The following is a 71,128-nucleotide window of genomic DNA, read 5'->3' as shown; positions in this document are numbered from 1 at the left end:
TGGCATCACTCTGTCTCCCAGCCATGAAGGTCCCGTGCAAATCAGTTCCACAATCTCCACCAATGTAATGTAACAAACCTTGGTGGACCCTGGGGATGAATACCTAAAAGAGAACATACATTTCTTAGACAAAATAAAGCACACTAGTTCTTGACTATGTTTGCCTGTTTTTCACATTTTTATAATCTCTTTGGCATTTTAAGTAGAAGAAAAAAGCAAAAGAAAATCTCAGTGACCATGTCTCTGTTTGCCACATTTAACACCTAAATCAGCTGGGGCACTCTGTTTATGTCACCTTCTCCTCCTTCCAATTCCCACTGGCACTGAATGACACTGAGTTGCCCTCTTGGTTTTCCCCTCTGTGTTAAAGGCGCATATTTGGTTCTCCTGGTTGGCCCTGGTGCCCACGCATATGTGGTGGGCCCCTGCTTCCTGCCCCAGGTGGGGCTGGTTTTGGTTTCACCCTGATTCTCTGCCTCTACCTTCCTGAGAATCACACAGCAAAGAGCACACCTGAGCCTTGTTACCTCTCCTGGCCACTCATAGACAACCCAAGGGGAGGGTTGGGGTCCGACTTGGGGTTAAAAGTCAGGAAAGTTCATAAGCCACCACCTGAATTCACTTCCCCACCCAGCCCAGGGCAAGAGAGAGCTCCTAAGATGCCTGAGGCCATTTGTCTAGGTCAATGAAAGATACTAAGTTGTTATGTGAAGCGACATGGGGACAAGAGAGGTAACAGTTACATTTTGGGAAAGTGATTTCACTGACTCTCAAAAAGTGAAAAGGATTTGGCATCATATCGGGTTTCTGGCCCGGCCAGCTCAGTGTCCACACAGCAGAGGTGATGTTTGCAAAATCAGAGATGGGCAAGACACACTTTGAGCTATCAACAGGTGCCACTGAAGTGCAAACCAACCCACGTGCAGAACAACCCCAAGTCAGGAAGTGGGAGAGTCTGATCTCCAAAACCAATACCACATCCATAAATTGATATTTGTCACTTTACAATAGTTTCCTGTTTCCCTTTGATTGATTACAGTCAAGGATGGCAAAGAAATGCTTTGTCCTGTTGAGAGAAATCCCCATTTGCCCATGCTACAGACCTTCTGTGAGGAGACACGAGACAGTGGAAATGGCCCACAGCTTGCTGAATTCCTGTGCAAATAGACTCCTTGTTCCACAGCTGGAAGGGGGGAAGCCTCGTGGAAGTGCAATGTGTCAGGCACTTGTCAAGAAATAGCCCCTTGTTCAGTGGCTTTGGACTACACGTGAGCTAGTCTGACCTCTGCCTCGCAGCAGCTAGGCCAAGACACCAAGCCAGCAGTCCCTGGTAGCCTCAATTAGTTATTTTTCAAGTGTGTCCTGCTCCCTGCCCTTATAAATCAAATGTCAGCTTACATCCTTATCAATTCCAACTTCACATCAGGTCTCATTAAAACAAACATTTACAGTACAAATCAAATGAGTGGCTGAAAAGCCAGGTTGCTCCATCACTTGATAAAAAGAAGAGAACTTGATTTCAATTAAGGTTTGCACTGAACAGTGAGGAAGCACAAGGAAGCTGGGACCAGAGACAGGGAGAGAGAGGAGCCTCCCATGGAATCTTTGCCCTCAATCCAAAGCCCCAGGTGCTTCTCGTGCATGCCCTGTGCACTCTCAGGCTTTGGGGCCTGGCTGTCTCTGGAGAGGGAAAAGGGTTCATCACACAGGAAGTTCTGCTCTCCCAGGATATCCTTGCCTGGGAGAGGGCCCTGTCCTGGACAAGGCAGTCACTCAGGACACCGCAGCTAGATCTGCCCCATCCTCATTCTTCAGCTGGAGAAGAGAGCCATAAAGTTATTTAGCCTCCATGTGACGAAGCAACTGGAAGGCTAATTCTGGTGACCAGTGTTGACCTAAGAAGAAATGGATGCTAGGTGCTCTCAGACCTTTCCACCTAGCTTGCTGCATCTTCCCTCCCTTAGGCATCACCAAGATGTTTGCCTATTTGGTTGGCACTTGCTGGGTCCTCCCAGGGGCTTTAGCTACCCCGGCAAATTGGAAGGAAGTGGTCCCATGGGAGTCCATGACTGAGGCACTATTCAGGACTCAGCCAAACATGTGTTCAAATTCCAGTCCTCCACCACCACTTTCTAGCCCTGTGATCTGGAGTGAGGGGCTTAGCCTTGCTTAACCTCAGTTTCCTCATGTGGAGGTTTAATATCCTCTGCCTGGCAGAATGGCTATGAGACTGAAAGAACACATATGAAAGGATCATAAAGCCCTCTGGATCTGGCTTATTGGTGTCCAGACTGTTATATGTGCCCCCACGCCCACGGCTGGGTATGTATGTCTTGCTCCCAGGGGGAAGCCCTTCAGCTGAATGTGGAAGAAGGGCGTGGTGGAGGCAACAGCTGCCGGAGGCAATAGCTGCCAGAGGCACTGCTCATGGAGTGGGCTGAAGAGCAGGAGGAGGCTGGGAATGGCCTCCTACAACCTTGATCTTGCCAGAGCCCTGCTTCTTGATCTTTGAGGTGCATTCCCACATAGGAACGAGGTTGGACAGCCCCAGCTCCTGCCTGCCTTTGCCAAGTGTTGCACTGGGGATCCAGCAGGAAGTGAAACAAACCCAGATTCTTTCTTCTGAGGCACTTCCAGGTTAGGGAATCCTGGGCAGTGGCTGCCACACACCATACTGTGATGTGGCGACCTCCCTGCTGGTTTGAAATTCCTTCATGTCAGCGGCTGTGCCCTCCCTTCTGTGGGAGCTCCAAACCTCACACCCAATAAGTGCATAACACAAGTATGCATAAAAGATAAAGCACCCAGTCCTCCTTTCTAGGAGGCAGATGGCTGAGGAAAGTTTGTTTTTAGCCTCTGAATGTCTGCTGTTGGCAGTGTCAGACCTGGGCACCAAGATGTGGGCTGGAAGAGGGAAAGCATGTGTGCCTTGTCCATACTCTGGTGGCAGGCTAGTGGGGAGTGTGGGGGAGCAGATAGAGATTTAAGTACAACAGAAGGCCCACCAGCTAACAACAGAGGCCATAAGTAACAGCATGGGCTTGGGGGAGGGGAAGAGGAATAGGCATTGAGTCCCTTTGGAGTATCCAGCCCTACATTTCATGCACCCTGGTATTTAGTTCTCACACTTATTTTGCAAGGCAGTTATCATTAACCCATTTCCCAAATGCAATAACTAAAGTTCACAGAAGTTCAGCAACCGGCCCAAAGTCGTCACAATGCTAGCAAGTGGCCAGAGGCTGGATTCTAACCCAGACTCTTTAATTTCAAAGGCTCACATTCTTTCCTCTGCTCTACCCAATATTCCTGGGTGTATAATTCAAACACTCCCCATCAAACTTCCTCTGGCAGTCTGCACCTATTTAACACATTCAATTTACTAATAGTTTACCCACACTTACTGAGTCTCTATACTGTACAGGCAAGGGCCTGGGGAGCAATATTAGAGTATTTTCCATGAGAACAAGAATTTTTGCCAATTTTGCCCATTCTCACAACCTATTGTCTAAAACTGTGCTGCCCAACACAGTGGCTACTAGTCACATGTGACCATTTAAGCTTAAATTAATTAAAATTAAATAAAGTTAAACATTTAGTTCCTCAGTTGCTCTAGCCACATTTCAAGTGCCCAAGAGCTGTTTGTTGACTACCATGTTGAACAGTGCAGATATAAGTCATGTCCATGATCTCAGAAAATTCCATTGAACAGTTCTGCTCTGGAACAATGCCTGGCACTAAAAAGATCTCTCTTTAATATAGAATGAATAAAAAGACTTGAAAGGATATAACTTTGACAAATAGTAAATGTAGGAAACAGCATTTCAGGTTGAAGGATGAATAAACCAAAAACTTTATTGATTTCTATTTCTGATAATGGTGGACTAGGTAATTTGGGTCATTCCTCTCAATAAAAACAACTAGAAAAGCAGGATAAAGGTGTAAATTTATGAACAAATGAATATGAACACAGACTATAAAATAATAAGAATGATATATTGTGGGGGGTCTTAAAGTATGGATAAAATTAAAATACACTAGCACAAAAGCATGTAAGTGGGAAGAGGGGACGTAGAATTGAGGCATTTTAGGTCTTCTCATTGCCTGGGAAAGAAATTAACATTAGACCTTGAGAAATCAAGGATGACTGTAATCTCTAGGGCAGTAGTTCTCAAATGCTGTCTAAGGATCCCTGAGGTCCTTCCTCGAGAACTTTCAATGGGTCTGAAAGATAAAAACTATTTTCATAATTACACTGAGATGTTAGTTGCCTTTTGAACTCTCCTCTCACAAGTATACCGTGGAGCTTTCTAGAGGCTACATGACATGTAATATCACAATAGATTGAATGAAGGAGCAGATACAAAAATCCAGCTGTTTTCTATGAAGCCAAACGTTGAAGAATTTTGCAAAAATGTAAAACAATGTGAATCTCCTCACTACATTTTTTGTTTAGAAGAATATAATTATTTTTCATAAAAAATGTTACCTATCTTGACACATAATTGTGTATTAGCCAGGGTTCTCTAGATAAACAAAACCAATAGGATGTGTATGTGTGTATATATGTATATACATTGCATTCCCTCTGGGCCTCACACACACACACACACACACACACACACACACACACACACACACACACACAGAAAGAGAGAGAGAGAGAGAGATCGAGATTTTTTTTTATAAGGAATTGGTTTATGCAATTATGGAGGCTGACAAGTCCCAAGATCTGCAGGGTGAGTCAGCAAGCTGGAAACCCAAGAAAGCCAATGGTGCAGTTCAAGCCAGAGTTCAAAGGCCTGAAAACCAGGAGAATCAATGGTGTAGTTCCAGTTTGAAGTCTGGTAGGCTCAAGATCCAGGAAGAACCAATGCTTCAGTTTCAGTCTAAAGGCAGGAAAAAGCTCATGTCCTAGTTAGAAGGTTTTTGGGCAGCAGGAGTTCCCTCTTACTGAGCCTTTTTGTTCTATTCAGGCTTTCATCTGATTAGATGAGGCCCACTAACATTGGGAAAGGTAACCTACTTTGCTCAGTCTACTGATTTAAATGTTAATCTCATCGAGAAACACCCCCACAGAAACACTCAGAATGTTTGACCAAATATCTGGGCACCTTGTGCCCCAGTCAAGTTGACACATAAAAGTAACCATCACAAACAGATTTATTATTTGTAAATGAATTGATAAATTTTTTTGTTTTTCTAAATATATATATATATTTATTATACTTTGAGTTCTAGGGTACATGTGCACAACATGCAGGTTTGTTACATATGTACACATGTGCCATGTTGGTGTGCTGCACCCATTAACTCGTCATTTACATTAGGTATATCTCCTAATGCTATCCCTCCCCCCTTGCCCCACCCCACAACAGGCCCGGTGTGTGATGTTCCCCTTCCTGGGTCCAACTGTTCTCATTGTTCAATTCCCACCTATGAGTGAGAACATGCGGTGTTTGGTTTTTTGTCCTTGCGATAGTTTGCTGACAATGATGGTTTCCGGCTTCATCCATGTCCCTACAAAGGACATGAACTCATCCCTTTTTATGGCTGCATAGTATTCCACGGTGTATACGTGCCACATTTTCTTTTTCTTTTTTTTTATTATTACACTTTAAGTTTTAGGGTACATGTGCACATTGTGCAGGTTAGTTACATATGTATACATGTGACATGCTGGTGCGCTGCACCCACTAACTCGTCATCTAGCATTAGGTATATCTCCCAATGCTATCCCTCCCCCCTCCCCCCACCCCACAACAGTCCCCAGAGTGTGATGTTCCCCTTCCTGTGTCCATGTGTTCTCATTGTTCAATTCCCACCTATGAGTGAGAATATGCGGTGTTTGGTTTTTTGTTCTTGCGATAGTTTACTGAGAATGATGATTTCCAATTTCATCCATGTCCCTACAAAGGACATGAACTCATCATTTTTCATGGCTGCATAGTATTCCATGGTGTATAATATGTGCCACATTTTCTTAATCCAGTCTATCGTTGTTGGACATTTGGGTTGGTTCCAAGTCTTTGCTATTGTGAATAGTGCCGCAATAAACATACGTGTGCATGTGTCTTTATAGCAGCATGATTTATAATCCTTTGGGTATATACCCAGTAATGGGATGGCTGGGTCAAATGGTATTTCTAGTTCTAGATCCCTGAGGAATCGCCACACTGACTTCCACAATGGTTGAACTAGTTTACAGTCCCACCAATAGTGTAAAAGTGTCCCTATTTCTCCACATCCTCTCCAGCACCTGTTGTTTCCTGACTTTTTAATGATCGCCATTCTAACTGGTGTGAGATGGTATCTCATTGTGGTTTTGATTTGCATTTCTCTGATGGCCAGTGATGATCAGCATTTTTTCATGTGTCTTTTGGCTCCATAAATGTCTTCTTTTGAGAAGTGTCTGTTCATATCCTTCCCCCACTTTTTGATGGGGTTGTTTGTTTTTTTCTTGTAAATTTGTTTGAGTTATTTGTAGATTCTGGATATTAACCCTTTGTCAGATGAGTAGATTGCAAGGACTTCATGTCTAAAACACCAAAAGCAATGGCAACAAAAGCCAAAATTGACAAATGGGATCTAATTAAACTAAAGAGCTTCTGCACAGCAAAAGAAACTACCATCAGAGTGAACAGGCAACCTACAGAATGGGAGAAAATTTTTGCAATATTTTAAATTGTTTCAGCTTTACTCTTGGATATATTAAGTGTCAATAGATATAATGCCCATAAGGATGTAAATGGGGTCCAGAGATGAAAATATTTGAGAAACCCTTCTCTAAGTTAACCACTAGTGAAAATATATGCATATAAGTATTAGGTTGGTGCAAAAGTAATCATGGGTTTTGCCATTATTTTTTATGATAAAAACCATGATTACTTTTGCACCAACGTACTACCAACTAACCAGGGTAGCGGAGAGAGGAAGAATGGAATAATTCTTAAAAATCAATCTAAAAGAAGAAATGAAAGATGAGAAAAGGGACTTGTAAGAGTTCTTTTTATATTTTAGGTTCAAATCTCTTTTTAGAGATATGATATGCAAATACATTCTTCCAGTTTATGGCTTGTTTTTGCTTCTCCTAACAGTGTCTTTTGAAGAGTAGAACTTTCAAATTTGATGAAGTTCAATTTATTTACTTTTCTTTTTAAAGCTTTTATTTTTGGTGTTGCATGTAGGAACTCTGCCTAACCCAAGGTCATATAGTTTCTCTCCTGTTTTCTTTTAAAAGTTTCACAGTTATAGTTATTTAGGTCTATGATCCACTTGTAGTTAATCTTTGAAATCAGATAATGTAAGCCCTTCAACTTTGCTCTTTCTTTTCAAAATTGTTTTGTCTATCCTGGGTTTTTGTATTTCTGTATGAATTGTATGGTATGGGTATTCTCTCCTATTTTCTTATTCTAATTTAAGCTTATCTGCTTTGTTGATCTCTTAAAAGAATCAATTTTTGTTTTCATTTATTTTTCTCTCTTGTTTTTATTTCTCCATTTCATTGATTTCTGTTCTAATCTTCATTATTTCCTTTTGTTTGCTTTGAATTTACTCATAGTTTACCCTCTTTCCTTGAAATGGAAGCTTAGGTTGTTAATTTGGGAAATTTCTGCTTTTTTTGATATAGGCATCTATGGTAATAAATTTCCCTCTAAGCACTGCTTTTGGAGTATTCCATTAATTCTAGGTTATATTTTCATTTTCATTTAACACGATTTTTTAAAAGTTTCCCCTGTGATTAATTCTTTGATTCGTGAGTTATTTAAGAGTTTTCTGTTTAATTTCAAAATATTTGTGGGTTTTCCCAGGGTGTTGTATATCTCAAAGTTGAATTCTGCAGTGGTCAGAAAATATACATTGTATGATTTCAATATTTCTTTTTTATTTTATTTTATTTCAATAGTTTTTGGGGAACAGGCAGTTTTTGGTTACATGGATAGGTTCTCTAGTGGTGATTCCTGAGATTTTGGTGCACCCATCACCTGAGCAGTGAACACTGTACCCAATGTGTAGTCTTTTATCCTAATGTACTGAGTTTTCTTTTGTGGCCCAACATATGGTATGGAGAATTTTCTTGTGGGCTTGAAAAGACTATGTATCCTGTAGTCCTTAGGTAGAGTGTTTGTATATATAAATACAAGGTCAACTTGGTTGATAACGTTCTGCATATCTTCTATATTCTTGCTGATTTTCTGTCTAGTTGTTCATCAATTATTGAGTTTGTGGTGTTGAAAATCTACAGCTGCTATTGTAAAATTATCTATTTCTTTTCTCGATTCTCTCAAAATTTATTTCATGTAATTTTGAGCTTTGTTGTTGGGTGCATATTTGCTTATAATTGTCATATCTTTCTGATGTATTGACCTTTTTATCATTATGAAATGTTTCACTTTGTCTCTGGTAATATTTTCTGTCTTAAAGTCTATTTTGTTTGTTATTAATGTAATTATACATGTATATGCATGTATTTCTTTTTTAAACATTTTGTTAAGAGCACTTTAACACAAGACCTACCCCCTTAACAGGTTTTTAAAAGTACAATCTAATATTTTTCTCTATTGTCATAGTGTTGTACATACAACAAATATCTAGAACTTCGTAATCTTGCATGATTGAAATTTTATACATGTTGATTAGCAATTACCCATTTCCCCCTTTCTCCAGCCCTTGAAAACCACCATTCTATTCTTTGCTTCTATGAGTTTGACTATTTTAGATACTTCATATAAGTGAAATCATGCAGTTTGTCCTTGTTTGCTTATTTTACTGAGCATAATGTCCTCACGGTTTATCCATGATGTCACATGTTGCAGGATTTCCTTCTTTCTGTAAAGCTGAATAACATTCCATTTTTTTTTTTTTTTTTTTTGTGTGTGTGTGTGTGTGTATAACATTTTAACGCCATTTATTCGTTAATAGACATTTAAGTGGTTTTCTCATCTTGGCTATTGTGAATAGTGTTGCAATGAACATGGGATTGGTAATATGTTTTCAAGGTCCTGATTTTAATTCCCTTGCATAAATACACAGAAGTGGGTTTGCTGCATCATATGGTAGTTCTAGTTTTTGATGAACCTCCATACTTTTTTCCATAGTGGCTGCACCATTGTGCAAGCCTAACAACATTCTACAAAGGTTCCAATTTTTCTACATCCTTGGCAACATTTGCTGTCTTTTTTTTAATAATAACCATCCTAAACAGGTGTGAAGTAATGTCTAACACATTTTGATTTTCATTTCCCTGATGATTAGTAATGCTGAACATCTTTTTATATACCTGTTGGCCATTTGTACATTTTATGGTCTATTTAAGTCTTTAGCCCATCTTTTAACCAGGTTGTTAGATTTTTTTGCTATAGAATTGTAGGCATTCCATATATATTTTGGAAATGTACTCCTTATCTGATATATGGTTTATGATATATGCAAATATTTTCTCCTGTTAGATAGGTTGTCTTTTCATTCCGTTGTTTCCTTTGCTGACCAGAAGCCTTTCAGTTTGGTGTAGTTCCATTTTTCTTTTTTGCTTTTGTTCCCTAGGCTTTGGTGTCATATCCATGAAGCCATTGCCAAGACTGATGTCATGAAGCTTTTCCCCTATATTTCTTCCAGGAGTTTTACAGTTCAGGTCTTATGCTTAAGTATTTAATCCATTTTGAGTTGATTTTTGTATATAGTGTAAGATAGGGTCCAATTTTCTTCTTATATATGTGGATATCCAGTTTTCGCATCACCATTTGTTGAAGAGACTATCCTTTCCCCATTCTGTATTCTTGGCAACCTTGTCAAAAATTAGTTTACCATATACGTGTGTATTTATTTCTAGGCTCTCTTTTTTGTTCCATTGGTCAATATGTCTGGCTTTCCAATGGCACCATACTGTTTTAATTACAGTAGCTTTGTAGTATACTTTGAAATCAAGAAGTGTGATGCCTTTAGCTTTGTTCCTTTTTTTCAAGATTTTTTTGGCTATTTGGGGCTTTTCATGCTTCCATATGAATTTTAGAAATATTTTCTCTATCTCTGTAAGAAATCCTCCAGGGATTTTGATAAAGCATTGAACCTGTAGATCACTTTGCATAGTATGGACATTTTAACAATATTAATTATTCTAATTCATGAACATAGGATGTCTTTTTATTTATTTGTGTCTGCTTTAATATCTTTCATCTATATTTTGTGGTTTTTAGTCTAGAAATCTCTCATCTCCTTGCTGAAGTTTATTCCTAAGTATTTCATTTTTTGATATTAATTTGTAAATTGGATTGTTTTCTTAATTTCTTTTTTGGATAATTTGTTATTAGAGAATATAATTCTACTTAGGGTTTATTGAGCTTCTTTTGTGCTCACATTAATGGTTTTCATCAAATTTTGGAAATTTTTGGTCATTATTTCTTCAATAATTTTTCTGCTCTTTTCTCTCTCCTCTCCTTCTGGAACTCCAATATGACACAGAAATCTCTGAGACTCTATTTTTCTTCAATCTTTTGTTTTTCTGTTCTTAAAATTGGATAATATTGATCTATTTTCAAATTCTTTCTTCTGCTGTCTGAAATCTGCTATTGAGATCCTCTAGTGAATTTATTTCAGTTATTGTACTTCAAAGTAAGAATTTACATTTAGTTTTTCTTGTTAATTTGTTTGCCCTTACTGAGATCCTTAATTTGTCAGGTAATTTTCACACTTTCTTTTAACATTTTAAATATGGCTTCCTTTAGTTATTTGGACATATTTCTAATAGCTACTTTGAAGATTATGTCTATGTCTAACATCTAAGTTCCTTTAAAAACAATTTCTACTGCTTGTTTTTTCCTGTTTATGAATCACACTTTTCTGTTTCTTTAAAGCCATCCCTATATTCTGCAGGCAATTTTTTTTACTGAAGCCTGACTTTTCCCTGGTACTCAGAATGGTTTATGGCCCTATCTTCCACCAGCAGTTACAGAATTAAGACAATATATATGACATTAAGAAAAACCTGAATGAAGTTAATGGGGTTAAATACATTCTCCCTCCCTCATTTATCAACCTTCGTTTTAGTCCACATGTATGACCCTCTTGCCATACCCAACCCCAAATGTACATACATAGATATGCCAAGCCTGGAAATTTCTGGAGTTTATTTTCTATGGTGCATTTCCCTGACTTTATGGGGGCTTCTGCAAACCAGCTGTAATGGAATCTCATTACAGAAATAAGTGAATCTCTTATTTGAGTCCATAAAATATGCATACGTTATTATCTCCTGAAGGAATTGGCAGTGAGATGACTGCATGCAGACCCTGTGGCAGTATTTGGCAGCTCTCTATTTAATTGGTGCATATATGCCAACTTAAATCCAACTTAAATCCTGAATATTAGAGATTATACTACCGGAAATCTGAAGTATTTGCCTCACAGACATACTGTCAAGAATCAGGCATTTCCCAAAGATTGGAATAGGGAAGCTCAGAGGTACAGTTTTGAGTCATTCATTCATTCAATAAGTCACTCCTTGGGCCACTTCTGGGACTACTGAGCTTGAAAGGATTCTGAGGTCCTGGCAAAGCTCAGGGGGAGACTGTGATTGATTAGTGATATCTGACATAGGTAGGGGATGGGAGAATGGCAGTACCTGTGCCTTGTATTTACCATCCTTGGGCCAGGGACTGGTTGCAAAGCCCTAGGGAACACTCTAGGAGAGGGAGACAGCAGATATGGAGTGTATGCTTGCAGTCATGGTTATGTCAATGAAGACTCAATTGTGGGCAGGAGGTAGATTATGCCAGTTGGTTTCTTCTCCATCTACAGAGTCCCTCAAAACTTAGCCCTCATGGTAGCATAGGACAGGGCCTGTTTCCTGCAAATTGGGTCAAATGATTCCCATCTCCCAGTGGAGAATAAAGGATATGAGGAGAATAAAGGATAATGGATGTCCTAGGAACTGAATAACAGTGTGTGCTCATGGAGACCTATGATCATGCTCATGCTCTCAAAGACCTTGTGGTTTCAATGTCACCTAAGTAGGTTCCCAAATCCAGGCCTGAGAAGCTGTTATGAAGTGCCCCCATCCCTTCCCAGTACTTTATGTCTGTATCTACACTTCTCCTCCATAACACCATGCTCACAGGAGAGGTCTGAGAGCCTCTTACACTATAGTCCATATTTTGGTTATCATCTTGGCTCTTCTGAGGGAGAGATACTTTGTCAGTGGTTCTCATACATTAGAATCTCTTAGAGGCTTGTGAAAAACAGATTGCTGGGACCTGCCCCCAGAGTTTCTGGTTCATTACGTCTTGGGTGGGGCCTGAGAGTAGGCATTCCTAACAAGTCTCCAGATGATGATGATTCTAGCCCTGTGACCACACTTTGAGAAATACTATTTTAAGACAATATATCCCCATGGACTGAAAATCTTTCTATCGTTTAAAAGTTCTAGGCATCAAGAAATTGGTAGGGCTATTGTGCACATGTGATGGTGGGGTTGGGGGAAAAACTGAGGGGGTAGACAGAGGGCTTTTACCAAGGGAGACCAATGGGAACTCTCTAGGCTGTCTAGCTGCCTGCCTTCTGCCTATCAGGCCATCTCCTGTATTTTCATTCACCTTAGATCATAAGGTTACTTTCAACTCAAGTTGTTGACCTGGGGCATGAGGAGATCAGCTCTTTTGGAAAGATGGGTCTATTTAAATTTTGACATGAGTGTTGTCTAGGCCATTCACCATATCTCTTCTGTTTTCATTCTAAAGCTCCCAGGGAAACTTCCCACTGCTCTTGTTACTCAAGCCAGTTAAGCTTCTTCTGGGCAATTGATGAGGTTTAACCTCACGAAGCACACCCTTCGATATGGTTAGGTTTTGTGTCCCCACTCAAATCTCATCTTAAATTGTTGTTCCCATAATCCCCACATGTCGTGGGAGGGACCAGGTGAAGACGATTGAATCATGGGGGCGGTTTCTCCAATCCTGTCCTTGTGATAGTGAATAACTCTCATGAGAGCTGATGGTTTTATAAAGGGGAGTTCCCCTGCACACACTCTCTTGCCTGCCACCACGTAAGACATGCCTTTGCTCCCTCTTCGCCTTCTGCCATGATTGTGAGGCCTCTCCAGCCATGTGGAATTGTGAATCCATTAAACCTCTTTTTCTTCATAAGTTACCCAGTCTCAGGTAAGTCTTTATCCATAGTGTGAGAACTGACTAATACATCTTAATGGTCTGACTACACTGGTGCAGTCCCACAGTTTAGCACCAATGGCTTTCCTGGCCATTGTCTGTTTTTGCCTCCTAACTGGATTGCCAGCAACAGGAGAACAGGCTTTGTCTCCTTGTCCCTTTTTTCCCCAACAGCATAGCCTAGCAGAGGCCTGGGCACTTGCCAATTGCTCAATATTTCAATTCAAGGCATTTAAGAGCTAGAACCATCCTTAGAGACCAGCTAGTCCAGCTCTCCCATGTTACAAATGGACAAACTGAAACCCACAGATGACAGGCTTGCCCAGGACCTCCTTATAGGGATAAGCTACTGACCATGGAAAGTCAAGCCTTCCTTCTTTTTGTTTACCCTTTGGCCTTATCATCCCTTATTATTCTCTGCATTTCATTCCTGTCTTCTTCTGCTTCAAGGAACCCGATTAAGGAGAGGAAAGGGCTAGGGAGCCTCTTCACCCATTGACCTCAACCCTGCAGGGCTGTGATAGTCCTTTACAGTTGATCCCTTTCTAAGAATACATTTCTAAAAATAAGCCTAATCCTGTATATAAATGTTTACATCCAACTCATATATGCTGACTCTGGGGGAGAAAGGGTCCCAGGTGGAACATATGCCACAGAGATATAAAGGAAAAGGGCCAATCAGCCTCCCTCCTGCCTGTCTCCCAGTGGCTATTGGAAAGGGAAGGGTGTGGGTGCTACTCCCTGGAGGAAGGGCAGAGAAAAGGCAGAATCTGTGACTGCCAGTTTGGGGGTGGGGGAAGATCACTCCCCTACCCTGACCTTTGGCTTTTTATCCACCAATCTCACCACCAGGAGCCTAGCCTGGTTCCCTATGAGCATGAGGCTTCATCCTCACCACTTCTGATGCCAGTATAGGGGATGGATGGAAGGTGTGGAAGAAAAGCGTGGAACCCTGAAAGACACTCCCAAAGTGCTTCAGCCTAAGAGAGCTCTACCTGCTGATGGATTATGATTCTTTCTACCAGAACAACTACCTCTAACTCTATCTCTTCCTCTCCCGCCTGTCTGTGTGTGTAATAAACACACACATAAATACATGCATATACACACAGAGAGAGGCAGAATCACATGGAGCATTTCAATCAGACATAAACAGTTTGAAGGGTGATAAGATGTTTTCAAATAGAGATAGCAATGTGATCTTTGCAATGGTGCAGGAAGGCCACGTGCTTGTTAGCGATCTTGTATATAATTGTGCTAAATTCAGCATAGGCAATAGGATAAGCACTCAGAATGGCTGCCTCCCTCCAGACTTCTGAGCAATGTAAAGGACCTTTTTTTTTTTTTTTTTTTTTCCTGAGACCGAGTTTCACTCTTGTTGCCCAGGCTGGAGTGCAATGGTGTGATCTTGGCTCACCGCAACCTCCACCTCCCGGGTTCAAGCGATTCTCCTGCCTCAGCCTCCCGAGTAGCTGGGATTACAGGCATGCGCCACCAGGCCCAGCTAATTTTGTATTTTTAGTAGAGACGGGGTTTCTCCATGTTGGTCAGGCTGGTCTCGAACTCCCGACCTCAGGTGATCCACCCACCTGGGCCTCCCAAAGTGCTGGTATTACAGGCGTGAGCCACCGCACCCAGGTGGGACTTTTAAATTGTCATTGGAAGAAGGGAAATACTGCTGAGGTTTTAAAGGACTTTGAAGGCAGAAATTCAAAATGGAGCCAGCTTGCTTTAGGAGGTTCCAGGCTACACAGTAAGTTTGAGGCAAATGGTACCTGAGGATTCATTTACTTGGAAGATATAAGATGCATAAGGGGCCACGCTCCTGGGCACAGGTGAGCCAGGGTGTAGACTGCAGGTATAGATGCTAATTGCTACTGTTGTGAATATTTGCTTCTTTGGGCTTCATGCTTATTTTTCCAAAATCTCAATTTCCTTTAAAATCAATAAAATGCTCTTGTATCTGGGCAGAGATCAGCAGTTCCCAAAGCACTTCTCCAGGCTGCATTGCATCTGGCCCTCCCAACAGCCAAGGGAGCTGGACAGCCCAGCTCTTACATCCCCATTTATGGGGGGAAGACAGGTGCAGCCAGGTCCCACAACTAGAGAGAGGCCCCTGGCTGAGAAGGGACTTCAATCCAAGGGTGGTCTCTCAGCCCCTGTAGTATTTATCACCTAACCACTAACATGTAAGGGACTTTTACCTAGAGGCAAAGCACATGATCCAAATCCAAAAAACTCACTAATGCCAATTCACTTTCCTTCTTGCCCTCTCTCCCTGTGTATCTGTCTCTGTCTCTTTCTGACTCTGTCTGTCTGCATCCAGGCCTGGGCTGACAGGCATGTGCCCAGATGTTTTCCTCTTTACTGAGAAAGCAAGCCCCACACTATCAGAGCTGTTCCCACCATTGCTGGCAGTTTCTAGCCAGCCTAGACCCCAGGCCTCAGTTGGTCCCAGGTAACCTCAGTTACCAAATGAGCATGTGCTGTTTAGCAGCTAGATTGTTTCTGGATTATGAGTGATAAAACAAATAACAAGTAAGCTTCTAGCCTGTGCCTGACTGAAATGTGGCCTGTGAAAGCTTAGCAACTGCACGTGCACAGGCGGTCAGGGGACCCAGCGGGCCCCTTGCTAGCTGCAACAGAAAAGATGTGTCTGTAGAAGATGGGGTGCTGAGGCCTGGGACAGGTGGAGATGGATTATGGTGGCTGAGGGGTGACACAGTAGGCCACCTAATACTTTTATGATAGGTTTAAATCAAGCTTAGCTACAGCTCAGGTAGCAGTTTCCCTGGCAAACCTTGTTTGACCACCTGTGCCTCCCTCCCACCATGTGCACAGGCACAAGAAATCCCTGTAAACAATGATGCACACACAGACAAGTGCACCCAGAGGCACACCCGCTCACACACGTGTACATGGGCACACACAGTCATGTACAAGCATGCATGCTCCCACATGCCATCCGTGTTGGGCTCCACTCCTCAGTTTCCGTACCACTTGAGCTTCCACCCGTTGGATCCCTTAGCTCACAGACCTACAAATGCCCATCCCTAGCACAAGTGCCCTACGTCCCTTCTGAAAAAGGCCCAGAGAGGGAGCGTCAGATAACTGAGATTACCTGGGACCAGGTACCTGGATCCCTGAAATAGGGATCTCTCAGGCTTCAGAGCTGGGAAGTCAGAAATACTTCTGCATGCCTCACTCTCAGTGCTGCTGCTGCCACTGCTTCAGGCCTTGCTCCTGCTGTGTCCCCCACCCTGGGGCACAGTGAGCCCCTGCTCCCCAGCGCTTGACCAAGGCTCTCTGTACACTAATTAGGCACTGCCTGCACCTCTTCTTGTCCAGGCAGGGTGACTAACACTAAGTCTTTCTGCCTCTGCACCCTTGGACAGCCTCTGTGCCCCTTCCATACTCTCCTGGGGCAGCTCTCTCTCCTTATCTGAGGCCTGCCCTTCACTGGTATCCCAGGTCTTAGAATGAATGTCTGCCCCAGGCAGAGTATTGTTCTAGGACCTGGGATCCTGTCTTGCCCAGGCCCAGCCTGCACTGAGTAGTTTGCTTTCCTTCCACAGCTGCTGCCCTGACCCAGGAGGGGTCCCGTGAACTCCTGCTCATAGTTAAGCCTAGATGAACATTATGATTGGAATTGTGTTCCCCCAAAAGATCTTAAAATTCTAACCCCCAGAACCTGTGAATGTGACCTCATTTGAAAATAGTCTTTGCAGATGAACAAGTTAAAATGGGCCATTAGGGTGGGCCCTAATCTAATATGACTGATGTCTTCATAAAAAGGGGACATTTAGACAGAGAGACAGGCAAACATAGAGGGAAGATGATGTGGAGACACAGGGAGAATGCCATCTCCACGCAAAGAAACACTTGAAGCTGCGAGAGGGTAGGAGAGAGGCCTGGAACTGATTCTCTCACAGCTCTCAGAAGGAACTCCCCCCACTGACATTTTGGTTTTGGACTTCTGGCCTCCAGGCAGAGTTTGACAGGGACAACCTCACCTGTGCAGTCCTGGTGAACTGCCTGGAGGTGCTGGGCAGGGGCTAACTCTGCCTGCTCTGGTTTGATAGCCACATGCCTCCCTCTACCTGGTGCAAATTGTTCCTGAGGGTCCTGTTCGCCTTTCCAGATCATCCATCTGGCCCCTCCCAGTAACCTGATACTCATAAGCACAATACATTTTTTTTCCTATGCTTCCAGCCTTTCAATAGCTTCTTATGGCCCCCAGATAAAGCCCTAGTTCCCTCCTGTGGCCCATGGAGCCTGCCTGGTCTGGTCCCTGTCCATCTCTATAGCCCTGCCAGTCCCCTACCCCAGAAATCTGGATGTCATGTTTTGCCCCTCCTTCTCTCTCCCTCATGCCCCCATCCAACCTGTGGCCTTAGTCCTGGCCAGACTCTCAGCCAGCTCACTGTTGGTTGCTCCACCTCCCTCCCCCACGCTGGCCTAAGCCCTCTCTGCTCCTCCCTGGATAGCTGTGCCAATCTCCTCCCTGGACCCTCTGCCTCCAAACTGCATGTCTCCCACCATTGTCCACGTGGCAGCCAGAGGAATCCTTTGCAAACACAAATCTGACCACGTCGCTCCCCTTCTTCAAACATTTTGGTGGCCCTGAGCACAAAGGCCCAGCTCCCTAGCAAGGCCACCAGGCCCTGTATGACTGCAACCCCATTGTTCTCTCCTGCATTGCCTTCTGATTTACAATATTTGCTGCCCTTGATCCAGGAAACCTTGCAGGGCCCCACAACAGAGGCATGGGTTCTCCTGCAGGAGGCCGCACTGGTGCAGGAGGCAGCACTGGTGCAGCAGGTAGGCTGTGTAGCTGAGGGAGCCACTGACCTCACTGCTTTCTCAAGAGAGCAAGGAGAGTTCCCCAACTGGCTGGCTGTGCTGGCAGCAAGGTTTCCAGGGTTGAGGTGGGTGGGGAGATTCGTATTATGCTAATTAGATCTGGCTCCTTAGGACTGTCCCTCAGGCACTGATTTCTGGAAAGGGCTCATTGAGCTTGACTTTGACAGATGGCCTCTGGGATGAATGAGTGTGAGTGTGTACATGTCCATGAGTGTACATAGGTGTCCAGTATGCATGTGCGTCTGGGTGTGTAGGTGCGACTATGTGTATATAACATTGGGATATGTACACATACACTCCTACATGCCATGTATTTGTGTGTATGTATATGTGTATGTTGCATGTACACATGTGTATGTATGTATATGTGTATCTGTGAGTGTATCCACATGTACGTGTGCATATATTATGTGTGCATGTATATTCGTGTGGGTGTGTATATTTATGTGCATGTTGGTGTGTTTATGTGTGTGTTCATGTGTGAATATGGATGTATGTGTATACATGGGTATACGTGCCTGGGGGTGTGTTTGTGTGTATAAAATATATGTGCATGTTCATGTGTGTGTAGGTACATACATAGCTCTGTATATAGATATATGTGTATTTGTATGCAGAAAGTGTGGACATCAACGGATGTGTGAATTTGTATCTATAACTAGGTTCATCTGCAAAGGTGCATATATGTTTAGGTGTATGTATGTATATGTATATGAGAGTGTGTGTGTGTTTGGGGGATGCAGGTATACATGGTTGTGTGGATTTGTGTCTGTGTCTGGGTGTTGTCTGCATAGATGTGAATGTATGTGTATGTGTGTGTAGGTATATGTATATGTGCATGGATGTGCAGATGTGTGTTTACATCTGGATGTATCTGCGTGGATGTAGATGTGCAGATGAGATACATCTATGTGTCTGTGTATGTATGATGTGATTTGGATGTGTATGGGCATATGGATGTGTGTCTATATCAGGTATATCTTCATGGGTGTACATCTATGAGTGTGTCAGATGCAGATATGTACATGTGTGTAGATGTGTGTTCATAGCTGAGTGCATCTGCACAGGTGAGGATGTTTGTGTATGTAAATGGGGGGTGTGGATGTATATGGGTATTTGATTGTATGTTTGTGAGTGGGTGTAACTGCACAAGTGTGGCTGTAGGGAGGGCATTGGGGGAGTGTGTATAGGTATGGGTCTGTGGATGTGTGCCTGCATCCGGGTGTATCTACATGGCTACAAATGTGTATGTACGTATATTTGGGTGTGTGAAGGTGTAGATATTTCAGAGTGTGTGTGTGTATGTGCATGCACGTGTGTTTGGAGTAAAGTCGAGTATGTGGATGTGTGTGCATATCTGCTGTGTATGCATAGGAATACGTTTGCATATGTTATTGGTGCAGATGGATGTCTCTCCGTGTGCCTGTGTCTGGGTATATCTGCACAGGTGCAGACATGATGGAAGTACATCTATGTGTGTGTGGGTGGAGGAGGAGTGATGCATGCATGGTGTCTGCCAAGGCCCTCACATCCCACAGCCCTCTGGGTAATTCATTTAACGCCACATTCTTCTTCCTTGCTTTCCACATATGTAAAATGGGGACAACAACAGTTTCTATCTCACAAGTCAGCTGTGGGCACTCAATGAGATGAATGGAAGCTATTGTTACTGCTTTTTTCAATTACCCAGTAATTCCTGAGCTTCTGCTATGTGCCCAGTGGTGCTGGTGGTCTCACCGGGACTTCTCTCCCAGCCAGGCTACCCCAACATCAGATCTCCCCTGACAGACCTGAGTCAGTTGGCTCAAGGAGAGCCCCAACTTGAACTCAGAACAGTGAGGACTCCTTATAGTCAGCCTGGTGATGCTGCAGGCAAAAGCACAGAAGGGCTGCAGGTCTGGGCCCCCTTTTTGGGTACGCTGGCCCCTATCTCCCTTCAACCTGGTCTGCTCAGGGCCCCAAAGCTAGGTTCATCCCTTTAGGACAGTGACAGCTCCTCAGCCATCGACTTCTGTATATAAGCATGTCAGATGAGGCCGAGCAAAGAAACACTGAATTTAATAAAGCCAAGGAACCAGGAGAACTCTCCAACCCAAATCAATCCTCGATGTGTTTTTAATTAAGTTATAGCCCTTGTGATTAAAGAGTGTGAATTTCATTACTGTGACCATTTATCAAGGAGCATACCCGCTGAACCTTTATAACAGGCAGGGAAGAAGGCTTTTTATTTTCATCAACACCAAGTGCCCTGTTTGTATCTCAACTGACTCATCAAGGAAAACTGTCTCCCCTCCCAAGCTGCCACCCACTCAGTAATGACAAAGCCATGCCTGCCCCCACACTGCCCATCAATAGGCCAAGGCAGATGAGTATGAAACTTCTGATTTTGTTCAAGTGTCCTCCACAACCCTCATGCAGCCAGGCTACTGCACTGCCAAAGTGCAATTCGGGCCCCAGGAGTCAAGGTGCATAGAGCAAGGAGCCTAGGCATTCTCAGATGCTGGAGTTGGCTTGTCCTGAAAAATGATACATTTAAAACTTTGGCCTAACCACAACTCAACTAGCTACATAAATGAATGAGGGCTGGAGGAGGGAAGGAAGGAGAAGAGACACCATATTGGATGTTAACAATTGAAAGGCAACCTCAGGGACTCTGACTTTGCTAGTTTCTAGATGTGTGTGTGTGTGTGTGTGTGTGTGTACATGTGTTCTTTGCAATTTGGGAAATTGTTTTATTGAAGTGTTATATGCAAGGAAGTGCCCAGATCATGCACATACAAGTTGATGAATTCCACAATGTGAGCACACTGTAACCAGAACCCAGATCACCAAACAGAAAACTAGCACTCTCCAGAAACCCCCAGAGTGCTCCTCATAGTCACTATTGCCCCACGATAGTAACCACTATCCTGATTTCTACTGGTTTTGTTTATTTTTATATTTTACGTAGATGGAATCAGAATCAGACAGAATTCCCCCCCCCTTTGTTTTTTTGAGACGGAGTCTCGCTTTGTGGCCCAGGCTGGAATGCAGTGGAGTGATCTCGGCTCACTTGCAAGCTCTGCCTCTCGGGTTCACACCATTCTCCTGCCTCAGCCTCCCGAGTAGCTGGGACTACAGGCGCCCGCCACCATACCTGGCTAATTTTTTTGTATTTTCAGTAGAGACGGGGTTTCACTGTGTTAGCCAGGATGGTGTCGATCTCCTGACCTCGTGATCCACCCGCCTCGGCCTCCCAAAGTGCTGGGATTACAGGCGTGAGCCACCGCACCCAGCCAGAACTTCCCTTTTTATGTCCAGCTTCTTTTACTCAATATTATGTTTGTGAGATTTGTATGTGAATATGCCACAATTTATTTATCCATTCCACTTTTTTTTTTTTTTTTTTAGACAGGGTGTTGCTCTGTTACCCAGGTTGCAGTGCAGTGGTATGATCACGGCTCACTGCAGCTGTGACTTCCCAGGCTCAAGCAATCCTCCCATCTCAGCTTCCTGAGTAGCTGGGACATGTCAGGCACATGCCACTATGCCTGGATAATATTTTTATTATTATTTGTAGAGACAGGGTCTCGCCATGTTGCCCAGACTGGTCTCAAACTCCCGGGCTCAAGCAATCCTCCTGCCTCGGCCTCTCAAGATGCTGGGATTAAGGTGTGAACCACTGCACCTGGCTGTGTTCGAATCTTGATGGGCGTGTGAGCCACTGTGCCTGGCTCCATTCAAATCTTGATGGGCATTTGAGTTGCTTCTAGTTTGGACGGCATTGTATCGAGCAATGCTGTTACAAACATTTGTGTACATATCTATTGGTGAATATATATGTCTTTCTGTGTGTTATAGTGCTTAGTAGTGGAATTGTTCGGTCATGTATGTATGTTCAGCTATAGTAGATACAGCTATATTGCCACAGTGATTTCCAAAGCCGTTGTACAATTTACCCACAGTACATGAGCATTCTACTTAGTCTACATTCATATATGAGCATTCTGGTTGGTCCACATCCTCACCAACACATGGTATTGTCTATCTTTTTTCTTTTAGTCTTTCTGGCGGATATGTAGTCACCCTGGGTTGCGTTCCTAGGAAAGTGGACTATAAGATAAATATTAGTGTGCAGAAAGTTTACTGGGGAGTGCTCTTAGGAACAGTATCTTTGAGCAAGTGGAGAAAGCAGGATTAGGCAGGCGTAGAGGTTGGACCATGATGCAGTCATAACAAAGACCTTGGCCAGTGCCATGGAGAACTCTGAAGCTGGGATGACCCTTCAGAATTGCCTCAGATTTGGGCAGGGGACTGAGCCTTTATACCTCATATCAACCAGTCATTGGATGCAGACCTCCCCAGCAGGAGGAGGAACTAGGCTGTGAGCTGTCAGTAATCGACACTTACAGGAGTCAGCGAGATGAGTACTTCAGTCCTGATTTGTGGAGGAGGAATTTGGGAAGCACACTACAGAATTCACTACAGTAGTGGTATTGCATTGTGGTTTTAAAGTGCATTTCTCTGATGACTCCTGAGGTTAAGCATCTTTTGGCCATTTAGATAACTTCTTTTGAGAAATGTTCGTTTGGGCCCTTTGCCAAGCTTTCTATTGGGATGTCAGTCTTTTTTTTATTTGTAGGAATTCTTTACATGTTTGAATAGTTCTTTAAGATATATGTCTCTGGAGGCACTGCCAGAGACATACATCTCAAATAACTATCTGGAATACATAATATATATTGTATATAAAGAATTTTTACAAATCAATGTGAAAAAGACAGAAATCCCAATAGAAAATTTGGCAAGGAATCTGAATATATACTATAAATGTCTTCTTCCCCTTAAGGATGACCTTCTTCCACTCAATGTTTTTTGATAAATAAAAGTTGTTGATTTTAATGTAGTCTAATGCATTTTTAAAAATATTATTAATGTGTTTCGCATCTCATTTAAGGTCTTTGCCTACTTCAAGGTCATGAAGATATTCTCCTATGTTTTCTATAAAATATTTACTTTTTACCTTTTACACATCACCTAGAATTGGTTTGGGTGTATGATATGAACTAGGAGTCACGATATATTTTTTTCTATGTGATATTCAATTGACCCACAATAATTTATGAAAATGTAATTTTTTTTCATAAAGCAAGTGACCATATATATGTGGGTCCATTTCTGAACTCTATTCTGTTACATTTTCAAATTGAATGTCCTTGCACCAATATCATACTGTCTTATTTATTACAGCATTCTTAATATCTGTTAGTATTAAAAGTTTTTTTAAGCCTGCTTGAATTTTTATTGGGATTGTGTCAAATCTATGTATTAACTTGGAGAAAATTGAGATCTTTACAGTATTTAGTCTTCCAATACATGACTAATAGCACATCCCTCCTTTTATTTAGATTTTCTTTAATTTCTTTCAGTGTTTTCTTGTTTTCAGTGTAGAGATCTTGCACACCTTAGATTTATTTCTAGGTATTTGGTGTTTTCTGATGTTATTATAAATGAAATCTTTTATAAATTTATTTTGTCTTTTTGTTGCTAATATATAAAATGCAAATGATTTTTAAATATGTTTACTTTGTATCCCACTGCCTTGCTAAATTCACTTATTAATTCTAATAGTTTGTCTATGGATTTTATTGGATTTCTTATGGACCCAATCATGTAGTTTGTGAATAATAGATTTATGTATTCTATTCTGATCCTTATGCTTTTCTCCCATTTCCTTAGATTATTGAACTACATTGGACCTCTGATATAACATGAAACAGAAGTGGTAATAGTAGGAAACGCTTTCTCATTCTCAATCTATGACGAAGGATTTTAATACTTCACTGTTAATTACGATGGCTGCTGTAGGGTTTTTTTGTGTGTGACTTCTCCTTATCAGATCAGAAAGTTCCCTTCTTAGCCAAAGTAAGCAGTAGCCAACTTGTCAGGGTGGGAGTCATATTACAAAACCGAGGGCAGTGAAGAAGCTGAAGAAGAACAAGAAGAGAACCTTGAAGCAAGAGGAGACTATAAATATTCAGAAAGAGATAGTTTGATTTTTTTGGTTGATGCCTCCAAGGCTATGTTTGAATCTCCTAGTGAAGATGAATTGACACCTTTTGACATGAGCATCCAGTGTATTCAAAGTGTGTACATCAGTAAGATCATAAGCAGTGATCGAGATCTCTTGGCTGTGGTGTTCTACGGTACCGAGAAAGACAAAAATTCAGTGAATTTTAAAAATATTTATGTCTTATAGGAGCTGGATAATCCAGGTGCAAAATGAATTCTAGAGCTTGACCAGTTTAAGGGGCAGCAGGGACAAAAACGTTTCCAAGACCTGATGGGCCATGGATCTGACTACTCACTCAGTGAAGTGCTGTGGGTCTGTGCCAACCTCTTTAGTGATGTCCAATTCAAGATGAGTCATACGAAGATCACGCTCTTCACCAATGAAGACAACCCCCATGGCAATGAGAGTGCCAAAGCCAGCCAGGCCAGGACCAAAGCCGGTGATCTCCGAGATACAGGCATCTTCCTTGACTTGATGCATCTGAAGAAACCTGGAGGCTTTGACATATCCTTGTTCTACAGAGATATCATCAGCATAGCAGAGGATGAGGACCTCAGGGTTCACTTTGAGGAATCCAGCAAGCTAGAAGACCTGTTGCAGAAGGTTCACGCCAAAGAGACCAGGAAGCGAGCACTCAGCAGGTTAAAGCTGAAGCTCAACAAAGATATAGTGATCTCTGTGGGCATTTATAATCTGGTCCAGAAGGCTCTCAAGCCTCCTCCAATAAAGCTCTATAGGGAAATAAATGAACCAGTGAAAACCAAGACCCGGACCTTTAATACAAGTACAGACGATTTGCTTCTGCCTAGCGATACCAAGTGGTCTCAGATCTATGGGAGTCGTCAGATTATACTGGAGAAAGAGGAAACAGAAGAGCTAAAACGGTTTGATGATCCAGGTTTGATGCTCATGGGTTTCAAGCCATTGGTACTGCTGAAGAAACGCCATTACCTGAGGCCCTCCCTGTCTGTGTACCCAGAGGAGTCGCTGGTGATTGGGAGCTCAACCCTGTTCAGTGCTCTGCTCATCAAGTGTCTGGAGAAGGAGGTTGCAGCATTGTGCAGATACACACCCCGCAGGAACATCCCCCCTTATTTTGTGGCTTTGGTGACACAGGAAGAAGTGTTGGATGACCAGAAAATTCAGGTGACTCCTCCGGGCTTCCAGCTGGTCTTTTTACCCTTTGCTGATGATAAAAGGAAGATGCCCTTTACTGAAAAAGTCACGGCAACTCCAGAGCAGGTGGACAAGATGAAGGCTATCATTGAGAAGCTTCGCTTCACGTACAGAAGTGACAGCTTTGAGAACCCCGTGCTGCAGCAGCACTTCAGGAACCTGGAGGCCTTGGCCTTGGATTTGATGGAGCCAGAACAAGCAGTGGACCTGACATTGCCCAAGGTTGAAGCAATAAATAGAAGACTGGGCTCCCTGGTGGATGAGTTTAAGGAGCTTGTTCACCCACCAGATTACAATCTTGAAGGGAAAGTTACCAAGAGAAAACATGATAATGAAGGTTCTGGAAGCAAAAGGCCCAAGGTGGAGTATTCAGAAGAGGAGCTGAAGACCCACATTAGCAAGGGCACGCTGGGCAAGTTCACTGTGCCCATGTTGAAAGAGGCCTGCCGGGCTTACGGGCTGAAGAGTGGGCTGAAGAAGCAGGAGCTGCTGGAAGCCCTCACCAAGCACTTCCAGGATTGACCAGAGGCCATGCGTCCAGCTGCCCTTCCACAGTGAGGCCAGGCTGCCTGGCCTTGTCCTCAGCCAGTTAAAATGTGTTTCTCCTGAGCTAGGAAGAGTCTACCCGACATAAGTCGAGGGACTTTATGTTTTTGAGGCTTTCTGTTGCCATGGTGATGGTGTAGCCCTCCCACTTTGCTGTTCCTTACTTTACTACCTGAATAAAGAGCCCTAAGTTTGTACTAAAAAGAAAGAAAGAAAGAAAGAAAGAAAGAAAGAAAGAAAGAAAGAAAGAAAGTTCCCTTCTTAGTTTTCTAAGAGATTTTTGTTTGTTTTTTGGTGTTTTATTAAGGATGGCTGTTGAATGTTCTCAAATGCTTTTCTGCACCAATTCAAATGATTGTATGACTTCCTCCTTTTTCTTTGTTAATAAGATTAATCCAATTGGTTGATTTTCTAAATAGTTAACCACCCTCACATCTCACATGCCTACAATAAACCTTAATTAGTTGTTGAATTAGATTGTATTTCCCCAGAAGCTGATACTAGGTCAGGAATTGGAGTACAAATAATTTATTTGGGAGGTGAACCCTGAAAATACCAGAAGAACTATGAAGATGAAGTCCTCTCTGTCTGCACATACACACATGAATGGGACAATGAACATATATGAATATATATGACTGGACATACATATATATATATATATGCACATACATATTAATGGAAAGGGAAGGGAGATATGTATTTATATTCATGTATGTATATGTTATATGTATATATATAAATGTAACAATAAATATTGTATGTGTATATGTATTGGATTTGGTTTGCTAATATCTTAAGAGTTTGTGGAACTATGTTCATGAGAGGAATTGGTCTATAATGTTCATTTCTTGCAATATCCTTGTCAGGTTTTGGAATCAAGGTCATCTGGGACTCATAAAAAGGTTATGGGACACCCCAGCAGAGAAGATGGCTGTGGAAGGCCCTGGGGAATGATGGTGTGCTCAGAAGATCAGGAATGAGAAGAGCAGCACCTGTAGTGGAAGCTGCCAGCCTGGCTGTCTTGGGAAATAATGGCCAAGTTCTCCCTGTTCCCTGTAGATCCTGTCTCCACAGTGGCATGATGAGGGGTGGGAACATCAGGTTCAGAAAAGGTCTTTCTGCTCTCAGCTTCTCACAAGCTTAACTGAAGCCCCCCGCCGGGGTGATAGAAGATATGACTTCCCCTGAGTTTGGTAGAGGCAAGCATTTCCCTTTGAAAGCTTGTTGGTCATTGGTCATCTCCGTGGTCTCTTCTAAACCCCAAGAGTCATCCAGGGCCATGCACCCAGGGGCTTTTTCCACCTCTCCATTCAGAGCCTTTGATGCCCCTTACACACCTCTTATCAGCTGTTGAACAAACTGTGACCTGTCTCCAAGAATGCTGGCCAGCTGAGGCTGACAATGGGGCTTGGCCAACCAAAGTGATATGGATAGCAACTGGCAGAGGGCCAGGATGGCATAAATGTCAAAAGGTGCTTGCACTTGCTGCTGTGACTGCTAGCTGTGGTCTTAAGGTATCTTGCAGAGGAGGGGGTAAAGGATGGTCCCAGAGGCACCAAAAGGGGCAACAAGCACAGACATTTTTAACTGCCACTCAGAGAACAACAACTCTGTGCCAAGCCCTGTGCTGAGGGCTCTACACTCACAATCTTCTTCATATACACATGGGTCTCACTGAAACCATAACACAGCAGAGTGGGAAGGGATATTTTAACCAACTAAGGTGTTCACTTGCCAGTGCCTGGGATCCAAAGTCAGCATAGCCACTCTATACGCTCAATCATTGGGAGAGGGTAGGAGGAGCCAGTTGGCTTAGTGACACATTTAACTTGGAGTACATTCATCAAGACATGCCTGGAAAAGGCCACAGAGGAAAGGCTCCAGAGAGGAAGATAGCACTGGGTGACTGAACTGAGGGGACCACAGCTTCATAAGAAGGGCAACAAGAACCAGGCTCAGCACTTATTCTGGTGTTCACTCAACAGCATACAATGTCATCACATTCACTCTCTTACTGGAACCTCCTAGGGCGCCCAGGAAGTCAGCAGGGCAGGAGTCTTCTCCCCTCTGAACAAATGAGGAAAGTAAGGTTCAGAGAGGTGAGGTGACTTTACTTGCCAAAGACCTATTACTGGTATGGTAGGCTAAATAATGGCCCACAAAGATGTCCACATCCTAACCCCTGGAACCTGTGAATATGACTTTATATGGCAAAAGGGACTTTGTGTATGTAATTAAGTTAAGGATCTTGAAGTGAGAAGGTTGTCCTAGATTATCTGGGAAGGCTGTGAATGCAATCACAAGTGTCCTTATAAGAGGAAGGCAGAAGGAGATTTGGCACAGACAGAAGAAAAAGGGATGTGATGACAAGAGCTCCATGTGTATATCAAGGATTGTGAGTGTAAAGCCTTCAGCACAGGGCTTGGCGCAGAGTCATTCTCTGAGTAGCAGTTAAAGCAATCTGTGCTTGTCACCCCTTTGGTGCCTCTGGGACCTCCTCCGCAAGATACCTTAAGAAAGAGATTGAAACGATGTGCTTTGAAGATGGAGGAGGGGGTGATGAGCCAAGGAATACAGGTGGCCAACCTGAAAAAGGCAAAGTAATGGATTCTCCCCTCAGAGCCTCCAAAAGCATCCAGCCCTGTTGACACCTTGATTTTAGGCCAGTGAAACTGATTTGTTTTGGACCTCTGACCTCCAAAAGTATAATAGTAAATTTGCATTGTTTTAAGCCACTATGTTGGTGGTAATTTGTTATAACAGCAATGAGAAACTGATCCATCTGGTGAGTGGCAGAACTGGGACAGAAGCCAGTCATCTCATCACCCAGGCAAAGGCAGACGCCATCATCTGCTTCTTGGCAAAGTTTCCCAGGGCCTGGATAGATGTGGGAGTGGAGGATGGGAGGACTTCAATAGGAGGCAATGATGGTTCGGAAGCAGGAAGCTAGCTGCTGGAAGCCACCAGCTTGAAGTCCCTTGCTTGAGGCTCGTCATGTGATTATCCGACCGCTTCAAGGAAGGGACTAGGAGCATGGAGGCAGAGGCCTGTCTTTGGCCCCAGAAGCTGGGACGTTTGATCCATTGCTGACTGGGTGAGGGTCCTGCTGATTGAGATGGAGAGTCCTTAGAGGCAAGACTGGACCGATGACTTCTTGAGGTGCTTTTCAGCTCTCAGGTTCTGTCAGTCCCTCTTCATGGAATCCTAGGTGCCAAAAGCAGACCCAGGAAGCCTGTGGCCCTGATAACCCAAGGCAACCTCTGTCTCTCTAAATGTTCCTGTGGAACCGAGTAAGCATAATCCCAGAGGGCAGTTTGGGACAGCTCACACCCTTCCAGTGGCGGTGAAAATTGGTCATTCCCCTTGGAGAGAGGAGGCGCTCTTGGCAATTTTCCAGAGCTCTACCCTCCTTCCTTTGTGCCCAAACAGCTGTGGGCAGATCAGGCTGGGGGTAGAAAGGAATGAATTCTATTTTCTTCCCTCCCTGAGGTACTCCATGTGGTCACAGAAGGCTGCACAGGAAATATAACGGTTGACAGACGTGCGGTGTTTTGTGATGTGAAAATTAAAATCACCAGGAAATGTTCACGTTCTCTCTCTCCTTCTCTCCCCCCCTCCCCTATCTTCCTTCCTCTGAGCCTTTCTCTCTCTCTGTTCTCACTCTTCCTCTGTTGCCTTTTTCCCCCCAGTTCATTTTAAGTCCCTCAAACTTCCTACCTCCAAGAACAACTCTCTAGTTGAGGCTTGGACTTTACAACTTTCACAAATCACTTTGAATCCTTAAGGTGCCTACAGACCTCTCAGTTTGAGCAATTATGGGAGGGAGAACAAAGAATCAGGGTGGGCGAGCTTCCAGCCACCACTGCCATAAAGTTAAGTGACAACTGTTCACTCCCAAGCCTCTGAGTCTGGACAGGTTTGAAAAATTTGTTTTAATCTCAAAAATCTATTCCCAATGAGCAATTAGAAGCCATTTCCTTGAGCTCTTACTATATCCCAAACTTCGGTTTAGTTAAATTTTGTGAGGTTCAAATTTTGCACCTTGAGACTCTACTTTTCTCTAAATTTCACAATTTAGGGATAAGGGTCTGTTTGTATTCAGCACTGATTGGAATGAAAACATCATTGAGCTTGCCAAGCTGAGACCTGGAATACCACAGCATGAGGTTCATATGTTCTGAATGAGCAGGTTTCAGAAAGCTGAGCACTTAGATGGTGAGGCGTGTGACTTGTAAGATGTGCTTTCTGTAGGGACACAGGCCATCCCCACCGCTGCACCTTCAGCATCTGTAAATGGTACAAGGGCTAAAGTACTTGCACGCAGGCATTTGGATTTTCCCCTGTGTATTATTATTGGCGTTATCTAAGGCAATGTCCCTATCTTACTTCATAGGTCAAGAGTATCCCCAGGGCCACCCAGCAATGCCTAGGAATGAACTCCTAGAATGAAAAACACTTTGGGAGATTCTTCTATCAACCTTCCCTTGTTCTATAAATGTGGACACTCAGGCCTGAAAGAGGGGACAGGCCCTGCAACTTGAGATGGCTCAGCAGGACTGGGACTCAGGTCTAGCTCGTACTCTCCACCCCAGGCCTAGATACTTGTCCACTGTGACTACCTCCGGGAGCCAGGTGCCAGCCTGGGAGGAGCCATATCTGTTTTGGAGCAATTGCCCCGGGCATAGCAAAGAAGGGGGTTGAGTATGAGATAGTATAAGGATGGCATGTATCCTTTGGTAAACAACAAATCTTGGGGCTGGAAGGCTGGTCAAAAGTCAGTCTGGAGACTGGTTTTCCACAACAGAACGTGCTGCGAAAGAGTTGTGGGCAAAACTCGGTTTTGAAAATTGAATCTTTAACCCCCCTGGGTGCCATCTATTGCAATCTTATGAGAACTACTTTTGTGAAGCAAAGGGTCTTCTTGTAATGCAAATTTCCACTCCCTAATTGGCCCGGTGTGTAACTTCTATGCCTTCAATTGCTGAAGGGGGCCAAGCCCCTTTGACACCGGTTTTTGTTTTGGTTTAGCACAAAGCAGGTAGGAGGTAGGGTCAACTCGCACCTCCCTAATGCTGCCGCTGCTGCCTCCGGGCGGGAGAAGACCCACCTGGGCTCCAGGGCAGAGCTGGGCCAGCTTATCACCTCCCCTTCATCGCCCTGTGGAGGTCTGCTGCAGAGTAGTTAATCGGGAAGCTGGGAGTGCAGGTGGCACTCTGTGCCACCTGGAGCCATCTCCGAGAGAGTGCCCGCATCCTCCAAGGCTGGAGAGGAATACCAATTGCACGGTTACTGGGCCCCCTCAGGAGCCCACAAGAGGAAATTAAAAGGCATACACACGCCTGGAATAAAGGACCCTCTTCTTGCAGCTAATCACTGAAATTGGTCACTGGGTTGTCCCCTCCCCCCTTTGGTGAAAGACATGGTCTTTCTCTTGTTCTGTTCCATCACTGCGTTCTTAGAAAAGTGTGAGGAGGGGGGCTAAGCTTTGCACGGGCATCCTCCCATCCCCGCCCTCAAGGTCTGCCTTTCTCTCAGAGTCCTGGCTTTTCCCAGCATGGGGGGCATTTGTTTGTCCTGTCTGATGCAGGAGAAAGGTCAATCCCAGCCCCTAGGCTATGCAGGTGGGAAGAGTGGCCTGGCATCTCTTAAGACTGTCTCCTGCATGGCCCTTTGCAGGTTGTAAAATGCTTGCACTCCCCTCCCTGTATGGGCTTCACAACCTCATCAGGGCTCACAGCTGCTATTTTACCTTGAGGGCATGGTCTAAGGTGACAGACATGGTCCTCAGGATTTGAATCCAGGACTTTAGCTCCAAGGCTAGGATAAGCTCTTCCCACCCTCTGTGCTTTAGGGCCCACTGTGGCCCCAGTCCACTCGGCAATGGGAGAGCCTGTTTGCATGCCCTTAGCAAAGCCTGTGGAGCCCTGAGGGCAGGGGCAGGAAGATGGCCTTGGGGCTGCCAGGGAGATGCCTAGGAGGTTTTGGTTATTAATTAATTAATAACACTGTGTCCCAGCAGTCAGGCTGGGCTGGACCTATGGGAGATGCCCTCTAGATACCTGCTGAAAGCAAGCAGGAAAGAGCATGAGACTTACTGTCTCCTGCGTGGGAACAGGGGGCGGTGCTTAGTTTCCCCTGCTAGGCCAGTAAAAGGCTTGGGTCACCTGATGGCCAAGGCCCTGTGCCACAAGTTCTGGAGACCTGATACAAGCTGTGGTCTTGCTTCCCACTGTGGCCATAGGCACGTAGCTCCATGAGTGTTCTGAAGAGGCTCAGCTCAGGGAAAATGCAGGTGGCTGGGCCTGAGAATCTGGGGTTGACAAGAAAACCTAATATTCATACTGTAGTATATTGAATGGTGGCCCCACAAAGATATGTCTACCTGGCACCTGTGAATATGACCTTATTTGGCAAAAGGTCTTTGCAGATGTAATTAAGGATCTTGAGATACCATCCCAGATTATCCAAATAGGCACTAAATCCAATGACGTGTCATTATAAGAGAGTGGCAGGAGATTCAAGATACACAGGGAAGTAGGTAAGGGTGAAGATGGAGCCAGAGGTTGGAGTGATACGGCCACAAGCCAAAGGAACACCTGGATCCACCAGAAGCTGGAAGAAGCAAGGAAGGATTATCCCCTAGAGCCTTCGCAGGGAGCTTGGAACTGCTGACACCTTGATTTCTGATTTCTGGCCTCCAGAACTGTTGGAGAATAAATGAATAAATACATTTCTGCATCAGTGAATAAGTTGTCACTGTTTTAAGCCACGAAGTTTATGGTAATTTGTTACAGTAGGCACAGAAACCAATACAAAATAGCAACAATACCAAGGAGAGGAGGGGAAACAGGAAGGAGGAAGAGGAAGATGAAGGAAGAAGGATAAAGTCTTATTGACCATCCACCAAGTGCCATGCAGGCACTGCCCTACCTGCCTTTAGAGTGTGATCCCATTTGATGGCTATGACAACCTTGTGAAGCAGGTACTTCCCTCACTCCTGTTGTACGATGGAGCTGGCTCAGACATTCAGCAGTGAAAGCCTGGTTGCTCAGCTAGGAGAGGTGGAACCAACTGAGAGAGAAGCCCCAGTGGTGGGACTCCAGGCCTGCCTTGCTGAGCGGGCTGCTAAGGGGGACCCAGCTAGAGCCTGGACAAACAACAGGATTTAGGGAGATGCACAAGGAGCACTCAGTCTCTGGGGCTTTAGGAGAGAGAGGTCACATTTCTGACCCAGAGCTGGCCTTTCAGGAATGGGACATGGCTAGCCTAACCCAGCTCCCCTGAGCCCTCATAATAGAGCTGGCCATGGAAAACGGAGCTTCAGGCACACACAATGATCCCTGCTCAAGGCGGATCCAGACCTGGAGCTCCCCTGCCGACTGTTGTTTCTTTCCTGGGTACAGGTCTCCGTAACCTGCCAGAAGCCTGGGTATACCTCTGCCTCCCATGTTCCTTCTCTTTTCTCTCCACAGCCAATCTGGTCAATTCCCTTCCTGAGCATTTCTCTCACGCGGTGCACTCCATGGATGTGGTGGTCCCTTTCCTTTGTCTCCCATTTGCACACACAAGCATTTCTCCTGCCAGAACAGAGAAGCATCACATTTTGCTCTTGGTTATAACATGATCAGAGTTGGGAACTGGGGCTATGGGGGCAGGGAGGGGGCAGGAGGAAGACTGTTGCCTGTGACTGACAGACAAACTGGCTGTGCTAGCAGAGTGACTGGCCTCACCGCAGGCCTTTGTGGGTCGTGAGCTGGGCTGCAAGGAGAGGGTTTTCAGAGCCGCATGCTTTCCTCACCTGTTAATGCTGTGATGCACGTCACTGTCAACGGGTACCTTCAATGCCATGTTGCTGATTCTCTCTTTCTTCCTGAAAAACTATTAAATTATGTGCAGTTTATCAATCACACCATATTAAACTCGAGGGCACACAAACTTGACTGTGGCTGTATTTGCTGTTGAAGGCAGGTCCTGTGGTACTTAAGGCTGTTCTATGCATTTGGAGCAGCTGATTATCTTTTGCAATGGCCAAATACACCCATAGCTATTATTTTTTCCCAAAAATCTCTCTTATTGAAATCCTTGCAGGGAAAATGACTTTTTATTGCAAGTAAGAATTCTCTAGTCCCTAACCCTTCACTGTGCTCTTGGAATATAATGCTTGACAGTGGGAGTTGTTGAGGAGCCCAGTAGTCACATCAGAGCACAGGGCATGGCACAACCCTGTACCCTCTGTCCCATTCTAGTCTGCTTATTCACATGGCTAGCACCTCACCAGAAGGGGAGCCCCTTGAGGGCAGGGATTTTGTCCTTTGCACTGTTACACTGCTGCTGCTGCTGATGTCTAGCACACCGTAGGTGTGGTACCTGGTAGGTGCTCCATAAAGATCTTTTTTCTTTTCTTTTCTCTTTTCTTTTCCTTTCTTTCTTTTTCTTTTTCTTTCTTTCTTTCTTTTTCTTTTTTTCTTTCTTTCTTTTTCTTTCTTTCTTCTTTCCTTCTCTCTCTCTTTCTTCTTTCCCTTCTTTTTCTCTCTCTCTCTCTCTCTCTCTCTCTTCCTTCCTTCCTTCTCCTTTTTCTGAATAAGTGAATGAATGTGTCCATCGGGAAATGAGGCTCAAAGCAGGTCACAACTAGCAAAAAGCAGAGGGCTGGGATGTGAACCCAGGGCTGATGTTACAGTTCATGCTCTGCCCACCCCTCCCCCCCTCCATAGTGGCTGCAGGATGGAGCCCTTGAGCTGGTACTCCAATGGAGGCAGGTGTGAAGAGCCTAGGAAGTCAAAAAGAAACTGTGGACAAAGAGAGCAAGTCCCTGAGTGAGCAGAGTGAATGGCTGCCTGGGGGCCATGCATCCTGGGGTGGTGGGGGCAAGTCAGGGAGGTTCTGGGGACAGACTCCAGAGGTGTTGCTTAGTTGGGGTTGGGTGCGGCCTCTAGCTGTGGGCATGAGGTCCAGACAGAAAGGACCAGCCTTACTTTCCCAACAGCCAGAGGAGCCAAAAGGAAGAGGTCTACCCTTGGCAAAAAGCAAGGAAGAAGTGGGAAGGGGACTTCAGGGACATCTGCAAAGGCTGTGGCAATCTGAACAAGATCTGCACTCATGTTACATGTCAACAGTCTGAACCCCAAGTGTCTATGCCAAGGGCAACTTCAGGCCTTCAAAGTGCTGCAGGAGGCAAAGGGGTGCCCTAGGGATTCTAAACTGTAGTAGAGGGAAGTGGGAGAGGCCAGGGCAGGAGTCAGGATCTCTGAATGCCATCTGTCATACTGGGTGACTCTGAATCCCTTCTCTCTCAGCTCGTTTTTGTACCTTTTCTCCCCTCTTGGACATAGTTAATTTTCTTCTCCACTAAGCAATGGGGGCAACAAGAGATGCACAAATCGCCTCCACTTCCATTCAACAAAAATCCATTGTATACCCTATCGTGTACAAGGTGTCAGAGATCCCAGGGAAAGTAAAACCCCATCCCCTCAAGGGAGAAAGGAAGTCCTAATTAGGTGAGTTTGCCGCAGGGTTGGCCGTGATCTGGATATGAATCCTCTGGAAAGAACCATGCAGAGGGAGGGAGTCATTCTCAGCACGGCCAGACTGGGAAGGCTTCTCAGAGGTAGTAGGGTTTGAGCTGAGCCTGGAAGAGTGAAAAGGAGGCTGGTAGGTGTGGAAGAGTATTCTATGCGAGGAAGAAAGAATAGAGGCATAGGGGCAGGAGAAGTCAGGGTATGCTGGAGGAGCAAAGCGGCCAGGTTAGGATAGAGATGTGTGTGAGGAGGATGCGGTGCAGAGAGAGGAGGGCTGCAGAGGAGGGCTGGGGTCTGACTGGGGAGTGTTGAGTGCCAGATGGAGCAGCTCAGGCAGCATCTCAGAGGCAGCAGAGAGCCTTTAAAGGCTTATGAGCAAGGGTGTGTGAACTTATTTGAAAAAAGTGTCTTTACGGATGCAATTAAGGTAAGAATCTTAAGATGAGATGATCCCGAATGATCTCAGTGGGCCCTAAATGCAATGACAAGTGTCCTTAGAAGAGAAGACACAGACAGAAGAGGCACACAGGGGAGAGGGTCATGTGAAGATGGAGGCAGAGACTGGAGCGAATGATGCAGTGACAAGCCAAGCAGCACCCAGAGCCACCAGAAGCTGGAGGGAGAAGGAAGTTTTCTCCCCTGAGCTTTAAGGAGCCTGGTCCTGCCGACACCATGAGTTTAGCCCAGTGATGGTGATTTTCTTACTGCCAGGAGTGCCTGGATCCGTGTGTATACCAAGCACTGTCTGTAGATGGATGTAACTTTCATAGCTCTATGTCTCTGGGAGCTAGTATGATCAATGAAAGTTGCATCGAAGACCGATGCTAAACTCAAATCAGCTGTTTATCCTTGTGTGTTCCTCAGTCAACAGATGATAAAAATATTGCTAGCTGCTGTTATGTGGGGTCTGCACAATGTCTTGATGTTGGAATGGAGGTGAGAATGGCCAAAAAGGAAATGAGGCCCAGCCTTGTGAGTCTTCCTTTCCATCACAGCCTGTTTCTAAGCCAAAGTGGAGAAGCACCAGGACAAGGTCTTTGAGTCCAATGCAGCTTCTAATTACTTGGGACCCTGAGCGGCACTACCCCTAAGGCAGCTCCCTGGGCAGGTGGTGGTGGTAGTGGTGGCCACAGGGAGTTGCCAGTAGCCCTCCTGCAGACACATCAGCAGAGTCCTGGGAGGGACCCAGCCTGCTGGGAAACGTCCAAGGAGTCTCGTATCCTCATCTTTAGTCTCCTGGTGACAAGGCAAGTTTATAATCTGTCTGCCCAGAGTCTAGTCAAATAAACCTGTTCCTAGGAGCTTTCCTCACTCCGCCAGTGGTAATGTTTTGCAAATTGCTCATCCATTCTTCCTTGCAGGTACTGGTTCCAGGAGGGAATCTGAAGACAGGCTTTGGAGAGTGGCTGGTGCCCTTTACAGGCCCTCACCCCCATCCCCGCACTCCCCGCCCCCAGAAGTAACGTGCTTGCTAAAGAGAAATGGCTTTGACAACTTGCCTTAAATAATCTGGCAAGTGAATCTCCTTTCTTTATTCATTAGGGATATTTGCACCTGAATCGCCTCTTTGTTTCTTGGGATTTCAGTTCTGAGCCTAAGCAGGCAAGGCTGGGGAATGACAGGGATAGGGGCTCTGGAGGCAGGGGAGGGCGGCCAGGGTTGCCAACTGAGATGTGTCGGCAAGCTCTAGAGATGCTCCTGAGCCAGGAGATGGCTGAGCTGGTGTGCACTGGTGTGTCCCAGCCTTCCTCTGCCTCCGCAGACCTCTCGACCTCAGAGGTGACTCAAGGCTGAGGTCAGGGGAATTTTCCTCAGACCACAGAGGGAGAGGCCAAGGATCTGTAGTCAGACAGCTCTAAGATCACTTCCTGGCTTCTGCATGGACTAGCTGAGTGGCTGCAGACAAGCATTGCCCTTGCTCACTCGCTCGCCAGTCTGCCAAGAGGGAGATGCTAAGAGGAAAGGCAGGCTCACAACACGGCTGGCAGGAGGTGATGGGATTAAGGCTGCAGAAAGCTTTGCCAATGCACAAGTGAGGCTTGGAGAAGGCGGGCGCTATCAGGGCACTGCCTGGCCACGGGGCCCGAAGGGGCCCCTCTCAGGCAAGTACTCTGTGAAACGGAGGCCAAAGGAAGAAGAGTGCCCCTCAGCGCTGTGCTAACTGAACTTCTTTCCAGGAATCTTTGTTAACATTTGCCAATGGGTAGTAAAGCTCCTTTAACATCCCCCTGATCGTTGGGATTTCATTCGTTTTCTTGCTTCACAACCTTCTTGTCCTGAACATATATTTGCTGATGTATCTGGCAAGACAAAAAAACAAACAAAAAAAAAAAAAAAAAAAAAGGAAAAAACCTGCTATACCAATTAGCTACATTTGCATCATTATTTTATATGAGCATGAAAGGTTTAAACAGAATGTATCCAGATTACACGGATTAATTAGATATTTTAAGTTTTAAAAACTGAAAAACAAAAAAAAGCAAGAAAATAAGTTTGTATAATACAAAACTCATCAGGCTTTGATTTTCTACCGCGAAGCTATTAAAAAAACAATTAAGACGTGAACAGCAAACTGATCCTATGAATAAATCAGAGCTATCAAAGGCACATGTTTGCTTTTGGATTATGATGAATGTAAATTTAGACATGAGCTATGGGCTTGAGCTGTTAATTGCACTAAACCTGAGCTCCAATCAGGTGCCAGGGAAGGCTGGGCTGGGGCTGTGCAGAGCAGGCCAGGGGTGCGTTGGCCTTCACGTCTGCCAGGCTGGTGCCCTTTCATTTCCCTCTCACCTACACTGAGGATTAGACTTAGTAGATGGAGGCTTGATGCCATAAATTCATAGGAAAGGAGACCACTAGAGTCTTCAGACCCCACAGGAAAACCCCATCAGGAACTGAAATGCACATTGCTTGGTCCCTTTTGCAAGGTTAAGTGATCTCATGGGACAGGAGACAGATTTGGGTTGCTTTATTTCCAGTTAAATTCTGAGATGCTTGCACTTCGGTTTTGCTCCAGGAAGAACTCAGTTATGTCTACACATATGCTTAAACTGTCTCCCATTAATAAGCTGCAAAGACAGGAGCCAGTGCTCCTAAAACCACAGCAAATTGTCAAAATGCTTGTTGATAAGTGTTCCAAAACATCACCATTACAGCAGACTAAATACAAGGGCATCTGAGATGCAAACAGCTTGTAGTGGAAACATATTAATATTAGGAAATTTCTCAGTTCGCTCCCAAAAACACTTGCCAGGTTCATACACATGCCAGGCCCCAAGTCCCTCCCTGAGCATGGGCACCACAGCCTGACCCCTTGGTGACTTCAGTCACACCTGCCAGCCCTCTGGGGAGGCAGTGGCAGGATCAGAGTGGATTTGAGCTGGAGTGGCTCTCCCTCAAAGAGAGGCTCATCTGATCACCACCCCCCATAACTCCACAGGGGCCTCTAACCAACCCGACCTTGGCATGAGCAGCTGCAAAGAAAAAGCTGTGACAGGGTGGTCTGTACCTGCTCAGAAGTGGGACACCACCCTGAGAAGAGGCAGGGTGCATCATTCCCCATGGATACTTCCTGGTGGTGGGAAAACAGGAGAGGGAGCTTCTGCACCCCTCCCACCCTCCCCCCACCCCCTCCTTTCCCTTCAACTTTATCTTCTACATAGGGGAAGGAACCTTGGCCCTGGTTCTTATTGCAGCTTGGCCACTCCCCGCATGGCTCCCAGCACTTCCCACAGTTGTGGAGGGTCGGGGGAGGAGTCTCCATTTTCCCAGGTGTGAAACCCTATCACGATTTGCCAGCCACAGTTTCCATGAGCATTTTCTGCACTTTGCTTATATTGATCCTCACATAAACAGCACCAATGGCCACGTGAGTAGCTGAGTGAGACCATGTAAGCTGAGGGGGTGGTGTGGCGTGAGCATGGTGATGCCCACCATTCCTGGCAGCCACTCTTGGGCATCTCAGACCAACGGGTGGGGGCCACACCCCAGCAGGCTCCCGCCCTTGGCAGTCCTGACCAGATCTGTGACTATTGATTATTTCTCACTTTCCAGGCTGGAAATCAACCAACTCTTTTTATCCAGAGATTCACGACTGTCTCTGAAGGGTTAAAATATAAATAGCAGTTTCTAACCATGCTAATAAATAGATGAAGCTAAGCAAACATTTTATCAGCTGTCCTCACAGCCCCTCAGTGTACCCGTCTTCCTGCCCGCCTCACTAATGTGCCCACCACTTTCTCTGGGCACGCTCACATTCTGCAAAGGCTGGGAGACAGGCTGGCCAAGTGGGTCTAAAAATAAAATGAACAAGAGGCAAAAAACAAGCTACCATCACCTAAGCAAAGGATGATGTCTGCCCAGGGACAAACTCTCAGGAGCCCACAGTGGGTTGTCTGCAAGGGGCTGTGGTCTCCTGGGCTCTCTGAGGTGTGCATAGACTGCTGTTGTCCTGGGGAAGGACAAGCTGGGTTAGTACCCTTTATCGTCCCCCTTGCTGGGGAGCACTCTGTCACTGGAGCTGGGACTGGAGGTGGGGAAACAGGGATGTCCCAAAAGGCTGGGCCTGCCCCGTCTCATCCTCTCCACGAGTGTGGTCTCCCGTGTCCACACAGCAGACATTGAAGACATCCCTTAGAAGACATGGAAGGCACCCCTCTCCGCCTCTCCTCACCCCACCCCCATGAACACTCCTCCCTATCTCCCCAGCTCCTCTCCCACCCGACCCAAACTGCCCTATCCCTCTGCCATAATTTAGTCAACAATGCCAAGGTTTCACATGTGGTTCAGTGGGGACCAGTGTTCCTCTGGGGAGGAAACCCAGCCCCCAGGTCTACTGTGTGTGGGCAGGAGCTGGGAGCCCAAGGTACCTCTTCCCTCCCTCACAGAGCTGGAGGCCAACACGTCAGCTTTATTTGCCCTGAAAGAACAGAGAACACTGAGTCTCAAGTCAGCCACTGCTGCAGAGAGCAACAGGTTTGAGTGGGAGGGTGTGCAGGGCTGGCAAAGGACAGCCTCTTTGCAGAAACAGGCCTCCCTCATACAGGCCCCATTCATCAGGACAGACCTGGACAGGGTGCTGCTCCCTCTCTAGCTGGGTGGGCAGCTCCTTCGGCTGGACCACCCTTTAAGAGATGCCAACTGTTTGTCACTTTTCTGCCTGGCACAGTGCTGGGCATTGGACAGGATGGGGGTCTAGTGAGGGCCTCCCCTTTGGGGATCTTAGAGCATAGCCGGGAGGCAGCATGAGCCAGTTTGGGGGTTATGAGGTCAGTCAAGCCTGAACTGGAATACTGGCTCCTGGGGCCACCCCTGCTGGGCACTGTGTGGCGTTGGGCCACCGTTTCCTCATCTGTACAATGGCTAGACAGAGAGAACCTGCCTCCTCCACACTCACAGCTTCTGATCATCACCCGCATCACAACTCTGGTTGTCCTGTGAGGACCTCCCTGGACCAGCACTGTCTGCAGTGGGGCAGGCTGCTCTGCAGGGCTGGGGGAAGCACCCAGTCACTGGAGCTGTGGGGACAGGGGTGTCCCAAGGCTGGGCCTGCCCTGTCTCATCCCCTCCACCAGTGTGGTCTCCCGTGCCCAGGCAGCAGGCGGCAAGAGCTGATGCAGGGTGACTCCGGGGGCCCTGGCACGCCTCGAGCCTTAAGCCGGTCAGTCTCTGGGAGCCTGTGGGAAAGACAGGCAGGGCCTCTCGGGTCAGGCAGGCCCCCAGCACAAAGTGCTGACAGGTGGGGAGATCCAGGCCCACAGGAGGCAGGGCTGTGCCCGAGGTCCCTTGCAAGTCAAGGCCCCGGGGCGGGGGCGGTCCCTGAGTCCTCAGCTGGGGCTCTCAGCAGGGCCTCCCCAGGTGCCCTGGGCTCTGGAGGACCCAGCAGCCCCGTCCAAGATCCTCAGAAGGAACCAGTATAATGCTGGGGTCAGAGTGGGAAAATGTCCCACCTGGTTTGGGTGACTCTGAGTCCTTCTGCAAATTCACCTGGTGAAGGTGGCATCTGCCCCATGGGTGCACACTGTCCCCGGGAGCACAAGACACATCTCAGAAACAGCGGCCTCGGCCCCAGTGGTGGCTGATGGGGCTTTCCCAGTGGATGCTCAGGGGAACCATGGACCTCCTTCCCTCCTTCCCCCTCTCTCCCCCTCCCTCCATCCCCCCTCCCTCTCTTCCCCTTTCTTTCCATCCCTCTCTCCCTCCTTCTCTCCCTCCCTCCTTCCCTCTGTTTCTCCCTCCCTCCCTCCTTCCCAGGCTGTCAGGGAGATGCAGGGATGGGGCCTGGGCTCTGAGTTCCTTTGGGACTCCTGCCTGAATGTCTATCTGTCTCCCATAGCCCTTCGAAGGAGTGGCCTCCTGCCCACAAGCTGGAGGGCTCTGCCATTTGCAGGCTGGTGCCTTTCTCAGCTGCTCCTCTTGCGGGGCCACTCTCTAAAGAGAACAGGTGAGAGATCAGTCACAGACCCATAGGCACGTCCCTGGCCTGGCTAAGACATACAAGGGACTGATATGACCCTGGGCTCTGGGGGCAGAACCCTGCCCTGCCACAGCACAGATGTGGGTGGTTCTGTGTCCCCAGCACAGTGGGGATGCACTGCAGAGACACAGCATGCAGTCCAGGCTGTCCCCTCCCCGCCGCCGAGCTCGCCATTGCCGTCAGGTGCCATGGAGGGCCATCATTGTCATCACTGCCATAGAGGGCCAAGAGGAGCGGGAGCCACTGGGGAGGCAGAGGTCTGCTGGGGCTGAGGGTGGGCCTTGGAGAGTGACACCTCCACAAGACTAGAATGGAGCCAGAGAATGAGGACACATCAGCAGAGTCTGACCTGTCAGGGTCCCCCCAGTCCCCACTAAGGGCAAGTGGCTAGAGGTCCTCAGAAAAGCCCCCCAGGGAAGCCCAGAAGCCCCCAGCATAGAGCTCCAGGGATTGAGAAGAGTTTGGTGAAACCAGAAACTACCATGTGGCCCTGGTGACCCTGGTGCCAGAGGAGGGAGTGGGGTTGGGGGAGGGGACTGCCACTCCCTGGGGCTCCAAGCACTGCCTCTCCCTCAGCTCTAGACTTATATAAACAACTATATATATGTATATAACATATATACAACTTATATATACAACAGCCTGCTGGATATGTGCACCATATTCAAACCAACTGTGGTCATACCTGGACTTCAGTCTTTGCCCTCCTACCTCCCACTGAGGCCCACCTGGAGACCAGTGAGGAGATGCCTGAAGGGTGATCCCCAATATACATCTGGAGCCCAGATCTGTCTTCCCATCTCCTTCCCTGACCCTCTTCCAGGACGACCCATGGGCTTGTCAATCCCATAGGCTCTCCAGCTGGATCTTTCACCTTTTACCCCAGACTTCACCTCGGCTTCCCATCTCAGCAAAGGCACTGCCAGCATCAGGTGCCAAGGCTCTACCCTTCCTGGGTCTTGGCCTCCTCCCTCCCATCCTCACATCCCTCCACTGATGGGAAGTGTTTGACTTCATCAATCTCAAACACACTGAATGACTTTGCTGGGCCTCCCTGGGATTGGCCTCCTGCTCTGGGCCCTAATACACTCACACTTTGCAAGGAAACAGTGGGATTCAGTCAATCCATAAAAGCAACTGATTACTAGCTTGTTAGAGGCATGTATTTATTTTGTTTTTCATGAGTTGTCTTGGTGATTTTCCGGTAACCAATTGTTTGACTGTTCATAGCCCTTTTCTCTAAGCTGGTTTCTTTGTGTAGGTATGGCTTGTGTGTCAGAAATGACACCCAACGCCACTGGCCTCCCATGGGCCCCACTTGGTCAGACCCAGGACAGGCCAACCAGCTGGGGCCTGTTGGAATGGGGGCTTCCCTATCAGCTGCCCGTTTGACTGGCTTCCATGAAAGCTGAGACTTGTTTATGAGAAGAGTGGTCCTGTCCATATGACTACAGCTCTACCTTTCCTTTGAGCTTTTTTGGAAAGGAAGTCTGGAAGGAATCTGGTCTTTGATTTCCTCTTGGCCCACATGACCTTCCCTCTTCACAATGCAAAGGAAAAGATCAGGAACCAAACCTGGACCCTTGCCTGTGAAAAGGCTGCTGTTCCGCATTCCTAAAAGAGCTGCTGACATCTAGAAGCAAACAGTCAGCTGAGAGACAATCGGGCTGAGGCAGGCTCTGGATTTCCATTCCATTCCTTTTCAACTGCCTCAGTGCCAGCTGAACTACAAGCCCCAGGAGGTGAAATTGAACCCAAGGATTTCCCCAGCTATCTGGAATGAAGCTTTGTCTTCTATAATTAGAGTCCCAGAATGTCAGGGCTGCAGGGGCCCTTAAGATCAGCTGGCCTGTCTCCATCATGGGACTGACAGCCAGGCTAGGAGGCCCAGCTTGGGGCCCACCCCCTGCCTCCATCCCTGCCAGAGCCCTTCCTGCTACACCTTCTGCTAATAGTTTTATCTGTGGACATAGTGGATGCTCAATAAGTACTTGGTAAATGGAATCAGAGCTCTTCTGCCGTCTCCCAGTATGTGAGGCTCTGCATGCAGTCAGCCTTCTCAGTAAGTGGATGTCAAATTTCTTTCGCCAGAGCCCAACACCTGCAGGAAAACACACAGCACTGCCACCTGGCTTTGAAAGCTCTCAGTGATCTTGTCCTAACTTTATCTGACACCACTGTCACCTTGTGTCCTACATTCCTCTATGCTGGACAACTCTGTTCCCTGAACACACCATGCAATTTCCCCTCCCCGGGCCATCACTTCAGCTGTTCCCTCAGACCAAAACGCCATTTAACTCCAGCTGTCCACCAAGACCCTTCTCTTTTGGCAAGGTCCAACTCCAGGATTCTTTCCTGTGTGAAGCATTTCCAAAGGGAGCTCTCCTGCTTCCTCCCCTAATTCACTTATTTATTCAACAGATCTTTTAATGAGTACCCGCCATGTGCCAAGCACTGTTTTTGGCATAGGGAATATAGCAGCGAACAAGGCAGATAAAAACCCCTGCCTTCAAGGAGCTGACATTCTAGATGGGAAGAGAGGTAAACAAGAGAAGTGCATTATGTAGAATTTTAGAGGTGGATTTAAATTCTCCTTCTGCTTGCCCTGCATTTTCTTACCCCAAATTATCCTTATTTTCCTCTGCCTCGTGGTATGGCTACTTCATTTGTATTCGTGTCTCTCACAAGGGAATAAACTGCCTGAGAGTATGGAGCCAAGGGCTGGTCTTTTCTACAGCCCCCACAGCATGAGGCATTCACTCAAGGAATGTTTGTGAAATGAGTGAGTGAGTGAATGAGCGAGTGAGCATGTGTGTGAATGGATGAGTGAATGACTGTGTGTATGAGTCAAGGGATGAATGAATGTGTGAGCGAGTGAATGGCTGAGGGTGTGAGTATGTTTGTGTGAGTGAATGGAGAATGAATGAATGAATGAGTGAGTGTGTGAGTGGAGAATGAACGAATGAGTGAATGTGTAGGAGTGTGTGTGTGAGAATGAATGAGCGAATGTATGGATGAGTAAGTGTATGAGCGAGTGAATGAATGAATGAGAGGGGTAAGTATCTAGGTTCAGAACACTTGTGAGTTCTGGTTTTTCTACCTGTGTAAGTTGAACCGCTTGAGCATAGGATTGCTGAGACCCAGAAGAAAAGTCAGCATTGGCTCTCACACTACAGAACAAATGAGAGGTGGCTCCAGAAACTTCAAGATGACAACTTCCTGGAAATGCTGCATTTTCGCCTCCTTTGACTGTGGACTCTGGCAGTCTTTCAGGGGACATCTCCAGGGTCTAGATTGGCTTACTCCACACCTGCCGCCCAGGATGCGCTCACATGCTCTCATAGCACCTTAGATTTCTTCTGCAAACATCAGTAGTACTTACAAAGAATGACAGGCTTTTTTTCTTCCTATGGGAAAAAAACACAAACACTAACTCCTCCCATAACCCATTCTTTATTAAATGTGTGCTTAAATTAGCTAGTTATTACGTTACCAAATCCCTTTTAATTATTTGCCAATGCTTTCCATATCATTTTTAACCAAGTGAATCTTATCTTAAATTTTAATTTGATTTGTTGTTTAAAGGATTAAGGGAATGATTTCATGACCTAAAATGTGTATGGTCTCTTTTTAAAAACCCAATTGGTGATGTAATTGAGTTGCAAACACTATTTTTGTCTTTTCACAACATAATCTATGGGACTTTATTTTCTCAAGGGACTTGCTTCATCTGCTTTTTATACACATTCAGTATCTGGAAATATGCTTTTGGCTTTTCAGTAATAATATTAGACCTGAATGCTTTGGTGTATATCAGCAGGGGTAGGAGAGTGCAAGGAAGAATGCTACATGCATTTAAATATATTAGGTCAACAGAATAAAACGAGTGTTTACATGTATTTACGAATATTCAAAGTACCTTTTGGATGTTTAAGTTCATAGAGTTCCATGACTTAACCCAGAGCTAGCTGTTTTTTGTTTTTGTTTTTAAGTTTTGTTTTTTCCATTAGTTTTGGTGGCTATTTTTCTGGCTGCTGCTGTTTTAATATGAATGAACTTTGCCTTGTAAACACAGTTGCTTAGTGATTAAATCATATGCTTCAGGATGTCCTTATGATCAAATTGTGTTCAGAATGCAAAGCAGATCCAATCAACAATGCCTAAGGGGGCCTGAATATGGCCCAAAGTCTCACTTCAAATCTCAAAAGTCCAAGCCATGGGCGGTGTATCCCTGCTCAACAGCCTTGTCAAGATGATCTTTATACAGTCAGGACTTCTCTGATTGACTCTTGGGAACACAAATTGAACTTTTAGGATTGAATGGTGGAAAACATACTCCACCAACTACTTTATGGGTCTCTTTCATCAAACCAGAATCACCCCTCAGTTTCCAGGCCATTTTGCCCTTTCTAATCCCCTCCCTCTTACATGGACTCGTAACAAAGTGCCATCATTTCAGCTTTCTCTTCTAAATGTCTCTTGGATGCATCCCTTCCTTTTTGGTTCCACTGCCACCTCCTTCATCCACGCTCCCTGTGATCTCAGCCTTGGACCACTACAATGACCTCTATATTCTTTTCTTAGCCCCATACTGAGACTTACCTTGACTCCCAAATTTATCTTCCTAAGGTGCTCATTCATAATCTCTCTTCTCTGTAACATGCTGGCGCACTCCTTTGCTCCTCAGGTCAGGTCCAGGCTTTTCCAATTGATTTTTAAGATCCTTCTAATCTGACTATAGCTAACTTTTATCCTTCTAATCCCTAATGAGCACAGCCTGGGTCAATAGCTGTTGAGAGACTTCTGCCTGCCATGGTATTGGTATAAGGCAAGACAAATAGAATGATGGAGTAGAAGAGTGAGCCCAGAGATACAGCCATGCATACGTAAAGTTTAATTTATAACAGAGGAGACACTGCACAGGAGTGGAGAAGGGATAGTCTTCTCAATCAATTGTGCAGGGATACTGAGGTATCCACAGGATAGAAAATGAAATAGGACTCTTATTTCGCATCAACACAAAAATCAAGTCCAGATGGATTAAGGACTTATATGTTAAAGGTAAAACTATAAAGCTTTCAGAAGATCATATAGGAGAATATCTTCATGACCTAAAGGTAGGGAAAAATTTCTTAAACATGACATGAAAAACACTAAGCATAAGGAAAAGATGGGCAAGCTGTACTATATAAAAATGAAGAATTCCTAGTTTTTGAAAGGTAGCATGAAAAGAGTGAAAAAGCAAGCCACAGACTGAGAGAAGTTATCTGCAACATGTAAAACTGACAAAGGGCTTATATCTAGAATATATTTTTAAAATGCTACAAATTATTTTGAAAAAGAGAGAGAACTCAACAGAAAAACTGTCAAAAGGCTTAACCAGTAATTCACAAGCCAGGAAATCCAAATAGCTAATAACCGTGAAATGGTGCTACATTTCCTAGTAACCAGGGAACTGCAAATGAAAACCACAATGAGCTTCACTACTCACCCATAAGAATGGCTAAAATTAACAAGAGTAATGACAGTAAGTGTTCATGAGGATATGGAGCCCCTGGAACTCACAGGCTGCCTGCTGGTGGGAGTATATAAGGGGATGGGCATTTAGGAAACATTTCTATTATCTAACAGAGTTGAAGATAGCTGTCCCCAATGACCCAACAATTCCACTTTTATATATCTGTATATAGATATAGACAGAAGAGAAATAGATATCCTCAGGAAATGAGTACTTGTGCGTATTAGGAGACATGGGCAATGATGCTCACAGTATCCAATCTCCCTGGAGCTACCTAACTGTCTGTTGTAGTAGAATGGCCACATGAACTGTGGTGCATTCATATGAAAAGTATACTATTTGGCAGTGAAAACAAATATGGATGAATCTTAAAAGCAAAATATTGAGTGAAAGAGGACTGACCAAATGAATGTGTATGTATCATGCACACACACATACACACACACAAATGAGTGGTGAAATCTGAGTAAGGTCAGTGGACATCTCAATGTCGATTTTCTGGTTTTAATGTTATGTTACAGTTGAACAAAATGGTACCATTGGGGAAAACCAGGTAAATGGTGCATGGGACCTTCTTGTACTATTTTTGCAACTTCCTGTGAATCTATAAGTATTTCAAAATTAAAAGACTAAAATTTGAATTTAAAAGGAACATGCATTATTCCATTTCTATAAACTTGAAAGCAAGCAAAGGTAATCCATGGTGATCTGGGATGCACCTTGATATGGTAAAATACAAAAGATTGGAAGGAAGTGATTCTCATAGAAGTCAGGGATGAAGGAGGGGCTCGACTGTGACTTGTAGGGCATGTGGGGGCTTCTGGGGAAGCTGTCAATGCTGCATTTCTTGAGCTGGGTGATGCTTACACTAGTGTTTACAACAATTTGTTTAGCTGCATATATATGTCTTAAGCACTTTTCTTTGTGTGCAATATTAATATTTAACAATAAAAAAGGCTTCATTAAAGACATTTAATGTCTTTAAAGATCCCTAAGTCATTAAAGATCCCTAATGTCATTAAAGATCCCTAAAGCACCTTAGGGATCATTTCGGACAGATACAAGTATCCTCCATCAGACTGAGTCCCACAGGCAGTGAGGCCAAGTGGCACTCCAGACCCTAACACAGGGCCGACCCAAAGCAGGCACAATGAAGCAGGTCTAGTTGATAAAATTAGAAGGACTGTTTCAAGAAGTGCTGCCTTCCATCTGCTTTTGAGGAGGCATCTGGAAAGAGGGGAAAGCAGGCAAGGCACATGGCCTGCTATACAGACTGCCAACAAATGGGACACAATATTGAAAACCAGGACTGTGGTTCCACAGTCATGGTGTTGTCCAACCCCAAGTGTTGTGTTTCAAGGGCTGCTATTTGCAGCTTGGGGTAGAGTCTGTGGCCCCCAAACCTTGAAAATACCTCTGGGGACCCTGCTGGGAATCTAGCTTGGCCCTGATTGGCCACAGAGCAACAATTGCCCAAAATTATGCCTAGAAGACAATGTGGTGTTGCCTTCTAGAGTTGTGAGGTGCAGTGCCCCTAGGGGAGATTACCCATATGCTGGTGGTGTCATTCCACCACTGTGCCTTCCAGGAAAGAGTAAGCTATGACTTCAGGCCATGGCCACAGCCTACTCTCACTTTATCTGTGGACTACCCACTTGTGCCCTAGGAGTCTTCTCCACTAAACATTAAAGAAGGCAGAAAGGACTGCCGTGTTGAGCAGAAGAACTTGTCCCTCTGGGCAGGCCACTATGGAATCAAGGGCTGAAAGCTGCTGTGAAATACAAAATGTAAGCATTCATGTAAGCCACTTGGGCTGCTAGTAAAAGGACCACAGTTACTAACCACTTCCAGACATTGGCCTGTTGGGTCAGAGGTGCCTGAGAGAGCATCTGAGAAGAGGCGGGAGCCCTGCTGAAATTTCTGATGGGGACCTGAAATGCAATAAAAGGCTTAGGGGCTAGCCATGGGAAGAGGAAGGCCAAGCTCATGGCTTAGTGGGCATTGCCATTGTGGGCAGAAAGAACAGCTGAGTGAACCACCAGGGTCCCCATATCTCTGTCCTGAAGTGGGACCCCTACCTCTAGTCCTGAATCTGTAGCCCCCAAACCTTGGAAAATACCTCTTGCAGAGGACCTTGCAGAAATTTCAGCTTAGCCCTAGCTGGCCACAGGGCAATTGCTGCCCAGAACTGTGGCCACTCACCTCTTTGGGCCCCATGTGGGAGTGTTGTCTTCTGGTCATTGTCTTTGTTATTGGTTCTGTTTGTTTTTTGCCAGTCAATCCATTTTCCTTTCAGGATGTTATCTTCTAACTTATTTTACAATTTAAAATTATGTTTATCTACCTTTTGATTTTTTACTTGTTTTGACAAGGGAGTGGGGGCAATGTCAACACGAGGGAAATAGCTCTGAAATGAATTCCTGGTCTAGACAAGGGAGGCAGGAAGGAGGCCCTTGGTAGAAGCTGCATTTCAATCTCAGGGAATGCCCCTGACCATCAAGCCATTCTGCTGGGCAATGCTATGAGCTGCTGTCCTTTGTCAATTCACCTTTGGAAGTCCAAGGAAATTTCTAGATGTTTCTGACAGCTAATGACTAGAGCTTTAGCAGGGGACAACTGACCACAGTAATGTGGGGAAGGCAATGAGTGAGTCCAGCTCCTCATCCTGAGAAAGCACCCTTCTCACTACCACCCTGAGACCCCATGGAAAGGTGACCCTGATTTGGTTATACAGATTTGCATAACAGAAACCAGATGGCAGGAACTCCCTTAGCTGTGCAGTCAGAACCCATTCAGGCATTGATTCCCTAAAATCCCTTACCTCTTCTAAGCACATGCAAGATCCTACCTGAGGTTGGTGTTCTTCAAGAAGAGGGGTCGCTGGGAAGCCCACAGCCCTGAGAGGTACCCCCTGCTACTAGCATATATCCTTCATAGAGCAAGAGCCAGCTGAGGAAGGGGCAGCCTCCAAAGGGGACAGGCTCCTTGAGTCCCTGGAAGGACTTCATTACAATCAAGCTCTCAGCAGCCAAATTTCTCACACCGTATATCTGTCCAATTGCAACCTGGAAACCTGACTTACTTGCACAGCATCCCCCACGATCGCATATCACCGCCAAAGGCAAAAGGTAGGGACTTGAACTCAGATCCCTGTCTTTTGTGTACAGTGAGTGCTGCTAGCCTGCACACCACGAGATGTTCTGTTCTGGTACATCTCTTCTCCCACGTGAACTGAGGTCAAGTTGAATTGGAATGACTATGACAGCCAATGTCAATGAAGAATGGGATGCAGAGGGCACAAGAGATGAGCTGCCTTGATTAGTATTTGTCTCAGTAACCTGTGTTTGTTGTGAAGAGTAAGGCATCATCATTTCCCAAGCTCCAAGGAAACGCTGTTCCAAAAAGAGTTGCTATTTTTTGAATTGTTCTACTCCCGTGCTGCTGATCTCTTGTGAGACCCTGGTAGCAGGACCCCACACTGAGCTGTAAGACACTCATCTTGCTATGACAACCCCTATCTTCTGTATCACAATCTATGGAATGCTCAAATTTGGCCAAATTGTGGACAGTGCTCAACATAGTTAGCATTATTGTGAAAGTTTCCAGAAGGTTACAAGAACAGCCAGATCCCTGATTGGAACATGAAGACCTGGCTGAGATTTCTATGTTCTCTAATCTGGTGATGGATGAAGAGGGTTGGGAGGGGGTGTCCCTCCTGAGAGCGTGGGCTGAGCCTTCATCTCAACTGAGAGAAGGATGCTGGGGCAGGAGCATTGCACCTTCTGGGGGTTGAGATAAGGAAAAGGGCTACGTGGGTATGTATGTTAACTCTCAACCTCCAAGTCAAGTGCTGAGGGCTCAGCTTGGGGATTTGCAGACAGTCAAAAGAGTTCTCCCACACTTGGACACAGGAAGGGGAAAATCACACACCGGGGCCTGTCGTGGGGTGGGGGGAGGGGGGAGGGATAGCATTAGGAGATATACCTAATGTAAATGACGAATTAATGGGTGCAGCACACCAACATGGCGCATGTATACATATGTAACAAACCTGCACATTGTGCACATGTACCCTAGAACTTACAGTATAATCATTAAAAAAAAAAAAAAAAGAGTTCTCCCAGACATGCAGGGACAGAGCGTCAAGGCATTCCCCAGCCTGAGGCCTGGTGGGGCCCCCAGGTGGCAGGAAGAAGCATGGAGGAACTGAGTGGCTAGGACTGTGAATCCCAGGAGCAGCCACTTCACCCAAAGCAGCTTGAGTTACAACTCTGTTGATTGACTGATGACCTCTAGGCCCAGTACATATTGCTTCACAGAGCCTAGAGAACAAAATGTACCCAAGAGGTAGGGCTGGGGCTGCTCTCTCTTTTCTTGCCAGAACTGAATTCTACTGTGTCCTGAGGAGGCCTGGGCAGTTTGTGTGGTGTCAGGGCCAGACGCTTGGCACAGCCTTTGGCCTGCCCACCAGGGGCACTCTAAGCCACATGGTGCCATGGTTTCTGTAAGGGGATTCCTGGGCAGCCCATGTTAACAAATGGGAATGGATTCTGGAGAGAAAGAATGGGGTAGACCCCAGATGGTGATGAGATGACAGAAACATTTGTGAACACTTATATAAGCTCCTTTGGGGACTCCCTGAAATATTCAGGGGGTGGGGAGGGAGCCTGAAATATTCAGGGGGTGGGGAGGGAGCCTGGGTGAATAGATAGGGCGAGAAGCAGGCGACTAGCTTGTTAATGTTCTGGGACCCTATCTCTGCAGGCTGGTGAGGTCCTGAACTTATAGATTACAGGGTAATGGGAAATCTGTGAGGAGGAAGTGCTGGAGTGTTGAGGTGCAAAGCTGCCGCACACCCCACGAGCCCTGTAAAGCAGAACCCGTGGCCAGTTTCAGGGTGCGGGGGTTTTCTAGATTTCCAGCCCCTGCTGCTCCTCCACTTAGACACTACATTTATTTATTCTTATATTGAAAGAAACACAAAGTAACTCATTTTATTTATATTCTTAATAAGGAAACAAAGTTTCCAACATGTAGCAGCAAAATAATAACAGCAACAATAACAATGTGTGCATTACCAAACACACCTTTTAGTTGAATGGAAAACCTTTTACTTTTTTTAACTTTTATTTTAAGTTCAGGGAAATGTGAAGGTTTGTTACTAGACACTATATTTATTCAGAGTGCTAAAAATGGTGGCGGCAGCCTTGTTCCATGCCAGTTGAGTGAAGCTGAAGCTTTGATGGCTGGAATTCCCTTCCCCTAAACAGTTCTCATTCAGCAGGAGCCACATGAAATTCAGGTGTTATTTGGAAGATGGAAGTGAAGCCAGTGTCTCTATCTTTTGTCTCCTCTTGTTGACATGGGGCAGCTGCTCTGTGACTTCCAGGAACCCTGAACATTTTTGCCTTCATGGGGCCCTTCTTCAATTACCAATAAATAATGATAATTATATTTTATGATTGTGTTGGTATAAAGATGAATACATTATTATATAAGAAAATATTGTCTTTAATCTAAAAGTTCATTTCTTTCCTTCTGATTTTAAAATAAGTTTAATTATCTTGTGTGTCCTTAAAAGTCTCATAGCCTACTGTACCTAATGGAGAGGTTGACCCTGAAAGGGCCTGGAGCTTGCTTGCCCATGCTGGTTCTCAGGGATCAGTGTTTGGGCTTGGAAGGAGCAAGGTTTGCCCATGGACTAGATGAGGCAGCACAAAGAAATGGGTGGATTGGCTGCTTTTTGTCTTTGGGATTAAAAATAAGTCTATTGAGTGTTGTGGAAAAATCACAGTCTTACAATTTAGATGATCAATTATGTGGGAAAAAACAATGTCCATGAGAAAAAATCAGCACTTTTTAAAATTATTTTAAATAATTGTAATTATAGCTAACCTTTGTTAAGCACTTATTACAAGCCACATACTGGGCTAAGCCTCACTCCTTTCACCTTCACATGAAACCCATTTTAGAGACCAAAATGTTGAGGCTGCAGGCTGATGAGGCAGCGGAAAGTCAGAAATGAAGACCATAAAAGAATAGAGACCAATTGGTCAGTAGGAAGAGGAAGTGGGGAGAAAGGATTCAGGAACAGACACTCAGGGATTCCCCGTGTTCTCATATTTGCCCTTCTAGAACCACATTACATGATATACTAATAAATAGGCTTAGGACAACAGCACAGAACCAGATGTAAAAGTTAACAGTTTCATTAACACTTTTCAAGAAAGGAGGCTGTACTTGCTTCTGATTTTCTTCTCAGTGATTTCCCAGGCCAACAACAGAGGGCATTGTCATATTGAATGAAGAGGACCCATCTGGAGACCTCTGGGAAGTCTTAGGCATCAGGTCCTTCCCAACTTCCCCAAGGGACCGAGCCAAGGCAGAGCTTTGTGCTCTGAGAGAAAACTGTGCTTCCTGGCTCCAGGGTAGAGAGGCCTCAGTCTGGCACAATTTCACAAGAGGGACTAAAAGGAAGACAGGAATGTGACCGGCTGTATTCTACGTACAAGGATGTGGCAACTCTGAGGGAGGAAGTGATCTACTCATGGCCATATAGCTAAGTAGTGACCAAATCAGGATAAGAGCCACGCAGTGTGACTCTAAGGAACACCACAGCACGTCGCCCCTCACAGGGAACAGAGCTGGCATTGGCTGCTCATCTATTATGTGCCAGGGCTTCCACGTATTGTCTTATGGGAGCCCAACAGTGAGTAGGGGAGGAAAGTCATGCTCAGGCCTGCTGTACAGATAACGAAGCTGGCTAGAGTGCTCAGTGCGCAAAAGGGAGAGGGAGGCACCAAAGTCTCAGAACTGGCAGGAACCTGCATGCCCTTCTGTTCAGCCTTCCGTCCACTGCTTTGAACTCTCAACTGGTCTTCCCATCGGTCCCCTCACTTTTTATTGTGGTATATGTGTGTGTCTCTGTGTGTGATAAAATTTGTCAGTTCATATTTTTAGTGTACAATTCAGTATACTTAGGCATTAATTACATTGACAACATTATGCAACAATCACCATGTAATTGCAGAACACTTTTATCACCCCCAAAAGAAAGCCTATACCCATTAAGCAGTCACTCTCCCATTTTTCCTTCTCCAAGCTCCTGACAACCATTAATCTGCTTTCTGCCTCTGTGGATTTGCCTATTCTGGATATTTCATATAAATGGAGTTATACAACATGTGGTCTTTTGTGACTGGCTTCTTTCACTTAGCATCATGTTTCTGAGGTTCATCAGTGTTGTAGCATGGATCAGTACTTTATTCTTCTTTATTGCTGAATTGATATTCCATTATGTGGACATAGTGCATTTTGTTTATCCATTCGTCATCAATGGACATTTTAGGTTGTCCCTACCTTTTGGCTATCGTGAATCTGTGATAGACATTCATTGTGGGGAAAACTGTTTCCAATTCTCTTGGCTATGTATGTACCCAGGAGTGGAATTCCTGGGTCATATAGTCATCCTATGTTTTTCTGAGGAACTGCCAAACTGTTTTCCCAGTGGCTGTACCATTTTGCATTCCCACTAGCAATGTACAAGCGTTCCAATTTCTGTACATCCTTGCCAACACTTGTTATTTTCTGTGCATGTGTTGTTCTTTTTTTTTTTTTTTTTTTTTTTTTTACCCTAGTGGGTGTGAGGTGGTATCTCATTGTGGCTATCATTTGCATTTACCTAATGACTAGTGATGTTGTGCATCTTTTCACATACCTATCGGCCCTTTTTCCATGTTTCTGAAAAAAAAAACAAAGCATCCTTACTGGGCCTCCAAGGCCCTGCCCCACTCCCGGCCGCACTGAATGGTCCCTGGCCCTCCACTTCCACTCTGGCACCAGCCACCTGGGCCTCCCCTTCCTCATGTGCACACACAGTTCCTTCTGCCTGCGAGTGGCCTCCGTGCTCCCCTCCATCTTTTGGCTGAGCCCCTACTGGCATGCCCAGAGCATCATCTTGCACTGCCCCTTGGTGCGCCTCATCCCAGTGATGGGCTTCTTGCTTCTTGCAGTTTCCTGAGGGCAGGTGCTGCATCTGGCCCGTTCACTGGAGTGACTCCGGTTCCTGGCTGAGGGCTGGAAAAACAGTATGTTTGGATCCACAGCACCAGATGGAAGACTGAACTGAAGTTGTGCAGGTTTCCTTCTGAAAGACTGGGCTCTCTTGCCCAAGAGGCACTGGCGGTTCCATCTTGGGACTCTTCCTGCTCCAGGGCACCGAGCACCCAGTATTAGGACAGCAGGATAGATGAGGCATCCCCACCGTCTCCCATTGACATCTTTGGAGCTGCCCATCCTCAGCTGTGGTCTGCTATGACTCATGCCCTCAAGGCAGGATGAGTGTTGTCAGCAAGTGACTCATGGACATAGCTCCTCAGCCTTGGCAGCCTTGACAGCCAGCTAGGTCTGATGACATAGGAGAGAGAGCCCCACAGTGGGAGGCAGGGACCACAGTTCCGGTCCCAGTCTGTGATGACTCAATGTGTGATCTGGGGCCTTCACTTCCCCAGCCTGTAGAGTCTATCTGAACCACCTGTGGATCCCTTTCAAAAATGCAGCTGGCTACACTCCCACCCCTGCTCCGACCCTGAGATTCTGATTTAGTGGCTCTGGCATGGAGCCCAGGAAATCTGCAGTGTATTCAGCAGCCCCAGTGCCGCTGATGCTCACCCCGCCTTGGAGAATCTGCACAAGCTGCTCTGAGGGCCCTGTCCATCTCCCAGACTTTGGTACTAGAATTCTAGAATTCTTCAGAATTCTGAACAGTTTTCACTGGGCAAGTTCCAAGAAGTTCCTTGAAGGAGGAATAAGCTCACTTTCTGTTCCCTGAACACCTATCCTGGGTACCCACCCAGTGGGAGTAGTGGGACATACTGTGGGGCAGGGTGGCTTAGAAGCTCAGCCTTCAGCCTGTCAGCCATGGAGAATGGTGGCAGGCCCAGGGGCAGGGTCTACTGGGAGTGGAGCGCTGGGCGCTTGTGGCTGCAGCACTGTAGAGGGCCTGAGGATAGGGCCACCTGTGCTACTGAGCTCAGAGTTTCTTCTACTGGAGTTGCCACACATTCTGCAATATGCACCCAAAGACATCACCTCCCCATTTAGGGTGGTCCTAATGGACTGAGGCCTAAGCTGAGGCTTCCAGCAAACCTGCTCCACCATCTGCTGGGTTTTTGTTTAGAGCAGGGAGGAGGCCCACTCTTTGTTGAGGGCTGTGTTCCCAGAGGGGAGCTAAGCAGCACCTTGATGTGGTTGGGAGTTTGAAGGCTCTGGGTTCCCCATCCATTTCTACCTCCGCACCATCTTGGGCAGTCCAGCCACCCTCTCTCAGGCGTGGTCTGCTCCTCCATGAAATGAGAATCCCATTAGTATCTGACTTAGGATTTCAATGATGCTTAAGTGAGAGGCTGTACAGAAAGGGATCTTTGCAACAGTCTTCCTGTTCTTTATGGCAGAGGAGAAACTCCACTAGACCTGCTGGCTTCAAGCCATGGCTGCTCTGCCAAGCTCCAACCATGCCCCCGGGAAGGCAACTCCACAAAGATGAGCCAGTCTTAGGGCAAAAAACTGTGAGAAAAAGCTGGAGAGAACACAAATTCCCAGGGTCAGGGGGAGGCTGGCAGAGGCAGCTACAGGAGAGAAGCTGCTTTGTAGAGAGCCATTCTGATCTAGTGCCGAGCAGGCACACAGAAGACCAGAAACATCCAAAGAGAGCTTTGTAGCTTGAGGGACCCCCAGAGGGAGTGACAAGGCTGACAACAGGTAGGGTGGGGGCATTTTCACAAACCTGGGTTCCCCAGGCCCAGCAACCTGAGGCCTCCTAGCCTTGGCCTGCCCTTGGGAGCTTTGCAGCTGCTAGACACTGCTCCCTCCTCTTGATGGAAGGTTGAATTGTGGGCTAGAATCCAAATATGTGGCCACTGTGGACTCAGGGGAGAGGGGGCTGCAAGAATGGGTATCTCCAGGGAAGAAGGCAGAGTTGGGCCAAACCTTGGGCCCCCAGGCCCAGACTCCAACAGAGACGCTGTCCTCACATAGCTCTCCTCACAGGGGGCTAGTCTCTGGGCAGAGAACAGGATATTAGGCCAACGGCAGCTTTGGGAGATGGGGAGGTGGGGGAGCAGCTGCAAGAAGGCCTCAGGCTGTCCAGACTCTGGCCAAGGCCACCTTCCCTCCCCTCACAGGCAGGCCACCACCCAGAAGCACAATCTGCTCATCTCTGTATTGGATTTGTAAACCACACCACGCCCAGGGTCTCCAGCGGCTCCAGGCCCTTGCCTGCAGGCCGCCTGAATGGCTCCCAGTAAATCCCTCCAAACTAAGTGTGGACCAAGTCACCTCCTGTCAGAACCCTTCATGGCCCCTTCTGCCATCTCTACCTCTATAGGAGCCTCTGAATGCTTAGGAGTAAAGAGCCATTGAGGAGCTGTGAATAATATAATCAGAATTTTAAAAGCATATGAGAAGTGGTGCTAAGAGGTCACTCTGAAGCTCCAGGGCAACTTCTGTGGTTTTGACTGCTTTTACTGCCCGGAGTACACCACCAACTGCCAGTTGTTTTTGAATCATAGTCACTGGAGTGACTAGACCAAGAGGGTTCAGGGCTATTGTTTTCAGAACTGAGCCTGTATGAAGACAGCCCAGGGGCTACTGGCTCTTTGGCAGCTCTGACTTACTACCTTTTGCTGGTGGCTTGCCCCTCCACCCCAGATTTTCTTCTCCCATCGAAGGGGACATCTAAGTCATCAGTGGCCTATGGAGGATATCATGGCCATGAGTGTGGCTCTCATGGTCAGGGTCTGGTCCCACTTGCTGCATACTTCCTGCTACACAGGAGGCACCTGATCTCAGGCAAAGAGGACACCAGTGGGGCTAGGCAAGGGTCCCTGGAGAGCATGCGTCTGCTACTACTATGCATTGGGCAGGGACTATGGCCCAGCACAGCAGAATTCAAGAAGCATAGGCACAGGGCAAGAGATATGAGCATGAGCTGCTGTCAGCCATCATCAATGAGCTGGTGCGGCACCTGAGATATCCCTTGTCTTGCTGGGACCAGCCATTGCCATTAGTGGCTTTCTGGGAGGTTGTCTGGGATCAGGGGCTCTGCAGCCAAATGAAACCTCCCTGGACTGCTGGAATGTCCTCTCTCAGGACAGAGTCACCTTGCTCCTAGAAAAAGACCCAGGAAGGCACCTACCTTTCTTCTGCCTCCTCCTCCTCAGCACTCCTTCCTCCAGGCGGAAAGCACTATCCTGTCCAAACTGTCCTGGCTTACAGAATGCTTACCCAGTGTGCATGATGGAACACTGATCCCCACAACTGCTCTGGAGAAGGATAATCTTCCCATCTAAAGAAGAGGAAGCTAAGGCCTAGAGAGGAGAAGGGACATTTCAAGAACCCAAGGTCAGAAGGAACCATAGGCAATAGCCTCATCAACTACCCCTACCCCACCAGCCCAGACCTGGCAGAGGATTTCAGGTTAAGCATCCCCAGCAGAAGCTAGTTTCAGGCCAGGTTGCTTTCTGCTTCTGGGGACCCTGGATGTCTACACAATGACTGCAATTCTTCCTTTTCTGATTCGATTGGCCATCTTCCGGAAACCACTGGGCCAGGCAGAGTGGAGGTGAAGGGAAATTACTACTCATAACCCTGATGTATTTCCTTTTCTTAAATACAAATTACCGCAGCCCCCAGCCCTAGTCAAACATAAAGGGAAGGAGCAGCTCAGGCAGGTGTATCCTAGTGCTGCACACTTGATGTCCATATTGCTGTCTGCTCTGACTCTGGGCAGGTTTGTTTTAATTAATCAAATTGCTATCAATTCATAGGCTTCACTTGACAGCCTCACCTTCTAATGCGGTTAAGTCCAAAGCCTGAAGCTCATGGGCCCTGAGCAGGTCTGACAAGGAATGGAGCCAATCATGCCGCCTTGACCTTGAGTGAGTCACTAGAAGTTCCCTGGGTGCCACCTGGCAGGGTTTAGGCCCTTGGATGGCTCACAGGGTCAGGGTCTTGGGAGCAGTGTGGTCCACTGTATGTTTCCTGAGGCTGCTGTAACAAGTTACCACAAACTAAATGACTTAAAACAACAGAAATGTATTGTCTCACAGTTGTGGAAGCCAGAAGACTGAGATCCAGGTGTTGGCAGGGCCGTACTCTCTTAGAAGGCTCTAGGGGAGACTGTTTCCTTGCCTCTTCCAGCTTCTGGATGTTGCCAGCATCCTTGGCTATGGCTGCATCACTCCAGTCTCTGCCTTTGTCTTCACATGGCATTCTCTGTTTTTGTTTTGTTTTGTTTTGTTTTTGTTTTTGTTTTTGTTTTTTGAGACGGAGTTTCGCTCTTGTTGTCCAGGCTGGAGTGCAATAGCGTGATCTCGGCTCACTGCAACCTCTGACTCCCGGGTTCAAGCGATTCTCCTGCCTCAGGCTCCCGAGTAGCTGGGATTACAGGCACCCACCAGCACGCCTGGCTAATTTTGTATTTTTAGTAGAGACGAGGTTTCTCCATGTTGGTCAGGTTGGTCTCGAACTCCCAACCTCAGGTGATCTGCCCGCCTTGGCCTCCCAAAGTGCTGGGATTACAGGTATGAGCCACTGTGCCCAGCTTTGTTCTGCATCTTTCTCCTTTCTTCTAAGGACAATTGCCATTGGATTTAGGGCCTACCTGAATAATCCAGGCTTATCACATCTCAATGTCCTTACCTTTATCACATCTGTAAAGACCCCCCACCCTCTTTTTTTTCCAAATAAGGTCACGTTCAGAGGTTCTGAGGGTTAAAGCTTGGACATATCTTTTTGGGGTCCACCCTTCACCCCAGTACATACACTCCCACTGATGGATCACTGACTTCCAAGAAGTCTGGCTATCAGGGCAGTGTGGCCTTTGGCAGGATCGACTGACACTTTCTCCTTTCAGAGCTAAAGTGGCTGAGAGCCTGAGGGGAGGAGGCTGCCTGGCCTCAAGTTCCCCTGGCAAGTGAGGCACGTAATGGAGGAGGGCAGGGACTTGTCTCTCAGCCCCTAGGCTCCTATTGTCTGGATAAGCCTGCTGAGCTCTGAGCCAGGCCTAACACATTTACATGACACAGGCATTTGTCAAGGGAATGAGCCCTTGGGGTCCCTGGACACAAGGCAGGGCTGAGCATTGGATGGGGTGTGACTCTACTCCCAGATGGCACTGGGAGGCCTTGTCCCGCTACAGGCCTCAGGCCCCTCAGCTGGAAAAGGAGAAGATCTTAGGGGTTTTTAGGCTCAGTGAGGATCTTAGGAGGTTCTCCCAGTTTGGATACCCATGGCTGCCTGAGAGGCCACTGCAGCTCCCTGCTCTTAGAGTGAACACACTGGCAATATCCCTTCTGCAATTTCAACAGGGGCACCTTGGGTGGCCTGGGACTCATGGGTCCCCAGGAATGGCCCATAACCCTTACAGGAATCCAAGCCAGAGCAGAAAGACTTTATAGTTTATTGTCTGGGTTAGGCGCAGAACAAAGTTGCACTCTAGACACCCCAGAGGCTTGGGTCTGGACGTGGTTGCCACTTGAAGTTTCCTGCTCCTGTGACATTCCTGCTCTGTGGCCATCCAGTCTCTCCTGGTATGCCACCATCTAAAGGAACCTCAGTCTCCATCTCCCTTCTTCCTGAAGCAACAGATAGTAGCATGTTTCTGACTTCTTGAGAAGTCTTCTTTCCTCTTGTGCACTGGCGCCTGCACCTCAGTCACTTCTGCCACCCCACCCCCATCCTAACTGAGCCCCACATTGAGGAACCTGGCCACCCACATCAGGAGGTGCCCTCTCTTCTACCAGGCAAATAGAAATTCTTTTGCTCCTCCACCCCCAGCCTTCCCTTCTTCAGATATGTTTCAGTTTATCAGGGCCTTTCAACATGTGAGGCCCAGAGCTGACCAGAGCAGAACAGAGCAGAGAATAGGGGAGCTGTGCCCACTAGACACTGTGCCAAACCTTTGACACCTAGTATCTCATTGACTGTTCCTAACAGCACTTTGAAATAGTTTCTACTACTGTACTCTGAAAATATGACAAAGACAATCTGAGTCTCAGAGGGGTCCAAAGTCGTACAGGTAATAAGTGGTAGCGTCAAAAGTCTAACTCACAATTGGCTCCACAGCCACACCTTACACGTTGAACTGCAGAAGAAAGCAGCACACTCACCCCCTTGTTCTGAATACTTGGCCCCTGTAGATACAGCCTAAGGCCCTGATTGTTTATCTGGCCACCCATCCCGGCACCAACTCACACAGAGAGGTTGACTATTCTCACCCATCTCTGTGTCTTGTCCTATATGTTCTCTGGGCCCTGGTTCACGGTCCCTTGGTCTCCATGGTCTGGGTCCTCTCCTCCAACTAAACCATGCTCAAGCCTGTGTAGGTTCCTTGGAGAAGCACCCTTCCCTCCTTTTTCCTGCTCCACACCCCTGCCAGCCAATGTGATCACTGAGGAGAGAGAAGTTGGAGCACAGCAGGTGGGCAAAGGGCTGGCACACAATGCTGTGAGCTGGCAACTCTAAATTGAGAGCAATTCCTGGAAATCAGGATACAACTGTTGAGGCCAAAGGCATCCTAATTAAATTGGCCTTCAAAATAAACAAGTGCGTCTCTTCAGGCATCAGCTGTGATTCTGCAGAGTTCCAAGATGAGCCCTAAATGAGATAAAGCCTCCAGTCCAGGTTGGGCTGGGCATGTAGGGACAGAATGTGGGGCGATCTATGGGAGCCATTAGCATGATCATGTTTGAATTGCAAGTCATATGACAGAAACTGGGAGGGAAGGATCTGGGCCTCAGGTCCAACCTGTGGCACCACTTCCTGGCTGTGGGCTCTCAGGTACTGCACCCATCCTTCCTGCAGGGCTATGAACCATGTCATCCGCAAAATGGGAGGCAGGGGAGTGGCAAGAGACATTGTACTTTCAATAAAGCTTGGTGGCAGGGGGCTTCTCCCTCTCAAGGGTTCTTCTAGACCTGGGAGCTGAGGTTCCTGGGGTTGGAGTAATTCAGATGTGTAACACTCTTCCCCTACACCTGAAATAAGACCATTTTTAAGAAGCATGCACAAATATTAGTACCAATGGTTCCAATGGTGACATTCCTTGGGGACTCAAAAAAGTCAGAATATGCTCCATGGGCTTTGAGCATTACCAGCCACAGCCACATAGCATTTTTAAGTTTTACATTCTGGGCAATTCAGTGCAATTAGACAAATATGTTCCCCAATGTAATGATGAACAAGGGTGCCCTGTGGGGAAATGGAGAGGATAGGCTTGGTGCCTGTTCTTGATGATCTCACAGATGAGGAAATACTTCCATCTAATGACACCCAGCCTGATAAGTGCTAGAGAAGATGCTCCAAGAGTGGGCTCAGGAAGCTCAGAGTAAAGCATGACCATTTTCCACTTAAAAACCTGAGAAAGCAGGCCGGGCGCAGTGGCTCACGCCTGTAATCCCAGCACTTTGGGAGGCCGAGGCGGGCGGATCACGAGGTCAGGAGATCGAGACCACAGTGAAACCCCGTCTCTACTAAAAATACAAAAAATTAGCTGGGTGCGGTGGCGGGCACCTGGAGTCCCAGCTACTTGGGAGGCTGAGGCAGTAGAATGGCGTGAACCCAGAAGGCAGAGCTTGCAGTGAGCCGAGATCGTGCCACTGCACTCCAGCCTGGGCGACAGAGCGAGACTCCATCTCAAAAAAAAACCAAAAAACAAAAAAACCCTGAGAAAGCTTTCTGGAAAAGGCAGTGGTTGACCTGGGCCTTGGAGGATATGTAATATTTCAATGGCCAGAGTTGGTGATGAAGGCATTCCTGGTAGAGGGGAGAGCAGTGACAAGGGCATGAGAGGACACATTTGGAAAATGGCAAGGAGCCCATTTGGCTGGGTCCCTGTGTCCTGGGCTGACATCATGGGTGAGGGCAGGTCCGATTCTGCAGATGATAGTAAGCCATCAAAGCTCTTAAGTAAGGGAGGTGGCACCATGCATAGCCATGTGCAATGGTTCTCAGAGTAGGATCTGTGGACCCGTGGAGGTCTCCAAGACCCTTTTAGAGGATCCTCAAGGTGAAAACTATTTTCCCAATAATACTGAAATGTTCTTTGATATTCCACTGTCATGCTTTCCATTTGCACTGCTGGTGCAAAAGCAGAGGTAGGTGAAAAGAGCAGGTTCCTGAGCATGAATTGGGACCATGGCACCAACTGTACTAGTTGTCAATTGGATTCTTCACCACCACACACCTGCAGTTTAAAAAATGCCAGCTTCACTTACGAATGTTCTTAGCGAAGCAGTGAAAATTAACTTTATTAAATACTAGCCCTTGAGTCCCCTTATTTTTAAAATTTGGTGAGACACAATGAGAACTATGCTCAAAGCAGTTCTGCTGGAATCAAAGTGTAGTCGTTGACTCAAGGCAAAGCACTACTGCGTGTTTTGAGTTGTGAGCTAAACTGGCCGATTTTTCATAGAACATCATATTTACTTGAAAGAATGACTAACTAATGTTACTCAGACTTGGGTATTTGGCAGACATTTTCTTGTAGATGAACGAAGTGAGCCTGTCACTTCAAGGAAAACAACTGACTATAGTTTTTGCCAATGATAAAATTTGAGCCTTCAGGCAAAAATTTGAATTTTGAAAAGCTTGTATCCACCACTGTAAGCTTGACAGCTTCTCAACAGTTAAAGGCTTTTTCCAACGAGATGGGTCATAATATTAACAAATGTGATCTTGTGATGTTGTGGAATGAAATATGTCAACATATGGAGGCTCTCCATAAGTCAGGGCACCACCATTTTTTAAAGCGACCAATACACAATGTTACCAAACAATAAATAGGTAAAAAATCCATTCAAAAGACAAGAGAGTCCAACGGAACCAAGTAGAGAAGGCTCACTGATAAAGTTTTGCATCCCACATTACACTTAACCTGTAAAAAACAACCATTGGTGGAGTTTTTGTGTCCTATCAAAGACAAATGTCCACAATGATCTGAAAAGTCTATTAAAATATTCCTCCCTTTCTCAACTTCATATTAGTGTGAGGCCAGATTTTCTTCATGTACTTCAACCAAACAACATCTCACAACTGAATAAAGAAGTAGATGTGAGAATCCAGCTGTCTTCTAGCGAGCCAGACATAAAAGAAATTTGCAAAAATGTAACATAATGCCACTCTTTTCAATACAAGTTTTTGTTTAGAAAAATATAGCTATTTTCATAAAAATACTATTTATATTTACATGTAATTAGTTCATTATTTTAATTTCAAAATAAATAAATATTTTAATATTTTTTCTAATATGGTAACATAAATAGATATGACCCACATAAACAAAAGGTCTTTGGAGGCCTCAATAAGTTTTTGTCATTGTTGTTGATTTACCTCATTATATCATTTTTTTTTCTGAAGTAAAATTCACATGACATAAAATTAACTACTTTAAAGTGTATAATCAGTGGCAGTAAGTATATTCTCAATATTGTGCAACCATCGCCTCTGTAGTTCCACATTTCCTTCACCCCAAAAGGAAGCCCCGTACCATTAAGGAGTCACTCCCCTTTCTGCTCTTTCCCCAGTCCCTGGAAACCACTAATCTCATTTCTGTTTCTGTAGATTTACTCTCAATAAGTTTCAAGAGTATAAAGGATCTGAGGAAAAAAGTTTGAGAGCCACTGGCTTAGTGGTTCAAATCCCAGCTCTGTTTTTATTAGCTGTGATTCCTTGCTCAAGTTGCTTAACTTCTAGGAGTCTCATTTTCCTCCCTAAAATGAAGATAATAATAATAGCATATTCAGAGGGCTATTGTGAGGATTAAATGGAATAATCATGTAAAGCTCCTGGCAGATAGTAGATAATAAATGGGAGTTCTTATCACCAAGACTGAATCCAGTCCCCACAAAGAAACACTGATTCCATTTCCATACACTCTGTAGACATGACTGGCAACACCTTAAGAACAAGAGGCAGCTTCTTCACCTCATTGTCACATGCTTACCAGCCATAAGGCTTTGGTGAGTAACTTTACCTCTCTGAGTTTTGTTTTCTTTATCTATAAAATGGGCCTAATTATAATACTAATCCCACAGGGTATTTGTGAGAATCAACACAGGAGTGAATGCTTACAATATTCTTGGCATGCAGGAGGCACTCAATGTCAGGTAGTTGTCTGGGAGGGGTTGCAACAATGATAACGACATAGATGAAAATGCTGACACTGTGTCTCTTGGCACCCTGTGGGCAGCTCAGGGGCTACCACCACAGGTTGGCCCTTCCTTTGGGCTGTTTCTTGTGATGGGCCCACAACCCCCTCTTTCCAGGAGATGGCAAGATCATCACATCACAGTCAGTTCAGTGGCCTAAGAGGCTTCATCTTTACTTAGCTGCTCTCTGTGCAGAGGCTGCTTGGGCTTTAGAAGAGTGAGTAAGTTTACACCAGGCTTTTTGCTAGAGCCCCATCTCAGCTGTAGCCCAAGACAACACTCTAGTTCCCTAGTTATGCACTCAGCTGGATTAAAGGGCACTTTGACTACTGGCTGGTGGAAGTTCCCAAGATACCCTAGAGAGTCCTTAGGGGCTCAAACTTAATCTTTTGGCATATCAAAGGAAAGAAACAAGGTCTGCCGCTGGCATCCATTCTGATGGTGCAGGGCTCCCTGTGGTAAATCTGTCTCCACTGCCATTGGCATGTGGATCCAGGACCTGTCAGGCCTGCAGCTATTGACCTTGAGCCTCTCAGTTGTAGGCTGACCACCATGAAGCTAGAGATGTCACCATTTAGCCACGCTTCACTGCAACATTTAACATCCTGCTGATACGGCTGTGAAATCTGAATTCTTGTCAAAGTGATATTGAGAGTGGTAAGCTGAGGAAGGCTGGCCCTCGCAGCCATGTGTCCAAGGGCAGGTCAGGTGGTAGGGTGGAGAAAAGACAAGACTGGGAATCAAGAGACTTACATTCAACCCTGGGGAGAGCTGGAGACATGAGCTGCCTGGGCCTCAATTTCCCCACTTGAAGAATGGAAGGTTGTACTAGCTCAGGGCTAACTTTAGTTAGCATTAGTCAGGGAGCAACTGCCACTGAATATTCACTTTCCTGGGCCCTTGAGGAGATTCTTTGTGATTTATTTTGCCCTGGAGAAGCTTGTTCTGGTCCTGAGGACCTGGATGAACAGGAACTTCTATCCTGGGTGGGTGATATAACTCATCACATATCACAAAGAAAGCTGGCTGGCTCAAAGCTTCATCCCAATGGGAAAGGATCTGTCTTAAGCTTCTTCTCCCATCCAAACACCCCCACTTACCAAAACTCATCTTGGCAACACTGGCTTAAAAGCCTTCTTGCCTCTGCCCTTTTACAAACTCATACAGCTGGACTTGAGTCCTCCTAGTGTCCCACTAGCAGCCGTTTGGAGGAGGGGATCCAGCTCATCTAAAGGACTTTGGTGGCCCAAGGGTGCCACTTCCCTGTCAGGAGGTTAGCAGCAGTGGGGAGAAATAGAGCAAGCATGAAGGGAATCCATGATGTGCACAGAGGGGGCACTTATGGAGACAGTGGCCAAAAAAAAGATTGGCATATCTGTTGATGGGGGATGGCAGTAGGTGAGCACAGGGTGGGCAAATAGGAATACACCTCAGTCAGGGCTGGGGAAGTTTATTGGGTGGGTTTAGGAATCTCTGGATTTCTGTGTTCCAGACTTCGCCTGGGGATAATATAGACTGGGTCCCTGACATACCATGTGCTCCAAGTGGAATGGGTTCTGAATGACTGAAATGTTTACCCCCCTGGCACTCTATCTGACGATCTGCACTGATGTACTCTGAGGATGCTGAGTCCATGTGCTATCAAAGGCATGGAAGTGGCTGGGAGGGACGAAGGATGAAAACAGGAGCCAGTGTAAAGTGGGAGAGGTTAGGGCTGCTGGGCTTGGGCTGGAGAAGCAGCCCCTTTATATAGTCATTGGAGCCTCGGGGCATGACGCTAGAGAAAGACAGCATGGAGGGCCCACTTGGCCTGTCCAGATGAGGATAGACTTTTACATCCACTTTAGATTGAGTGGAGGAGAGGTCCACAGGGGTGCCTTAGAGTAGAGGTCAACAGACAAGAATCCTCCGTGCTCAAAGTCTGCCTTTATCTTCTCAAGGATGCAAGATAGTGCTGAATATGCCACTCCTCTTTCCCCTGATACCATGTTGACAAAATGTTCATTCAATTCTTTCAAAAAAATCCAAACACAGTAATCTTCCTGAGGAATTCAGAATTTTCTTAATTTCTGTCTGACATCCCTGCCTCTCTGGGGAGGTAGAGGTAGGAAAGAATATAGAAATTGTCCAAGTCTGAAAGTTGGCTCTAAGGAAACTTTATGCTGCAAAGCAGACATGCAAAATCTCTCTTGTAGTTGTCACAATGATATTAAATTACCTACTTTATTCATTTATGAGGCTCAATGCGAGCAGCAAATCTTAGCTGGCAGGCCCCAGGCCTGGGCTGTTGAGGGAAACAGGTGGTATGTGAGCACACACACCTTGTCAAGGCCTTTCTTGATGTCTCCCAGTGGCCTGAGTCCTCCTATAGGGCCTGCCCAGGCTTCAGGCCTCACTACCACTTGCTGCCTGGGAGTACATGACTACATGGCCCTCACTGTTCACCCAGCTTGAGCCATGCTCTTGCAGATGGAAAAAGAGCATACATGCATACTTGACCTCTGCCCTGTGAGGTAAGCAACACAGATATCAATAGTCCTGTTTCACAGACAAAGAAATTGAGGCCCAGAAAGGTTAAGTGATTGGTCATACTCAGCTGGCAGTAATAGAGCTGTGTCAAAACTCAGCTTCTCTGACTCCAAGCTCAGTTACCTTGCCATTCTGCATGCTGCCTCCTGAACTGGCCATGAACACTCTTTGAAGAGGTCATCTCAGAGTGAGGACACAAGTTGGGGTATCTGTCTCCACAGTTCTTCCCCATTCACTCTGTGAATGCAAACATGAATTTACGTTTGGCAAATATCAGTTAATATATCACTTCCATAGATAATTGAAAATTGGCTCTTGCCTGGGTGCAGTGGCTCATGCCTATAATCTCAGCACTTTGGGAAGCCAATGGGGGAGGATCACTTGAAGCCGGGAGTTTGAGATCAGCCTGGGCAACATGTTGAAATCACATCTCTTCAAAAAATAAAAAAAAAAATAGTGGGGTGCAGTGGCACGTGCCTGTAGTCCTAGCCACTTGGGAGGCTGAGGTGGAAGGACTGCCTGAGCCCAGGAGTTTGAGGCTGCAATGAGCCATGATCATGCCACTGCACCACAGCCCTCCAACCTGGGTGACAGAGTGAGACCTTGTCTAAAAAAAAAAATAAATAAAACCGAAAATTATCTCTCAAAATTACGGCAAAAAGATGAGACCTCTGGGTTAGTGAATTCAGGAGTCAAGGGGTAAGATTTTTAAGATGAATCCAGATATGGCATTAACTTTAGTAGGTGTTTAAAGAAGAGTTACAGCCATGTGAATACCCTGCTGTAAGACCTAGGTGATGATGAAAACTATTGTAGGCTGGATAATGGCCCCAAATCTGGAACTTCTAAATGTTACCTTATATGGAAATAGCATCTCTGCAGATGTGAATAAATTAATAATTTTGAGATGAGGATGTTATCCTCACATCTTCATCCATTTGGGTAGGCTCTAAATGCAACATCATGTGTCTTTATAAGGGGGAGGCAGAAGGAGATTTGACACAAATGCACAGCCCTGGGAATAGGAGTGCTACCTAGCCCTGCCACTTCCTAGCTGGGTTGTTTTTGGCAACTTGAAGGATAGGAATGGAACATACCCTCTTAGAGTCCACAAAAGTTAAATGAGAAAATATATGATGGATGGTAAGCACTCAAAAGAAGATGGCCATTATCATCTTTCTTTATTCGTGAAAACATAAGAACTCTTTTCATATGTAGTAGGGCTGAATAATTGGCCCCCATGATGCTCACATCATAATCCCCAGAAGCTGTGAATATGTTACCTGACATGACAAAAAGGACTTTGCAAATGTGATTGACTTAAGGATCTTGGGATGGGGAGGTCATTTTGGATTTTCAGGATTTGCCCTAAACGTAATCAACAATGATTCTTCTAAGTGGGATGGAGGAGGGTTAGAGTCAAAGAAGGAGATGTAATGACAGAAGCAGAGGTTGGAGTGATGTGGGGTCATGAGCCAAGGAATGTAGGTATCCTCCGGAAACTAGAAAAGGAAAAAAAAGAAAAAAGATCTTCCCCCTAGAGCCTCTAGAAGGAATGCAGCCCTGCCAACTCACTCCAGTCTTCTGATCTCAAGAACTGTAAAATAATAAATTTGTGTTGGTTTAAACCACTCAGTTTGTGGAACTTTGTTACGGCAGCCCTAGGAAACTAATACATCATATAAGGTGAAAGAAGGGTTTTTCCTTCCATTGTATACTTGTCTTAGGCTTCCTTCTAAGGAATGCTAAGCTTGCGAGGTAAGGTGGTTACCTTGTGGTATATCTTTATATCCCCCAGAGTTCTGCAGGACCTGTCCCTGACAAGATCTCTCCAATCATTATTTTCATTCAATGCTGGTGCCATTGACCCATCTCAGATCCATATTAGCTTTCTCTAGGACTCTTCAAACAGAATCCTCATAGGCCTCCTAGACAAGCTGTCTCCATCTCAGCTCCATCATCTATGCAGTCCCCAGCATGAGCTCTCTAACATACCAAGTCTGCCATATCATTCCTCTGCTCAGAAACATCCAGTGGCTCCCTATCACCTACAGGATGAAACCCAGCACCACAATCCATTCCAACCCCACTTACTTCTTCAGCCTTCTCTCTTGCTATGCACTGCTATCTGCTTTAACATTACCAGCTATCCTGAACCTCTCCCTCTTCCCTTTCACCATTCCATATCATCACACAGTCTGTTCCCTCCACTTGGCCATTCTCAGCCATCCTTCAAACTTCATCTCCCACGAAAAGGCCTCCCCCAACTCCTAGCAGAAACTAGGGAACTCCATGGCTTGCTCCTGGAGCATGTGTCCAGATTGTACCACAGGTGGCTGATTATGTGTCTGTCACCCTCATGTGACCATGAGCTACCGGCAGGAAGGGACTCTGGCTGATTCATTCCTGCATCCTCAGAGCAGGTACTTGCATGTGCTCTTTGAATTGGCCAATTGCTGAACTAGTGTTTGTCAAGTGGAATTACTTAGCATGGATGGCATCCTGACACAATGCAACTTTGCTTGGCACCAGCAAACTGTCATCCTCCCTGTCTCTCCCATCACCTCTCCAGCACCAGGCTTCAGGGGCTGGCAACTTTATCTGTGTGGATGCCCAGCCCCTGTATGACACTGTTTATTGATTTTAGTTGGGCTACAATCATTACATCTGTTACCCAGCTCCACACAAGGGCTTTTAATAGTCCCTCTCTTTCTCGAATTCTCAGCTTCAGATCTGTCAGCCACAGAAATGTTGCTTTCCTTCTCTTTTCTAAGTCCATACCATACTGATCATTCATTCACCACTCTGGGAGTCTCCGATTTTCCCACATAGCCCCAGAGAGGCTTCCAGATAAAACAGCTATGACACAAAGTGACAGCAGGCATGCCAAGAGATACCTATCATAGCGCCCGGCATGTTGTAAGTGCTTATAACACAAATTTCTACGGTAGTAATTCTTCATGCACCAGAATCATCCAAGGACTTGTTAAAAATCAAATTTCTGAGTGCCACTCCAAGAGGTTCTAAATCAGTAGGTCTTCAGTGGGGGCCAAGAATTTGCATTTCTAACAAGTTTCTGAGTGAT

General features: G+C 45.9%; 1 non-coding gene and 1 pseudogene across 1 annotated transcript, besides 6 other annotated features; one reads left to right on the top strand and one right to left on the bottom strand.

Moving 5' to 3' along the window:
* Nucleotides 17,798–18,299: an enhancer, noted in NCBI's record as "H3K4me1 hESC enhancer chrX:149406763-149407264 (GRCh37/hg19 assembly coordinates)". NCBI's record gives its function as "activates a minimal SCP1, AML or CMV promoter by ChIP-STARR-seq in primed H9 embryonic stem cells {active_cell/tissue: H9 hESC(primed)}" and the evidence as "EXISTENCE:reporter gene assay evidence [ECO:0000049][PMID:30033119]".
* XRCC6P2 (X-ray repair cross complementing 6 pseudogene 2) lies at nt 24,013–25,999 on the top strand (annotated as a pseudogene).
* Nucleotides 26,000–28,754: 2,755 nt separating this feature from the next.
* MIR2114 (microRNA 2114) lies at nt 28,755–28,834 on the bottom strand. The gene has a single exon (NR_031748.1). It is a non-coding gene; the product is annotated as a microRNA 2114 (primary transcript).
* Nucleotides 30,399–30,984: an enhancer, noted in NCBI's record as "NANOG-H3K4me1 hESC enhancer chrX:149394089-149394674 (GRCh37/hg19 assembly coordinates)". NCBI's record gives its function as "activates a minimal SCP1, AML or CMV promoter by ChIP-STARR-seq in naive H9 embryonic stem cells {active_cell/tissue: H9 hESC(naive)}" and the evidence as "EXISTENCE:reporter gene assay evidence [ECO:0000049][PMID:30033119]".
* Nucleotides 30,985–31,572: an enhancer, noted in NCBI's record as "NANOG-H3K4me1 hESC enhancer chrX:149393501-149394088 (GRCh37/hg19 assembly coordinates)". NCBI's record gives its function as "activates a minimal SCP1, AML or CMV promoter by ChIP-STARR-seq in primed H9 embryonic stem cells {active_cell/tissue: H9 hESC(primed)}" and the evidence as "EXISTENCE:reporter gene assay evidence [ECO:0000049][PMID:30033119]".
* Nucleotides 36,619–37,155: an enhancer, noted in NCBI's record as "NANOG-H3K4me1 hESC enhancer chrX:149387913-149388449 (GRCh37/hg19 assembly coordinates)". NCBI's record gives its function as "activates a minimal SCP1, AML or CMV promoter by ChIP-STARR-seq in primed H9 embryonic stem cells {active_cell/tissue: H9 hESC(primed)}" and the evidence as "EXISTENCE:reporter gene assay evidence [ECO:0000049][PMID:30033119]".
* Nucleotides 38,784–39,283: an enhancer, noted in NCBI's record as "H3K4me1 hESC enhancer chrX:149385785-149386284 (GRCh37/hg19 assembly coordinates)". NCBI's record gives its function as "activates a minimal SCP1, AML or CMV promoter by ChIP-STARR-seq in naive H9 embryonic stem cells {active_cell/tissue: H9 hESC(naive)}" and the evidence as "EXISTENCE:reporter gene assay evidence [ECO:0000049][PMID:30033119]".
* Nucleotides 39,284–39,785: an enhancer, noted in NCBI's record as "H3K4me1 hESC enhancer chrX:149385283-149385784 (GRCh37/hg19 assembly coordinates)". NCBI's record gives its function as "activates a minimal SCP1, AML or CMV promoter by ChIP-STARR-seq in naive H9 embryonic stem cells {active_cell/tissue: H9 hESC(naive)}" and the evidence as "EXISTENCE:reporter gene assay evidence [ECO:0000049][PMID:30033119]".

This window comes from Homo sapiens, chromosome X (assembly GCF_000001405.40).
Source record: "Homo sapiens chromosome X, GRCh38.p14 Primary Assembly".
Taxonomy (NCBI): domain Eukaryota; kingdom Metazoa; phylum Chordata; class Mammalia; order Primates; family Hominidae; genus Homo; species Homo sapiens.
The sequence above is the reverse complement of the archived record's forward strand: the minus strand, read 5'-3'. Positions and strand labels throughout refer to the sequence as shown.